The 62,310-nt window shown below is 46.3% G+C and overlaps 4 protein-coding genes across 14 annotated transcripts; 3 read left to right on the top strand and 1 right to left on the bottom strand.

The window, feature by feature from the left end:
* The first annotated feature begins 1,649 nt into the window (after positions 1-1,649).
* Positions 1,650-7,235, top strand: TGFB1I1 (transforming growth factor beta 1 induced transcript 1). 4 transcript variants are annotated; one of them, XM_058711711.1, is made up of 11 exons: positions 1,651-1,769; positions 3,077-3,192; positions 3,318-3,370; positions 3,473-3,615; positions 3,780-3,867; positions 3,984-4,089; positions 4,201-4,395; positions 5,348-5,521; positions 5,795-5,876; positions 6,157-6,305; positions 6,535-7,235. In XM_058711711.1, the coding sequence occupies exons 1-11, from the start codon at positions 1,757-1,759 to the stop codon at positions 6,799-6,801; spliced, it is 1,386 nt and encodes a 461-aa protein (XP_058567694.1). In that variant the 5' UTR covers positions 1,651-1,756; the 3' UTR covers positions 6,802-7,235. The 4 variants fall into 4 exon arrangements, with proteins under 4 accessions (XP_058567695.1, XP_058567697.1, XP_058567694.1 ...); XM_058711710.1 differs by having other exon boundaries at positions 3,984-4,098; XM_058711712.1 differs by lacking the exon at positions 5,795-5,876 and having other exon boundaries at positions 1,650-1,769; positions 3,984-4,098; positions 6,535-6,799.
* A 2,025-nt stretch (positions 7,236-9,260) lies between these two features.
* Positions 9,261-16,700, top strand: SLC5A2 (solute carrier family 5 member 2). 3 transcript variants are annotated; one of them, XM_058711700.1, is made up of 14 exons: positions 9,267-10,647; positions 11,192-11,263; positions 11,340-11,444; positions 12,288-12,452; positions 12,754-12,859; positions 13,103-13,183; positions 13,336-13,565; positions 13,884-14,019; positions 14,266-14,373; positions 14,489-14,639; positions 14,765-14,933; positions 15,012-15,227; positions 16,015-16,144; positions 16,230-16,700. In XM_058711700.1, the coding sequence occupies exons 1-14, from the start codon at positions 10,522-10,524 to the stop codon at positions 16,454-16,456; spliced, it is 2,022 nt and encodes a 673-aa protein (XP_058567683.1). In that variant the 5' UTR covers positions 9,267-10,521; the 3' UTR covers positions 16,457-16,700. The 3 variants fall into 3 exon arrangements, with proteins under 3 accessions (XP_058567685.1, XP_058567683.1, XP_058567684.1); XM_058711702.1 differs by lacking the exon at positions 15,012-15,227 and having other exon boundaries at positions 9,261-10,647; XM_058711701.1 differs by lacking the exon at positions 11,340-11,444.
* Positions 16,491-30,150, bottom strand: RUSF1 (RUS family member 1). Of its 6 annotated transcripts, none has more exons than XM_058711707.1 (13): positions 29,798-29,953; positions 29,465-29,579; positions 25,616-25,661; positions 23,952-24,037; positions 23,755-23,860; positions 21,190-21,291; positions 19,165-19,235; positions 18,901-19,085; positions 18,756-18,813; positions 18,319-18,389; positions 17,541-17,684; positions 17,356-17,433; positions 16,492-16,862 (listed from the first exon to the last, which is right to left on the bottom strand). In XM_058711707.1, exons 1-13 carry the CDS (start codon positions 29,811-29,813, stop codon positions 16,765-16,767), a joined length of 1,176 nt encoding a protein of 391 aa, XP_058567690.1. In that variant the 5' UTR covers positions 29,814-29,953; the 3' UTR covers positions 16,492-16,764. The 6 variants fall into 6 exon arrangements, with proteins under 6 accessions (XP_058567687.1, XP_058567689.1, XP_058567690.1 ...); XM_058711703.1 differs by having other exon boundaries at positions 16,493-16,862; positions 23,952-23,984; positions 29,798-30,147; XM_058711704.1 differs by lacking the exon at positions 17,356-17,433 and having other exon boundaries at positions 16,491-16,862; positions 23,952-23,984; positions 29,798-30,149.
* Positions 30,151-37,371: 7,221 nt separating this feature from the next.
* AHSP (alpha hemoglobin stabilizing protein) lies at positions 37,372-38,337 on the top strand. The gene is made up of 3 exons (XM_058710219.1): positions 37,372-37,498; positions 37,668-37,746; positions 37,969-38,337. The coding sequence occupies exons 2-3, from the start codon at positions 37,672-37,674 to the stop codon at positions 38,170-38,172; spliced, it is 279 nt and encodes a 92-aa protein (XP_058566202.1). The 5' UTR covers positions 37,372-37,498; positions 37,668-37,671; the 3' UTR covers positions 38,173-38,337.
* The last annotated feature ends 23,973 nt before the right edge of the window (positions 38,338-62,310 follow it).

Raw genomic sequence — 62,310 nt, 5'->3', positions numbered from 1 at the left:
CAGGGTCTTGTCCAAGTTGATGTGTCTCAACACAGGCCACCCTTGGCATGTAGGAGTTTAATAAGTAATTATGCAGTGGTTCCTGGAGTCCTGGGATAGAGTAGAGTACTGGGAGAAGCCTGCTTTCTGCTTATGCAACTTCATTGCTCAGGTATCCAGCTAGACATACAGACTTTGGTTAGTATCTTTTGAAGGGGCTGGGCTGAGGAAATGTGAGTGTGGGGATGTATGTCCAAGGCCTTGGCATTACTGTTTCCTGAGTGACCTTTGCTCATCTTGGGTCTTCAGTCTCTGTGTCTGTTTTCATTTCTTGGACAAAGTGTCCTTCTGCTATTAGCCTGAAGGAAGACCTCTATGTTCCTAGAGTCCCCAAACCCCTGTCTTAGTTTTGCTCAGAGAGGGCCAGAGCTCCAGGTTGTATTCAGCTTATGTTGCACTGTGTATGATCTCTCAAGGCAGGATCTACATCACCAGGATCCCAGATCACTAAACCACTCAGGTGGCAGCCTGACTTCAAGGAGGGTGCCCAGACTGGCTGCCAGTTAGCTTCTGGGGAGCTAAGGTTGACACTTGCTATCTCTGTGCTTCTGTGAGTGTCCAGGTCTCTGTTCTTGGGTTGTGCATTAGAACTACCCAGAGAGCTTTTTAAAAATACTGATGCCTAGGCTCTTTCTCATTGAATTGGACTGAGGGGAGGATGCTCTGGGCATCAGTATTTTTAAAAAGCTTCCCAGGTTGTTTTAATTTGCTGCTGGGTTGAGACCCACAGTCCAGGGACTGCAACACTGTTGTGTCTGTCCAAACTCCGCTCTAAGTGTTCACTTCCACCTTGATTTCCAGGGGTCTCAGTCGAGGGAAGGCCCCTTGTTCCTTTGTGGATGGGGTCTGTGTCTTCTCTGTATTCACCAGTATCTTGGGAAAGGGCTCTTTCCCAAGGGTCGCCTCAGTGTTGGGAAAAGGCTTTGTCTTGAAGGCTGGCTGTGGTCTGGTTGCCTGAAAGTGTTTTCCCTGAGTCTGCATGGGGCTTGAGCCTGGGTTCAGTTTACCTGTGTCTATATGTTTGGTTCCAATTTTTGGAGAGAAGGTCCTGGCTTAGAGGATGGGAGAGTTCATTGTGTCTGTCTCCATTTCTGAGAGATTTGTGTCTAGTATATGTGCCATTTGGGATCTGTTCATGTCATTGCTATCAGGGTCTCTAAGGGAATGTCCCTGAACCTGCTGTCTAACTGATCCTTAGAATGATCACTTCTGCCCGCAACCCAACAATTCTGTCTGGGGCAAGTCTCTCTGAAATGGCCTGAGTGGACAGGGGCTCTATCAAGGACTCAGGGTGCTAGCCTTGGTGGGGGGTGTCTGCTTGGGGGCCTCAGTCTGGTCTAAGAGTCTCACTGAGCAGAGGATCTCCAGCTTGGTCCGGGAGAGCCTCTTCTCTGACTTTGGCTCAGGCAGCCTGGGGCTCCCTGTAGCTGAGGCCAAGGCTGGGGTGTGGCTGCCTCTGCGGCAGACAGGCGGGCTGGGCCTGGGTGGGCCTTGGCCCTCCTTCCTTTACACGCCCCCATCCTGGGTTCTCCCGTTCTTTGCACCCTCGCTACCCAACTCCCCCACCCCCCGCCCCCCACCAGCTCCATCCCAGCGGGTCCCGGCTTCCTTACATGGTCACGGCCGGGCCTCCAACTCCCGGACGTCCCCCACCCCCCGCCCCCACCGGACACAGCCCCCGCCCTGCTCGCCCCGCGCGGTGCGCCCGTGCCCCGCCATGGAGGACCTGGGTGAGTGGGGATTGGGTTCCCTTATCCCCAGCTCGTCACCACCATCTAGACCGGCTTCCTCATCCTGGAGCCCCCTTGCACTCCCCAAATCGCCCCATCCCTGCCTTCTGTCTTCTTGATTCTGGTCTTTGCCCGCGCCTCCTTTCCGACTCCACGTCCCCCTTCCTGCCTCTCCCTTCCTGCCTTTCCCGGACTGGCCGCTCCCTCCCTTCTTCCCTCGCTCAGCTCCCTCCCTTCTTCCCTCACTCAGCTCCCTCCATCACAGGCTGCTGACGGATGGGCAGGGAGGTGCAGCGCCTGCCAGTGGGCGCCTGGGCTCAGGGGCTCTGGGAAGGGAAGGGTTAAAGGGGTCTTGGGGTCAAGGCCTGGGAAAGTAGATGGGAAGGGAGAATATGAAATCGAATTCTCGAGAAGAAAATGGGCCTGCTCAGAGTTTAAGAGAAGAAAAGAGTTAAGGGACCCTAAGTATGGTAGGGGTCGGGTCTTTCCGCCTAGAAAGAGAATAGATGAGTGCCAAGATGCCAGGAAGAGGTTAAGGGTTCCACTGTGGTACTCAGAGATGAATAAAGGAGTAGGGACTTCTAGGTTCTGGAAAGGAAAGGATTCAAAGGATCTAGATCTGAGGATGGGTGGGTGTGGGGGGTTGTCTTGGAGGAAGAAGGAGGACCCAGGCATCTCCTCCTCCTGGTCTGTTGGAAAGGCTGTACTCTCCATGGAAGAGAAGGGGTTCAGGCACCCTTCAGTAGGGGGTGCTGCTCAGTAGGGGTAACCGGCTTGTATGGAAAATAAGCCAATCAGAAAGCAGGTCCCAGGAGACCTGCCAATGAGGAGCATAGGGTGGGACCCAGTACCTGGAGTTGTGCCAGAGCTGAGCGAGTCTGTTTAGGTGGGGGAGGGGAGCAGGAATTAGTGGGCAGAAAGAGCATCCAACCAGAAAACGGGGTGCCAGGCATACAGCCAACTGAGCAATTTGGGGTGAAGCCAGATTTGGCTTGCGTAAATCGTCAATTTTGACTGCATCAGGGAAGATGCAGAAAGTAAAAGAATCAGGTGGTTTTTGTGCATGACTCCCAAGATGAGCCATTTGGGATGTTTTTGGTCATAAATATTCCCTGCTGCACTTCTACTTCTCTGCCTTGGTCTGGTCTGTGTTTCCATCTGATTCTTAACTTCTGCTCTTAATACTGGCTTCTGTCCTCCTCAACTACTGCCTACTTGGAACTCTTTATCTTCTAATCTCTTAAGTCCCTGTCTCTGCTCTAACCTTAACCTCTCAACTTCTCATCCTGACGGACTCTCCCCTGCAGATGCCCTGCTGTCTGACCTGGAGACCACCACCTCACACATGCCAAGGTCAGGGGCTCCAAAAGAGAGGTCTCCGGAGCCTTTCACATCTCCCCTGCCCTATGGCCACCAGTCACAGGTGAGATCAAATGTGGGGGACTGGGGTGATACTAGGGCCAAGTTTGGCCAGGGCTAGGAGAATCTGAGCTTGAGTGGGGCAAAGTATAGGCCTATCATCCCACACATGCATCCTTCTCTCTGTAGACAGGATCTGGGGAGTCTTCAGGAGCTTCTGGGGACAAGGACCATCTGTACAGGTGAGGGTTCTGGGAACTGCAGGAGGTAGAAGCCAATTAAGACTCAGGTGAAGAGGCTTGGATTCCCCACCCCTGAACCCAGGCTTCCACCCTGTTTTCCAGTACGGTGTGCAAGCCTCGGTCCCCAAAACCTGCAGCTCCTGCGGCCCCTCCATTCTCCTCTTCCAGTGGTGTCTTGGGCACAGGCCTCTGTGAACTAGACCGATTGCTTCAGGAACTTAATGCTACCCAGTTCAACATCACAGGTACCAGGTCACAGAGATAGGCCTTGATGGGATGGGGACACGGTGGAGAAGGGAAAAGACTGAGGGGTATACTCTTCCAGAGTAGCAGCTAACGGGACACAAGTCTTAACTGGAAGGGGATAGAGTATGACCCCATATCCAGTGCCCTTCTCTCCTATCTGCAGATGAAATAATGTCTCAGTTCCCATCTAGCAAGGAGACTGCAGGGGAACAGAAGGAGGACCAATCTGAGGACAAGAAAAGGCCCAGCCTGTGAGTTTGATATGGCTGGTAGAGCTGGGAGAGAGGTGATAGATGCCTGAATTACTGGAGGATAGCATTCATTATTCTGGGGGGCTCTGAGCTAACACAAGTTGTGTTCTTCACAGCCCTCCCAGCCCATCCCCTGTTCTCCCAAAGCCTTCAGCAACCTCAGCCACCCTGGAATTGGATAGGCTGATGGCTTCACTGTCTGACTTCCGTGTCCAGAACCACGTGAGTCAGGTAGGAGGTGGGCCAGTGTGGATTTGTGGCTCCCCAACCCCTTTTAGAACCATCCACTTCTTCTGCCTTGCTGACTCAACTCTCATGTCCTTCTTGCTGCAGCTTCCAACCTCTGGGTCAACTCAGCCACCAGTGCCAAGCTCTGTGAATGAGGGCTCCCCATCCTCACCAGGGCCAACTAGCAAGGGCAGCCTAGACACCATGTTGGGACTGCTGCAGTCTGATCTCAGCCGCCGTGGTGTTCCCACCCAGACCAAGGGTCTCTGTGGCTCCTGCAATAAACCTATTGCTGGGCAGGTAAGTGGAGAACTGTGAGTAGGGAGATAGAGGCTCATGGATCCATCCTGAGAGCCAGATTTTGTGTTGTTTTCTTTTAGTAAATGACTCTGGGAAGTGGGTATTACTGTTGTTCATATTTTACAGATGAGGAAACTAAAGCTCCGAGTCACATTGCACATGAGTGGTAGGATGAGAATGAGAATTCCAACTCAGTTACCATTTATTGTGGTTCTACTTTGTGCAGGCACTATTCTAGCTCTCTTACAGACCTCCATCTCTTAGTCTTCACAAAAGTCTTATTGGGGCCACCTACCATTTCTCAGTCATCCACAAAAGATGTTTCTGCTCCACCAGCATCCGGTGTGTGAACTCTGGCTCTTGGCTAATTGACTGAGTAAATGTTGTTGACAACAGCTGTGCCCAGTGGTTGACCTAGATCCTCTTGCTAGATTTAGTGCCCTGCTTCCATCCCAGAATTTTCAATCTTAGCACAGCAGGGTGGCATTGTGACCTTTTTGGGCCCTAGTCACTTTCACCTTCATGGGTCCCTCCCTCCATTAAATTAAAAATTAAAATTGTGTTTTATGACTGCGTTGGTATGAAGAAGAATTTCTTAATATTATATATTAAATCATTTTCTTCCAGCTCATTTTTTTCTTCTGATTTTTAAAGTAATTACAACATTTTCATGGGCTTCTAAAATTATTGAGAGTCCTAAGTACTGTGCTGGAAGACCTGGGTTGAATCTCTGTCACTTACAGACTGACTTGAACATTAGGTTCTTCATCCTAATCTCTTAGGGTGAGTGGAGAGAAATGAGTGGAGGGAGTCAAATGGTAAAAAAAAAAAAAGAAAAAAGAAAAGAAAAGAAAAGAAAAGAAAACTTGAAATGTGCCATGTAAATCTTAGCTCATTGGGCGCATGGCAGCTCAAGGACCACTCTGATCCAGGCCTCACCCTCAACTCACAGGTGGTGACTGCGCTGGGCCGTACTTGGCACCCTGAGCACTTCATTTGCGGTGGCTGTTCCATGTCCCTGGGAGGCAGCAGCTTCTTCGAGAAGGATGGAGCCCCCTTCTGCCCTGAGTGCTACTTTGAGCGCTTCTCCCCACGTTGTGGCCTCTGCAATCAACCCATCCGACATGTGAGCTGCACCTGTCCCACAAACCCCACCTCACCCAGGGTGCCTGTGGGGTGGGCCCCATTCAAATCACAGCCCCCCGCCCACCCATGCTAAGCCCCTTGGCCTTGTCCAAGGCCCTTTGGACTCCACCCACTCTCTTTGACTTCCAAGTTCCTTGTTAGGTCTCTTGTGCCTCAAACTCCTACTTAAACCCAATTGCATAGGTTCAGGGTGGGAGAGGAAAGGAAGAAGGGATGGAAGGCCATACTGAGTGTCCTTGTTCATGCCCCACAGAAGATGGTCACTGCCTTGGGCACCCATTGGCACCCAGAGCATTTCTGCTGCGTCAGTTGTGGAGAGCCCTTCGGAGATGAGGGTGAGAGCTTGGCTCCAGTCTTGAAAGCCACCGGTCTGCTCAACATCCTGCCTAACCCACTTTGGTCCAGCCTGCTAAAACCTTCCAAGTCTTCTGGCCCCACCCTCTCCCACTTGCGAGTCCCCATCCTATCCCCTCCCACTAGGCCCCCACTCTAGACCCCATCCTTCCCTCTCTACTGCTCAATCTGACCACCCCTCATCTGGCCTTCCAGTCTCAGATCTTGCAAGTCTTGGGTGCAGCCTGCACCCTTTTCTTTCCGCCCTGCTCCTGCCTCTAGGTTTTCATGAGCGTGAGGGCCGCCCCTACTGTCGCCGGGACTTCCTGCAGCTGTTCGCCCCGCGCTGCCAGGGCTGTCAAGGCCCCATTCTGGATAACTACATATCCGCGCTCAGCGCCCTCTGGCACCCGGACTGTTTCGTCTGCAGGGTGCGCTGCTAGGGGGGGAGGAGTGGTGGGGGGGGCGGGGAGCGGTGGATGGGGAGCTGGGCCAAAAGGGGAGCCCAACTAGGAGCCTAGGCCCAAGACAGGGTGTGTCACATCTGGGGTGGGGCTGTGGAGGGTGGGGTTGTCACAGTGGGTTATTAAGCTCCTAAAGTGAGTTATCTGGTCAGGGGATTGTTGGCTGACCCATCCTTTCACGGCCACCCTCCCCCAGGAATGCTTCACGCCCTTCTCGGGAGGCAGCTTTTTCGAGCACGAGGGACGCCCTCTGTGTGAGAACCACTTCCACGCACGGCGTGGTTCATTGTGCGCTACGTGTGGCCTCCCGGTGACCGGCCGCTGTGTGTCAGCCCTGGGCCGTCGCTTCCACCCAGACCACTTCACCTGCACCTTCTGCCTGCGCCCTCTCACCAAGGGCTCCTTTCAAGAGCGTGCAGGCAAGCCCTACTGCCAGCCCTGCTTCATCAAGCTCTTCGGCTAATGGCTTGTGGGGCTCTCCACCTGCCCCTGATGCCCCCACCCAGGAGACCAAGGCCCCAGAGACCCCCACTCTTCCCCAAAAGACGTGCTCTCCTGACCCAAAGGCCTTGCTCTTTGAGCTTGGGGCTCTCCCCACCCCATCCTGTGAGGCCCCACCCGCTAGAGAGACCCCCCACCCCCAAGGTGCTGTACTCTTAAGTTCTCTGTGGTCAATTCAGAAAAGATCTGGCCAGTTTCAAAGCCACACTGCCCCAAAGTGGGTCTCACAAGTAGAGCCACCCTGCGTGAACTCTTCACTTTATCCCCAACCTTGAGGGAGCCCCCTTATGGGGCAATTCCTAATAATCAGAGGACAGGACAAGACATCCCTGCTCCCTGCTCCCTCACTATTCTGAGCACTTTTTTTCTACCTGCATAAAAACATGTTCCACATCACACTGGTGCTGTGTCTCTGACTGCCCTGGGGTGGGGGTGCGAAGTGGGGAAGCCTTGCATGGTGAAGCCCTGCCTCTGGTGTCTCTGGCTGCAGCAGGTTCTAGGTCATCACCCTGTGGCCGCAGTGGACCTACAGCCTCAGCCGTTGCATGCTGTCCTTCACATATCAAATGAGCCTGCGCAGGATTGTACAGATATTGGCAAGCCAGGACAGGAGCTCAAGCTGGGCCCCGTGGAAACTTCCCACCCTCATTCCCCACTTCTTTAGCTCCATGTATTCTTGAAATAGGCAATTAATCTGTCTCCACCCTCACCACCTTGTCTAATTTCCAGATTTTTAAGACCCTCAGAGAGGGGTTCCATCCAGAAGTACCAGTTTATGCCCACCTTTTGGATCTGGGCACTAAGGCACAGCTTCCCTCTTATTTATATTGACTCATTACATCTCCCCTAGGCAGAGAATGACATGTGGGATGGTCAAGACAGTGACTGAAGGAAGCACTAGGGGCTGTAGGAGCCAGAAGAAGGCTTTTAACTCAGATCAGGGGTCAAGGAGCTAAGCCACAGCGGAAAGGGGTGGGGCCAGGGATTTTTAGGTGTGGAGTTTAGGCTCTGATTCCCCAAATCCCTTTCTGAGCCCCTGAACCTTCACTTTGAACTCTGCAATTCCCTAGTGAGGGGGCCTGGATTCCTGGATCTAAACTATAAATCTGGATCTAAACTATAGCCTTTGAGGCTGAAAATGATGGATTGATTCTCAGAGGTCCTTCCTACTTAAGGAAGACCTGGTAGCCAAGGAGAGCATGTGTGGGTAAGAGACAAAGGTAAGATGTTCTCTGTCCTTGCTTCGAGCTCACCACCCCCATATCCTTTCCTAGGTCTTCCCAGGCCTCCTGCTCTTCTCCTTCCATATATTCTCCCTGGGGAATGCTGTCTATTTCCTGGATGGTAACTACCTCTCTTTCTTGAGAATGCTCAAATTGGCCAGCTCCTGTCTCAATTCATTCATTCATCAAGTGTTCTTTGAGTACGTACTGTGGCAGGTTCTATACCAAGTGCAAGGAGACCATAGGGAACCAAGCAAACATGCTTCTTGACCTCTTGGAGCTGAAGTCTAGTAGAGGAGACAGATGACAAACAAGTACACAAGTGACATGTGTAATGAACTAATGGAGACTTTCCTGATGGTTTAAGTGAAGTTCACTCTTCCCCCTTGTTTCCATCCGCAGCACCTCCCTAGTCCCTCATAGCGCTTATCTAATGCAAATAGGTGTTTATTTGTTGCTTGTTTATGTCTGTTTCTGAAACTTGAATACAAGCTCCTGAGAGCTATCTGTCAGATTACACATTTGTTTTGCTTACCATTGTCTCTCCAGTTTCTAGAATGCTATCTAGCATGTGGTAGGTGCTTAATAAATGTTTGTTAATGAAGGAACGAATGAAGAAGAAAGGAAAGGAGGGAAGGTGAAAAGGGGGAAAAAACAGAACTAAGTTGGGGAAGGGATTACTTTAACCAGATAGTCCCTGTGAATATGTAATGTGTAAGTTGAGACTTGGAAGGTTGACAAAAGAAAACAGGCAAAGAGCTTAAGGAGAGCATTTAGGGGAGAGGAAACAGTAAGACCAGGAGGTAGGAAAGAGTTTGGCATATTGAAAGAAAGGAAAGAAGGCCATATGGCTGGATTAGAGAGAGGAAGGGGGAGAGTAGTAGAAGGTGAGATCAAATAGGAAATAGGTACCATATCATGAAGGGTCTTGTGGGCCACAGGACAGCAGATAGATTTTAAGTGCCTATAATCCCAATATGCCCAACACGTGCACCTGGATTTCTCTCAGGCACTTCAAATTCATCACCCCTTGAGGCAGACACTGTGGATGCCCTGCCCATATCCACTTGGACCACTATGTACACAGTTCCCAGACACCTAGTCTCCCCAGCTGCTCCCTGAGTTTCTCTCTGAGGGTGCTCTCTGGGATAACAAGTGTGCTCCTGCACCCAGCAGGCCTGAAGTAGGAGGGGGAGGTTCTGTAAACTTAGAGACAGGAATTGATAAATACTCTAGCTCCCTGGCTCTGAGGGGTCATTTCTGAGGTGTGTTCTCCACAGTATCTCAAAGAGTCCTCATTGGGATTGTTCACAGTGGTAGCCTTTTAGTCATCATTCCCTTTATTGGTTTTTCTTTTTCTTTGTCTCACTTCCCTACTCCTTCATAGTCCTTCCTGGGATCACCTCCTCAGGAAAACCCTTGCCCTAAATTCCCATCTAGGGTCTGCTTTTGAAGGGACCTAAACTAAAGCATTCCTTAAATATAACTCATATCCCCCTAAAATATTGTTTTCTGTTCTCTATCTCAGGCATGAACCCAACTGTCATAATCAGACATCCAAATCTGGTCAATTCTTCTAGAAAGGCAGAGATACTGATATTTATCAACATCTTCCCTTCTTATAGTCAGCCCTGTGCTGAGCAATGGGACTCTAGGGATGAATCTGATCATTTCCTGCTTGTGAGTAGTCTCTAGTCTGCTGGGAAGACAGACCTGGACCCATATGAGGACAACACAATGTGCTCAGAACTGTATCAGAAGAGTCAGAGAAGTCTTTCCTGAAGAGTTGACATGGACTGGGTACTGAAGGCTACCACTTGAGAGTTAGGAGTGAGCCATTTGGGAGGCAAGAAGGCACTCTAAGCAGAAAGCACAGCTTAGGCAAAAGTTTGGTTGTGTGAAAATACATGGGCTGGGCAGGGCAAGGGAGGTGGAGGGAAATATGATTTCACTCTAGGTTTGGTATAGAGGACCAAGGGGAGGGGTGGTCAGGAGTCAGGGTGTGGCAGGCCTTGAACATCAGGCTAAAGAGTTCCTACTTCCTTCCTAGTATGATGGGGAACTGGGAAGGGTTTCTAAGCAGGGGAGTGACACTGTCAGATTTGGGTTTGAAAGTGATCCCTCTGGATTAGTCAGAATCAGGAGATTGGCTCAGCCCTACTCCCTAGATCAAGGCTGAAGGGTGAGCAATTTTAGGGGATGAAAGGAGAGATTTTGAGTCTGGGGCACTGGGGCAGGGGTGGGAGCTAAGGCCCAGGAAAGAGTGCTCCTGAACTTGAAAGTGACCAACTCCACTAGATGAGCTTTATGCCTTGATGTGACATGACTCAGCTAAATGAAGCTGGGGAGGGGAGAAAAGACCTGGGGGAGTTGTCGGCTCACTGCTCCTAAGGTAACCATTAATCCCTCTCCTGGGGAAATCCAGGGGCTGGTCCCTAGAGGGACAGATCCTAGGCAGAATGGAGGAACACATGGAGGCAGGCTCCGCACCAGGACTGGGAAACCAGAGGGTCCTAATTAACAACCTTGCTGACATCCTGGTCATTGCTGCTTATTTCCTGCTGGTCATTGGTGTCGGCTTGTGGGTGAGAAATTAGGGTGCTTCTGGGGGTCAGGATTCTGGGCCTGGGGGAAAAGTCTCAGGCAGACCCTATGTTCAGCAGGGGCAGGATGCTTGGATCTTTGAGGGAGACACCTGGGGCTGAGGGGCAAGCAAGTCTTTTGATAGCCTCAGGAAGGCGCAGCCAACACTCATTCCTTGTCTTCCCACCTTTGGATTGGGCTATTTGAAGGGGTCAGTGGATTTCCATCAGGGACAGCATTCTAAATGAGGTCTCTGTTCCCCTGTCTACATATCTGACCAGAAGCCTATTCATGACTCAAGGTCTCAGGAAAAGTCAGGTCAAATCCAGCCACACTTAAATGTGGGTGTTTGGGCACTAGGTTGGGGCCTGGGTTGCTCTGGGTGCCTTGGAGGAGGTTGGGGCAGGGGGTTGGGTGGGAACCATCAAAAGAGCCCAGGACTGGTTAATCTTCAGCCTGAAACAAGGCTGAGGAATGTGTTGAGAAGGCTAATGAGGTCCAAAGATGTGCCCTGAACCCAAGTCTCCTCCCACTCCTGTCCCTCAGTCCATGTGCAGAACCAACAGAGGCACCGTTGGCGGCTACTTCCTCGCGGGACGAAGCATGGTGTGGTGGCCGGTGAGAGAGGCTGTGCCATGGAGTGGGAGGAGGCCTAGAGAAGCAACCTAGTTCACCCCCACCTCTGGCCATCTAGGTCGGGGCCTCTCTCTTTGCCAGCAACATCGGCAGTGGCCACTTTGTGGGCCTCGCAGGGACTGGTGCTGCAAGCGGCTTGGCTGTGGCTGGATTTGAGTGGAATGTGAGACCCCCCCTTTTTTGCCAATAACCTCCACCCCAGTGGGAGCCCCTGGAACTGTCACATCTGCTCCAAGCACGGGGGATATAAGACTGGATGTGGGACTTCCCAGTAGTGGGGTGTGGTTGGGCTTTGAGTGAGGGTCACACATCTTGCTTGGAGGCAGGGGAACGTTGGAGATGACCACTTTCAGGGCAGGGGTAGGTCTTGCTCCTGACTTGCTGTCTAAGCCTCGACCAGCTACTACCCTCTGTGGCCTTGAGTTACTCCTCTCTGAAGTAGGGTGAAGAGCCTTAAAGATAGTGAAGTCCTTATTCTGATACTCTCTTGAATCTGTGGCCTGTGAGGATCTCTGGACCAAATTAAAGCCCCCTGCAGAAGTGGGAAGGAGACAAAGCTCTGGGACTGAGGCTTGTCTTTGAGGGTTGGGGAGACCAGGGCTTCCTGGAGGAGGAGGCCTCTAAGCAGAGTCTTGAGGGACAGAAAGTTTGCGTGGGTGAAGAGAAGAGGGGAAGTCGCCCTTCCTGGCAGAGGCTGAGATCAGGCTGAGGAGTCTATGGTTGGATTCATGTGCTGGGGGGTGGGGGGATAGGACCCATCTTAGGAAGAACTGGCCTGGGAGGATTGGCAGGGCTCTAGTTAAAGGCCCAAGAAGGTGTCAAGACCCTGTCCCTTAATGTCCAGGGCCCAGGGCCCAGGGCCATCCTCTGCAGTTGTATCCTCTGAGCCCCCATTTGGACCTTTCCTTGGTGTAGCACATTCAGGAAGAGGTCTCTTAGACTCTAAGGGGAGGGCTAACTCAAGGAAGGATCTCAGTCATTCTCAGCTGTCATGCTGTGCCCGCAGGCGCTGTTCGTGGTGCTATTGCTCGGCTGGCTCTTCGCGCCCGTGTACCTGACTGCGGGTGTTATTACCATGCCACAGTACCTGCGCAAGCGCTTCGGAGGCCATCGTATTCGCCTCTACCTGTCAGTGCTCTCGCTTTTTCTGTACATCTTCACCAAGATTTCGGTGCGCACTCATGGAGGGGCCCTGGAAGGGCGGGATTCACGGAGTGGAGGTCTCTAGAAAGCCCTGGAAGGGGCGGGACCAAGGAAAAATCGCTGTAAGAACCATGATGGAGGTAGGGTCTGGAAGGAGTAGGCTTTGGGGCTGGGGCCACAATAGGTGGGACCTGGGAGGCCAGACCTTCGAAAAATGAGAGAACCTCTGAAGCATGGCCACGTAGGGTCATGGTCTGGAAAGGAGATAGACCTGGATCCTTTGCCCTGGTTCCCGGGTCCTGACCTGTGCAATCACTCCTTCCCCCAAGGTGGACATGTTCTCCGGGGCAGTATTCATTCAACAGGCTCTGGGCTGGAACATCTATGCCTCCGTCATTGCCCTTCTGGGCATCACCATGATCTACACTGTGACAGGTTGCTGTGGCAGGGGCTTAGGGAAGGAATGGGCTGGGGAGATGTGCTGGGAGCGTCACTAAAGCACATTCGGCTCACTAAGCCCTGCCTCCTGATGCCCGGGTACATGAGCCTGAAGAATGGGCCATTTCTTTTGAAATTTGCTCTCCAGGAAGGGGCACAGTTTTCAAATTTGCACAAAGACACCATATGTACGCGGGGCAGCCTATTTGGGCTGTCTCCACTAACCCAGACCCTTTGCAGGAGGGCTGGCAGCGCTGATGTACACGGATACTCTGCAGACTTTCGTCATTCTTGGCGGGGCCTTCGTCCTCATGGGTTACGGTACGGAGCTCAACCAGTGGGGGAGGGGCACGGAGGTTGCAAGTTGCAGAGTTCTCCACCTGGGAGCAGAGGCAGCGCATGTCTCCAGCATGTGGGTCCTAGGGAGGGCCTTGGCGTGGGCCCCAGGTCCCCTGACAGCCTTGCCCTCACAGCCTTCCACGAGGTGGGCGGGTATTCGGGGCTTTTCGACAAATACTTGGGGGCAATGACGTCGCTGACGGTTTCTGAGGATCCGGCTGTGGGCAACATCTCGAGTTCCTGCTATCGACCCCGGCCCGACTCCTACCACCTGCTCCGGGACGCTGTGACAGGGGACTTGCCGTGGCCTGCACTGCTCCTGGGTCTTACCATCGTCTCAGGCTGGTACTGGTGCAGCGACCAGGTGCGGGGTCAGGGCTTTAGCCGGGAGCTAGGCCTGGGCAGAACCAGAACTGCTGTGAGCAGGGCTGAGATGGGTGGAGCCAGAACACATCTGTGGGAGCCCCACTGCGTGGTCTGAGGGGTCGGGAACTTGGCCAGGATGGAGTTAAACCAGTGCCACTGGGATCCAAAGAATTTGGGTCTGTAAGTGAAAGCGAATTGCCAGCAAGTGAATTGCTGAGCCAGAGGCAGGCCTGAATTAGGGCAACCAGTTAAGGCAAAGCCCGAGGGGCAGGGAATCCAGGACTGGTCACAGATTGTTGAACGGACCTTGCCCCAGGTCATTGTGCAGCGCTGTCTGGCCGGGAAGAACCTGACTCACATCAAGGCGGGCTGCATACTGTGCGGCTACTTGAAGCTGATGCCCATGTTCCTCATGGTCATGCCGGGCATGATCAGCCGCATTCTTTATCCAGGTAACGTCTGCAACCCCACCCCCATCAAGTGTCCTGTGCCCCATCCAGCCCCTTTCTTGTTGCATGCATTCAAGTGCCTGTTTCCCATTTCTGTTACCGTCCTTTGATTTGGGAATCCAGTCACCCAGTCCCACCTCCCACGAGGGGTCCCATCTCTCTTCCACTAGGATCTCCCATCCCCACTTCAGGGATCCGAGTTCCCAGACAAGGTCCCGTTCTAGCCATGTCACGCTCTCTTGCCTGCAGATGAGGTGGCGTGTGTGGTGCCCGAGGTGTGTAAGCGTGTGTGCGGTACCGAGGTGGGCTGCTCCAACATTGCCTACCCGCGGCTGGTCGTGAAACTCATGCCCAATGGTGAGGGCAGTCGCACTGCGGAGATTGCCACTGGGAGGAGTGACCCCTTGCCAAGCCCGCACCCTCCTGGGGACACGTTGGTGGCCCTGGACTCACAGTTACAATTGGCCTGCAGGTTTGCGTGGACTCATGCTGGCGGTCATGCTGGCTGCGCTCATGTCCTCACTGGCCTCCATCTTTAACAGCAGCAGCACGCTTTTCACCATGGATATCTACATGCGCCTGCGGCCCCACGCAGGGGACCGTGAGCTGCTGCTAGTAGGACGGTGCGGCCTGGGTTTCCCCCAGGTCCTGCCCCACAAATCAGCCTTGGGGTGGGGGCAGAGAACACTCGGAGGATTGGGGGAGATGGGGGTCCTGGGTGTAATCTGCTGATGGCCACCCACTGCAGGCTCTGGGTGGTGTTTATTGTGGCTGTGTCAGTGGCCTGGCTACCCGTGGTGCAGGCAGCGCAGGGAGGGCAGCTCTTTGATTACATCCAGGCAGTGTCCAGCTACCTGGCGCCACCTGTGTCTGCGGTCTTTGTGCTGGCGCTCTTTGTGCCCCGTGTCAATGAGAAGGTGAGCCTATGTGTAGGTTGTGAGCTTGGGTCAGAATTGGGGACACCTAGAAGAGGCTGACATTCTCTCCCCTGGCAGGGTGCCTTCTGGGGACTGATTGGGGGCCTGTTTATGGGTCTGGCACGCCTTATTCCCGAGTTCTCCTTTGGCTCGGGCAGCTGTGTACGACCCTCCACGTGCCCAGCACTCTTCTGCCGTGTGCACTACCTCTACTTTGCCATTGTGCTCTTCGTCTGCTCTGGTCTCCTCATCCTTGTAGTATCACTGTGCACAGCACCTATCCCACGCAAGCATGTAAGTGCCAGTTTCTGGATGGGTACCAAACATGCACCATGTGTGTGAGTGTAGCCCTCTCTACCCCTAGTCTGCCAGTCCAGTTCCAGGAATGCCCAGTGGGGAAGACCTGAATTTCTATGCTGAGGGTTCATTAAGGGTAGGCTGGGAGTCCAGTTGGAAGTTGCATTTGTAAAGCAAGAACAATGTTTTATTTAAATGACATTTATTTGAGGTGGTCTGGGGGGAGGTGGCTTGAAGACTGTCCCACAAAGTCCCTGGCATGGCCTGTGGAACTCAAAACACAGGATCTGACTGGTGGCTGAGAGGGGCAGAGTACCATTTTGAAGGCCCACAAAGAGTTTGGTCTTATGCTGTTGCAGGGCAGATGCCCCAGGGTAGGGTTGATTGGGGGCCAGGACAAAAGAGCTGGGCAGAAGGATAGGCCGGTAGAGAAGGGGGGAAAGGCAACAGGAGGAAACTATGTGGACAAATATCCACAGGAAGGTACACTGTTAGCAGGACTACAAGACCAGGGTCTAAAGTACTACAATTTGAATGTAGAGAGGGACCTGGGTTGATGAAGCAGGGGGTGAGCAGGGCCAAGAACTTTAAACACACAGTTGAAAGGCCTAGGTTTAGTATGAGGGCAAAGGGCAGCCATGGAAAGTTGGGTTTGAGTGAACGGAGTCTGGATTAAGTATATAGGCTGGACAGAGGGTGCTAAGGGAGTACCAGGTGGACAAGAGACTTCAGGGTCTGGGGTGGGGGAACAGCACTTTCACTTGGTCCCCACTCCCTTCCCCAGCTCCACCGCCTGGTTTTCAGTCTACGGCACAGCAAGGAGCAGCGGGAGGACCTGGATGCTGATGAGCTAGAAGGTTCAACTTCACCCCCTGTACAGAATGGGTGTCCTGAACATGCAGTGGAGATGGAGGGTAAGGCACTGCTTCAGGAGGCGGGGCTAAGGACTAGGGGAGCCAGGTTTCCTCAAATTAACTGTAGGGTGTCAATTTTCCCTAGAGCCCCAGTCCCCAACACCGGGCCTGTTCCGCCGGTGCCTGCTCTGGTTCTGTGGAATGAGCAGGAGTGGGGCAGGTAGTCCCCCAGCCCCTACCCAGGAGGAAGTGGCTGCAGCAGCCAGGCGGCTGGAGGACATCAGTGAGGACTCGAGTTGGGCCCGTGTGGTCAACTTCAATGCCCTGCTAATGATGGCCGTGGCCACATTCCTCTGGGGCTTTTATGCCTGAGGCCAACCGTGTTGGACACCATGAGCCACTGCCAGGGCAGGGCTCAGCTTCACAATGAATGGGAGTGGGGAGCCTGCAGTGGTGAGAAGGGAGTAGGGCAGGGAGAGGGAGGGGGAAGGCCCTGGTTCCCTTTCTCTCCACTGCCAGGGGCCCAGTCTACCTGACTGGCAGTCATAGCCCATGAGGCCTTGGCCAAACTGCCACAGCAGTTCCCCTAAGCAAAAATAAAGCTGCTGTTCCCACATTGTGCTGTGGCCAAAGTGTGCTTGCTTCAGGCTCCTGTCCTGAGACCTGGGTGGGCCTCCACCTCACAAGACCTTCTTTTCTGGAGACAGAAGCCATGTGGCTCTCCACTCATCCACCTCTAGCTGGTGCTTCTCAGTCTTCCAGCCTGCATCCTGCAGTCCTAGGGAGAAGTCATAAGGGTGCTGCTGGGACTGCTGGAGAGAAGACTCCAGGCTGACCCGGGGGAGAGTGGTAAGGAGTGGCACAAGCCAGGTACATGCTCTGTGCACTGCCCAGGCTCTACCAGCCTCTGCGGGGTAGTTTCTGGCACAAAACGGGGCTAAAACCTCATCTGGCTGCAGCATGAAGTCACTGAGTTAGTATATGGAAAAATGCTGGAATGGAGTAGGTGCTAAATGAAAGATCATCATCATTTGTGAGCCTCCCCCCAGTTCTTCAATGCCAATTGGGATTATACAAATTGCTAACATGACACAGCCTCTGGGACCATTCTACCTCCCTACCCTATTGATGGGGAAATGAGGTCCAGACTTAAGATCACAGAGAGAATCCAGGTCCTCCACCTCAAAGCTAGAGGGTGGGGATAGCGTTAGGCAGAGCCTCTGGGGAGGAGGCCTCAGAAGCCAAGGAGCCATGGGGCTTAAAAATGTTACCTTTCAAGAACTTTGGGAATAGCTTGTCCAACACTTGGTGTGTGTCCCTGACGATGACCCAGTTGTCTTTCTCAGGACCTGGAGGGGGGTGCAGACCCAGAAGTTCTCAGGTCCCCAAGTGGAAGAGTCCTTCCTCTCTCTATGCCTCTTTGAGCCATCAACAGTCTACACTGTGAGGTGCTTACCTGCCCGTACTTGGTTCCTCAGTTCCTCCAGCCCTCTTGGGAGGGGCCCATCTCCCTGCAGGGCTTCAAGCACCAGCCCGTGTGTAGCGGCCCTTAGGATGGTTTCAGGGCCTGCCATCTGGCTCAAAACAACTTGCACCTGGTCTGGAGAAACCCAAGACAGACTGGTGCTAGGGAAGGGCCACCTCCCAAAACATTCTCAAACTAACCACCTTGTTTTATCCTTGTCTGCCCTGAGGCCTTGGCCTGCATGGATGGAGGCTATCTTTCACCCTTTTCTCTTCCAACTTCTCTCCTGTTGTTCCCAATGTCTGGCCAAACTGAAATGCCCAATTTCCAAATACAACTTTATAGCAGCTCACGAGGTGGGTTTATCTTGCATGTCCAACAAGAAGAAGCATCTTTTAGCACACAACCAGCAGACCAGTAAACTCCAATACTTGTTTCCTCAACAGGTGACTCCGGATGGGAGAGAATAGTTCTCCAGGGGTAACCAAAGGTCATAATCTTATTTGAGTATGTTGCAATCTACAAAGTGCTTTACTTAATTGCCTTTCTCATAAGAACACACAGGCAAGTAAAGCAAGTACACAGGGACAAAGTGCATTTCATTGAGGCTTGCAGCTATAGTTTGAATTCACCAAGTTTTAGTCTAGAGCTCCCTCCAGGATACCAGGCAGCCTCTAAACTGTTCAGGGCTTGAGGCTCTGGAGCTGGTGGAATGAGAAGTTGACCTCAGAAGGGTGAATCTAATTCTGGAAGAGCACGGCACACTTACTTTGTGACAGGTCCCAGCGAAGGAGGTAGGGCTCTTGGTGTCCCTCAACCAGCTGTTGCAGGTCAAAAACACTGAGGGAAAGAAGAGAGTGAAGGGTGGGAGGAGGAGAAAGAAAAGCAGGAGTAACCATCCAGTCAACTGAACTGTCCTTACCTCATCTGTCCTTCACCTACTTCCCATCTCTCAGCCGTTACCCACGTACCCCATATCTATCTTTTTCTTCCTGCATCTAACAAATATATCCCTTGTATTTGCTGTTACAACCCTGCTCCCCTCAAGCATCCATGCTGACCCCAAGTCTGCTCAGTAGAAATAAAGAAACTAGAATAGAGAGGTGAGGCCCTATCAGGGGAGGCCAGAGTGTAACTGTAATAAAGAGCATGTGCGGGGAGGATGGGAGGGCAGTACTGATGGGTGGGAGACACTGAGCCACTTACCTGGAGGTCAAGCGGTGTAGGGGGACCCCCAGGGATAGAGACTGAGACGGCCAAAAACCTGTGGGAAGCTGGATGTCAGGAGTCAGGATGCCCAGACAGGGGGAGAGACTGGGAGACAGTACTTGAGACTAAGGGGGTGGATCACCTGTCCACAGTGGCTCCATCTGATTAGCTGAAGTGGGGCCAAGTACCTCTCCCCTCTGAAGGAAGTGCTTCAGGACCAGCCGGAGTCGGCCTTCATTCAAGGTCTCTATGACAAGGGCTCGGACTGCCCGGTAATTGGCGTAGATGTGAAGGGCAGTGAGGAAGAAGAAACAACCAAGGCTGAAGCTGGGGTGAGAGAGTGAGGTGGTCAACAGGGACAGAGACCCAGCTGGGCACCTCTTCCCTGCCCTTGATCCCGGCTTACCCAGGGCAATCTGACACGAGGGGAAGCATCAAGAGGCTGACCAGGAGCCCTGCCAGGTTTACCAGTGTCTCCTATAAAAGGCAGAGGGGTTGGAAATTAGAGGTCTTCCTTCCAGGCCAGGCTGCATATCCTTGAGTGCCTTTCATCACATTCCTCCCTGCTCCAGAACATCCCAGGGCTCCCTACACTGATGAGGGCGCCTTAGTAAGTTTTTAATGTTTTTGTTGAGTGGGTTGTCATTTAAGATACGAGATGCTTCTCTGTCCAGGTACATACAATATCCTTGGAACATGTCTTCTTTGTTTTGCAAGAGTCACCAGAGTAGTCCTACGCTCAGGCAACTGAATGTCCACAGAATAGGGAAGTACTTTTATTTGGTGGCTTAAAAAGATTGATCCCCCTCAGACCCTTGGTATGCAAAAACTGGGAGGCACATCTGCAAAAGGGTCAAGGAACCATCCAGGAAGGCTCAAGATCCAAACCTCTTCTCTTGAGAATCAATGTTATTAGAACCCTCTGCTGGCTTGAGATAGTCTGACTGAGCTCACCAAGGGTGACAAACATCTGCCCTTAAGTCATCATGAGGGAGGAAGAGTCTGGTTTGGTGGCCCTGACTAGTGGGGTCCAAGGGAGAGCTGGTCTTGAAGCTGGGAGAGCTCTTCTTACCCAGGTCTCCTGGCAAGGGGGAAGGCTGTGGAAATAAGGCAGTGGTTGTCATGGTAAATAAGAGATGAGACCTTGGTTGCACAGGAGCAGGAAGACCTCTTCTCCATCAGGTGGGAACAGTCATTTCCAGTGGCCACATCAAGTGGCAATAAAGCAACATCAGCAGAAAGCAGGGGCCTGCTACAGGGCTGAGCACATGTCCTGAGTTGCCCCTGAGATGTGTTCCTGCCTCTGCAGACTGAGGAAGCCCTGGGACTTGGAAAATACAGTTTGGGGACATGGGGAGAGCTGGGGGTTAGAAAGAGAGCAGGTGAGAGACAGCAGACATGAAGCTGGGAGATCCTGAAGTGGAGGACACAGGTTATACTTATTTCTCTCTTCCTAACAACCTATGGAAGAGACGGCAGGGAAGAATTGGTTCAACCATTTCCTGAGAGAAGGGATGTGCCCAAAGGTACCCAGGGTCACTGAACCTCTGACTTATTTCCTCTTTAGAACCCAATGAGTACCTCCTGTATGAGGCCACTGTAAGGATTTAATGAGTTCATATAAATGACATACTTGGCACATGGTTAGTGCTTAATAAATATTAGCTCGTGTTAATATTTTTAGTTGTGTTAATATTATTGCAAGGAGTTAGTTTTAAATTTAAAAATTTTCTATTTAGAAACTGAACAAAACAATTTAAGAGAAGAACAGAAAGTAGTACTGGACAGAACAGAGATTTCTAAATTGCTTCACTGTCAAAGAAAACTGTGTCACACTACTAACCTGGGCCTCACTTTCCTCTTCTGTAAAACAGAGATAATAATAGTATCTGCCTCATGGGGTTTGTGAGAATTAAACAGTGCAATGCACATAAGCACTTAGCACAGGGGTTTGGGGGGACCCAATACCTGTTGAATTCAGCCTTAGGGGTGTCCCCACCTCTACTTGAGGGTGCTCTGATCTGATGAGGGGCTGGACCAGAAAGGCCTACAAAACTGCCAAGTGGAGACCCCTGGCCAATGACCCCAGCCATCTCATATGCTGAGCACTTTTTGACTTGCCAAGTGCTTTAACATATGGGACACATGACCAGACATCCTCCTCTCAGTTTGGGGCTATGGCTTAGAGAGGGTAAAGGTCAGGGCAAGGGCCCACTCTTGGCCACACAGGGAGAAAGGAGGGGCTGAGATGATCAGCTTGGGCTTTTTGCCACTAGAACTCATGCCATCAATTTGAGTCAAGAGCAGGGACTTCTTCCTGTGTCTCCCCTATCTACCCTCAGGAGCACTTAGGTACATCTCTCCATATTCCCAAACAATGGTCTAACCTGCCTCCCCGCTCCAACTCCCAACCCCAATCCCAGCTACTCACCTGACTGCTATCCTTGGCTGACACATCAGCCATGTTGTTTCTCCGGGCCTGGTGCATGGTCAGGGCAGCCCGAGTGGCCCCACCAGCCACACTCACAATGCACTAGGTGGGGAAAGGGAGAGTGAAGGTCAGAATGGCCATGTGTTATGGCAACATAGGCACCTCTATGGCTGAGCTGAGTAAATGACCCAAACCAGTTTGAGAAAACCAGGCACCAGGTGACCAAACAGCAAAATTCTGAATGCTGTCCTTAGTGTCTTGTTTTCATCCCCATACTTCCACTAGGTCCCCCTCCCCTCTTATTCCTGGAGAAAACTAAAGCTCTGCCTGCCATATCTCCCTATGACCCAGTCCCAAGGAACTCCATTTCTTTCCCCAAGGTGGAGGCCCACAGACTGTTCTTAGCTCAGAACTTCCCCAGCCTGCAACTCCTACTTTGGCTGCACCCACCCCTCTGCTAAGCTCCCAGGCCCAGTCTGGTTTCCAACTTTGTGCTTACATTCTGCCTATAACAAATTCCTCTCCTCCTGTCCCAGAGGAGGACCAGTCAAGTCTTCCAGGCCAGTTCAAAACCCACAATGATGGTCCTGACCTCCCAGTGTACCTGGACCTCAATCCCTGAGATCTAAGATGGTAGAACTCATCAATGAGGGTCACTGATCACGGTCATCCATCTTATTATTTATCAAATCTCTTTTAGATGCCAGACACAGATTTAGTGCTGTGACATAACTTAGATATAACCCTTGTTCTCATGAAATCTACAAATCAATAGACAATAAATAAACAAGTTGTCATGCAGGCAGAAGAAATGTTCAAAGGTAAGAGGAATGTGGTACAAATTGAGGCTGGAGTGACCTGATCACGTGGAATCTTGCAAACCTTGTTAAAGTCTTTATCCTAGGACCCACGAGTCAGGGAAGTGAACTTACTGGATTTCCATTCTTAAAAGGATTATGGGCTGCTCTGAGAAGTAACTGAAGAGGCAGAATGGAAGCAGGGAGACTACCTAGGAAGCAACCGCGCTTTTCCAGCAATAAGGAACCACCAGGTGACACACAGGTGGAGTGAATGGGTTAGAGAGATTTAGGAAGGAAAAGTAACAGAACTGAATAGAGGTTTAGCTGAGGGGGATAGCGGGCCAGGAAGACAGGCATGGATGACAACCAGCCTTCTGGATGGTGTACCTGGGGGACAGAGGTATTAGTCACGGAGACCAGAACTCTAGAAAGGGTGGGGGTGGTCAGAGAAAGTTCATGGCCCTATTCTACTCCTTTATTTGACAGATGAAGAGACTGAGGCCCTAAGGGCAGAATATAGTACCTAACTTGAAACAGATGGCAGAGCTCGCAATTGTTGGTTCACAGCTGCAAGCAATGGTTTTCTCTGGTGTTTCCTGTTCTGGGGTTGGAGGGGGTGCTCAGGGCAGCATGCCTGGGCCAGTTACTGGTACCTGGGCTAAATGTACTCCACACAAAGAACTGTTGTACCTGAAATGTCACCATGGAGAAGCACTGCTCTAAAGTGATTGTGAACAGATAGGTGCGCTTTTGAGATGGATCTTAACATGTCTTCTTGAGTCACTGCTCTGTGCCAGGTACTTAACCTTTGGTGAAGACAGGCTAAGCTCTTACTGAACTTTGCTATGCTCCAGTTTTCTCATTTGGATGCAGCCAACCTGAAGGAATTGTAAGGGTGAGCAGCTTGGCAGAGGAAGAGCTCACATTCACCCCATGTAACCCTCCAGCCTTACCATTCACTTTGTGTTTTGTCTTGCCACTGAACCATGACCCACACTATTCCTTCTGCTCAAAAACATCCACCGTTTACCTTAAACCCATTCTTCAGGACCCAGGCTCAGGGAAGGTCTTCCTGCATCTCTTGACTAGGCCAGAACTTCTGCTCAACCCTCTTGCAGCCCCCTACACTTCTCATCTGGAATACCTGTAGCTATAATTCTATAAATAGTTGTTTAATTATGTGCAGCTTTCTTCAAAGAAGATATGGGAGGGCCCTGGGGCGCCAGGGTGGCTCAGTCAGTTAAGCGTCTGACTTTGGCTCAGGTCATGATCTTGCAGTTTGTGAGTTCAAGCCCCAGGTTGGGCTCTGTGCTGACAGCGCGGAGCCTGGAGTCTGCTTCCCCTCCCCTGTTTGGGCTGTCTCTCTCAAAAATAAATAAAAATTAAAAAAAAAAAAAGAAAGGGGAGGTCCTATATTCCATGCCAAACATGCAGTACATACTCAATAAATATTTTACTGAAAGAATGAAAGAGCCTGGGAGCTGATCCCAAGATGTTGACACTGGACCACACTTTCTATATTTCAGCTCAGAGCTCCCTCACCAATCCTGTGACTTCAGACACTGTCTTAGAATATGTGAGGCACTGGAAGCTACCTGGCTGGAGTATCAGAAAATACGGTTGAGTCCGAGTAGAAAACTCTGAACTTTTCCACTTTTCAACAAGTGTTTTGAACACAGGGCCCAGGCTGGGCTCACCTGTGGGCCCACAGTAAGCCCACACATCACCACCAAGGCAGGTATAGGGGTGCCCCAGAGGTGGGTACCTTGGCCAGGTTGCTGGTACAGATGGTAATGGTGAAAAAGATTGGATAAATGGGAGCCATAATCTCGAGGAACATAGCTACATCGTTGAGGATATCAGCAAAAAGCCTGGGGGGGAAGGGATCAGAGGTTAGAGATCAGAGGTAAGAGACCTTCACAATAGAAGACTTCCCTCCCTTCGGTCTCAGCCCCTTCTTACCTCCATTGCTTGGCATTGCAGTCCAGTTTACTCCTGTTGGGGAGGAGAGGTTGGTTTGCAATTTGAATATAAGGAGAAAACACATCCTGTGGGCAATGCAGGCCATCCTTAGTCTGAGGTAAGGTCTGAAGGCTCAGCAAAATCCATACCCCAGGCAGACATCTATCCCAACACCTTATCACTGCTACCTGAAATACCATTAGCTGGGAGAACCTTCAGTGGTCACTTAGTGTTGCCCCTTTACTAACACATGATACATCTAGGAAAAAAACTGATTTGTCTTGTGGTTGCTCCTCACCCTCTTCCCCTCCTCTAAGAGGTCATCCCTGGGTCCCTCTTCCATCTCCCCGCCCCCCCTCCACCCCGCCCCATCTTCTTCCCACATGGTCAAGGGTACCCAGCAAGAAGTCCACATAGTTTGGACTGGTAAACAACTACATTTAGTGTAACTCCGGCTCAGAGAGGGGGACATGACTTCCCTCAGATCACATGGAAAGCGGGATCCAAGAGAAAAAAAAAAAAAAAGAAAAAGGCCAAGAGAAAGAGGCAGGCTCTGACATCCAGACCTAGGACATTTCTATCACATGAGAAGATGGATACCTCTTCTGCCAGGCAGAGGGACTCCCTGGCCCGTGCACAAACACTCTTCTCCAAGAGTCCAGTGGCAGGGGATGTTGCACCCCTCAGACCAGCTCAGAATTTAGCCCTGTTCTTACTTTGAAATCTGGAAGGAAAGGGAACACTCCTAGGTGGGGTATGGGACACACAAGAGGAACTCCCGAGGGAATAAATGGCAAAGGCAGGACTAAAACCGTGGGCCTGGTCTATGGCTCTGCCCAATAAAGCAGCTTGATGCTATTAGTTATAAGCTGTGCGACTTGGGTAAGTGACTTCCCTTTTTAGGTCTGCTTTGCATCTGTAAAATGTACATATTCAATCCTCTCTACAAAGCTGTTCTAAGGATTAGAGATGATATATACAGAGCTTGTGAGGCATGGAGCTGTTAACAGCAGCTAGTGTTTTCTGAGCACTTACTATGTGCCACAATATGGTATGCACTTTGCATAAGCTATCTCACTGAACAAATTGTAGGTATTGTCTGCCTATGATTATTGGCAGATAATAAATCACTCCTAAGGTTGCCCAATACTGGCTTGAGGAGGAAGCAGGCAGCATAAGATCCTTAAACTCTTCTAGGTAAATGGGAAGTCTGACTCGATGTGGGACAAGGATCTTGATTACTTGCCAAACTCCACTCCCTACCAGGCTCAACAAAGTCCAATCAGGTATCTGAGCCACCAAAGTAGCTTCTGGAGTAAAATCATTCCTTTTGAATTAAGCACTATCCTGTTCAGGCTTCTCTTTCAACAAGCAGAGGACATTTAGAGCCTTGTGGCTGTATTTTTCCATGATGGGCAGCAGAGTGGCATATCAGTGCTCTTGAAGGCAGATCTGATCATAGCAATGGCTCTGTGGCTTCACTGGTAGGGTGATTCCCCTGGACTGGATACTCATGAAGGACTCCTTTGCTCTGATAAAGTAATTCCTAAGTCTCCCCTCCCCTTGAAACTGGTAGGAGAAAGGCGGAGCTGAAAATACAGCCAGGGATGAGACAGACATGACCCCTGCCTGGGGAGAGTGGCCAGACCAGGAGACAAACTCACCCTTTCCACCAGGCAAAGATGATGCGGCCCAACATGCCAGTTGAATCTGGGGGAGAGAAGCACTGGTAAGGAACAAGGGAGAGCCTTGGGGGCTGTTGAGCCTGGCAGACCCTGGCACTGAAACAGATGATTCCCCTTGGGTCACTGCTCTAGGAGCTCAGTTTGGTACAATAAATATTGGATAGACAGAGCTGTATGATGGGGTCAGAAGTGTCTAGACTTAGTAGTTCCTCAGTATGTACCCAAGAGAACTATGCACCCATGCATGCCAAGACACGGACCAGAAACATTCTTTGCATAAACGGCAAAAAACTGGGAATAACACAAATGCTCACTGACAGCAGAATACACAGATAGATTCTAGTACACTCCCTCAGTGGCACAGTAGACAGCAGGGAAAATCTACTACTCATATCAAAATGGAGGAATCCTAGTAATATAATCTTGAATGAAAAAGTAAGCCATGAAGACTACATAGAACAAAATATACTTTTCATAAGGCTTTAAAACTAAGCAATACAGTATTTTGGTATATATATCTATATGGAACACCTATTAAAAAAAAAAAGGAAAAGCAAGAAATCTTGTGTGGAAAGTTGAGAGGTTATTGTTGATATTCTAGTTCTTAGGCTGGGCAATAGGTTCACAGGTGAGTTTTAATTTAAATTTTAATTGATACTCATTAGAGTATAAATTTTAAAAACGGGACTTGAACTGCAGGTTGATGACAAAGAGCTGGGGGCATGGGGTAGAGGGAGAGGCTTCCTCAGGCTAAAGAGAGTCAGAGAAGTCTCTAGAATCAGCCAGACCTTCATTTGAACAATAAATGCTTACTGGCTACTTACTTTCTGCCAGACACTATGTGAGGTAAGGGGAATACCAGTGACTCAGAAGGTCATGGTTCTGGACTCAAAATCCAGTGTAAAAGGAAAACAATCAGTATGAAAAACATTGATTTAGACCAAGGATCAGTTAACTGTGGTCTGTAGTCTTCTACTCCCTGTTTTATAAATAAAGTTTTATTGGAACATAGGTGTGACCACTCATTTACAGACCGTCTATGGCTGTTTTTGTGACATGTAGCAGAATTATTTGCTGTGACTGAAACTATAGAGCTTACAATGTGTAAAATATTTATCATCGCATCCTTTACAGCGTTTGCCAACCCGATTCACACCCTTTATACTGAGAGTAGCACTCAGTAAGTTCAGGAGGGGGATCACAAAGGACTGTTTGAGAACCAAACAATTGGGAAGGCCTCATACAGTGGACAGAGGACTCTTACCTTGTTTGGAATTGAAGGCATGGACCCTTAAGTGGCAAATGCAAGGAGAAGAGAAACTAAGCTGTGAGGAGGGTTGGAAGTCTCCTACAATATATAAAGGTGGGGACCATAAGATAGCCTTCCCCATTCTCCACTGGAAAAGACGTACTCACCTCTTGCCACATCTATCCTTCGGCAGTGAGGCCTTCTACGTAGACAGCTTTATCCAACCCTGGGCTTGAGGACCACTAAACACTGGTGGACACCTGAAATCCCTACTTCTTTCAACCTTCACAACAATCCTATGAACTTCCAAGAGAGCACTCCCTTTCACAGATGAAGCAACTGAAGCTCCAGGAAGATAGTCAATAAAAACGGGACATTTTACAAGAAAATCTGCATTTCCTGCTTTTTTGGAAGAACCTGAAGACATGGCAATACTGGGCCTGCCTTTCATTATTACTGCAGCTGGCTGGGGCTAAGCAGTGGCTACCTCAGAGGAGGCATGTGTACAACACATTTCTCATCAGGCCTGCTCTGCTCCTACATTTCTGTCCCCTTTGTGTCCCTGGAAATAATACCCACCAGGTAGCTTTACAGGCTTCCTCCCTCTATCACTTATCTTACCCTCTTCCTTTCAAGTATATTTTATTCTCCACAAAATTTTTATTGTTCTACTTAAGATTCTTGTATTGGATCAACTTAGTGACTCTGAACATGCTCAGATTATTTTTACTTGTTGAGGGAGCTCACTGGGCCAGATTCTCTTTTTCTTCCTTCTGACTGCACACTCACATCCCAATAAGGTGTATGTCCTGCATACAAGGGCCACTAGGTAGAAAGGGGGCGTATTCTACCTTCCATCAACAGTCTGCAGGGCCCTTGTCAGAATCTGGAAGTTGGCACTAGGATGTAATAATGACACATACCTTCCTATTATCTCAAAGTCAACACTGTCCACTAGACTAGGAAACTTAATTCCTACTTGCCTCAGTTACAATTAGTTGAGCTGTATGATCTAGAAATTTTTGAGCAGCAGTAAGGGATCAGCTGTCTACAAATTGTACAAGGCTCCACTCTCAATCCCACTGGCAAAAGTCAGTGGTAGTTAAGAGTGGGACACAGGAGTCCATTGGTGTGGGTCCAAATCCTGGCCCTACATTAACTTAGGCCAAGTGGCTAAACCTCTCTGTGCTTCAGTTTAATGAAAGCTTGTTTTGATACCAACAGCAGGCTTTAAGAAGTGGATATTTCTGCATATCTTAAAGTGATCTCATTTTTTTTTTTTTTTTTAGTAACTTTAAGACATACATAGGCAACATGTTGGCAAAAAGAGTAGGGTACTTGGAAGTGACATGAAAACATCAACTACTGAATTCCAAACACCCAGCCTATAGCAGAGCAACAGAAAAAGTCCAAATTAAGCACACACTCTGGTTCAAATCCATCTCCTATAAGTTACTGGCTGTGACCCTAGCCAAGTTACTTTTTTCGTGCCTTAGTTTATCTGTAAAATGGGGATAATGACAATACCTATCTCAGAGCTACTGCAAAGTCAGTACACTTAATGACTGGCAAATAATAAACACTGTGTCAACTATTATTATTAAAAGAGGTAGCTACAACAAGCCACAGATTACCACTTCTCCACTGTCAGAGAAAGGGCTTCTTTCAAGAGGTGACTCACATTTGGCCACTTTGCTCAGTCTTAATGGTAAGGATGCAAGCATGGGCTTCCTGATCCTCTAAAAGATCCATGGAGGCTCACCAGAGATGTGGCCAGGCTCATGCTGAAAAAGGGCCTTCCCTTGGGTCTGATTTAAGTTCCCATTGGGAATAGTAATAAAAGACAAGAGACAGTGGAGACAGCCACAAATCCTTTTCTTCTCTACTTCACTCTCTAGGTGGCATGGTACCAAACCATATGCTTTACTTTTCATTAGTGGTTTTTAAAAATGCTGTACACATCCAACAGATGGTTATAATAATTACACCATCATCTAGTATTCCAAGAGTTTCCAAAATGCCTTTCATTCTTCCCAGAACCTCCTCTTTCCTACTCAGGACTATTACAAAATTGTTTTTTTTTCTAGAACAAATTTCCCACACTTCTGGAAGCTGTTGGTTTTATTCAATAACCATAGTCTTATGCAGCTCTACACAAAGACTAGGGGTAAAGGAGGGGAACGATTAATTTAGCGATTCAAGCTCCAGGTGATTTAGGGACTCTGAACAATATGTATAGGGAACTGAGTGTGGCTGCAAAGCTGGTGCTCAGGATGAGAGCAGTCTGGTGGTGGGCGACTAATTATCGTTGAATAAAGCAATAAAAATATTTATAATTAACCCAGCTGAATTTTGTTTTTTAACAGGGCACAAGGCACTGTTCTAGGAACTGGGGAGAGTTGGATCCCAGATCCAATCAGGCACGAGTCCGGAAATATACACATCACAGCCCAGTACTAGAGGCAAGACCACTGGGATGGGGAAGGGAGGGGCTGGGCTTCCCAGTCAGGGCAAAAAGAGGCCAGAGAGGTGGCAAGGCTGACAGCAGTGACAGGCGAGGCCCCAGGGGCCCAGCTCACCTTTCACCAACCAGGTGGCAGTGGCAGCTGAAACAGAAGCTTTTGCGTTCCCCACCCCTATGCCCAGCAAGACTGCGTGGGTGGCGAGGGAGCCTGAGAGGCTGGAAGCAAAGGCCTGGAGAAGAAAAAAAGGTGGGGTGAGGAGTGTGCGCAGGAGCACGATGGCCTAAATTCTATTTATCATCAGCTCTTCCAGATGTGTGAACTGGAACTTGTCACAGTCCCGCTCTCGGCCTCAGTCTCCAATCTCTAAATGGGGAGACAGAGGTGGCCCGCATTGCCTCCCTCAGCCGTGGATATAGGCTCCCCCCGACCCCAGTCGGCCGGGCTGACCTGCACGGAATCCCATAACTGGTAGGGCAGATAGTCCGGGCTGACGCTATCGGGGAAGCCCTGAGGCAGGAACACGGCTATGAGGCTAGAGAGAGGTGGTGAAGCAGTGCCGAGAGCACCCCCTGCGCCGCCAGCCAGTCTTTGGGGTTTCACTGTAAAGGCCCCGGAGAAATCCCACCAGCGCCACCCCCAAGCTTCCCACTGCAGACTCCCGTCGGCGGCGGCGAAACAGCCCCGCGCCGCCCCGGAACCGAACTGTTCACAGCACAGAGGGCGATTAAGATTCGTGGCGTCAGCCATCTCGCAGCTCTTCCTTCAGGCCCGCTAGACAGGAAACGTGGCGGGACTACATTTCCGGCTTGGCTACGGCGGCTGTAGAGGTGCAATCTTTCCTCGCCAAAAGGTCGCGGGCATTTGCGTCCTCCTTTGTGCAGCCTGGGAACCAACATTTCCTCTCTTACCTCCTGGCTTCTCTGAGGACACCCCAGGGCTGGTCCCCGCCCTTTTGTAGCTGGGCCGCCCGAACAGTGGGAACGGTTTAGCCTGCCAAGTCCTGCAGATACCTGCTTTCCTGTAACCCGCAACTATCAGTTTTGGGGAGAAGGAAAGAGGGCATCCCTGGGGAACCGTTGTGTTTGAGAACCAGTGCGGCCACAGAATTTTTAGTTGTGTGATTTTGGGAAAGTCAGTGTCCCTCTCTGGGCCTCAGGTACTTTTGTTGTTGTTGTTGTTGTTGTTGTTGTTGTTAAGGCAGGGACTATATATTACTCCTTATTTTATCCCCAGAACCTAACACACAGTAGGTGCTTAAAAGATACTATGAATGCATGCATGGATGAGAGAATGAACTAATGCATGAGAAGTTGGAGCAAATGATCCCTGAGATCCTGGGCCTTACTCATGACTGGAAGAGTATTATTTCTGAAAGGATCTTTAGGACATCCGAGGAATGAGAAAATCAAGGGGTTGTAATTAATAGTCTCAGAAAATGAGAAATAGGCAAGAAGTTCTTGTGTGTTTACTGGGGTGTTTATTGTGTGTTTATTGTGTTTATCCATGAAATTGAGGGGAGAGTCTAAAGACAGTGTTTCTGTCTCCCAACTCACCCCTTTTTCTCTTTCCCTCTCTCCCTTTCTCCTTCCATCTAGTGCAATGTACTGATTCCAAAGTTGAAATTTGCTAAAAGTGCCCTCTCTCTCTCTGTCTCTCTTTTTTTTGAAAGCAGAAAATAAAACATCTGGGTTTCTTAGTCTGGCATTCTTGGACTCTCATAGTCTGACTCCCTGGTTGAAACTTCTGATTTTTCCAAACTGATAAGGAAGCATAAGGCAAGTGAGGGCAAAGCACAAGCCAGCAACCCCTTACACCCACCCCAGGTGGGATATATGTGACCTTCCTCAGGCACTCACAGTTGCCCAAGAACAAAGGAAAGGGGAAAACCAATGGATAATTGATACAGAGCACAGTCATTCAGGACATGAGTCTCCATAAGTTTATAAATGTCTTAGTAAATTATAAGAAAAAGGCCATTTTACCAATAGCCTAACCTCCAGAAACCCATAGACTCAATTTCCTGGAGCCCTAACACTACCCTCCCCTCCATGGTGATGTGGAGAATAAAGGCAAGATGAAAATAGAAATAAAATTAAATTTATAACCTGCAGCCCATTGACAAATATTTGAGATAGGCAGAGTAAAACATTCCTCCAATAAACTACCAACTGTCTTGTCATAATGTTAATATCTTACTAGAGGGAAAACAACTTTAACTTGACAATAGCAATGCCTCCAGTATGGTAGGAGTCCTCTTTAGCATATGAAAGTCTTTTGGAGGTCTCCCTTTTGTCTTTACCTCCCCCAAATCCATAGTATATAATTGGTCACTCATCACAGCCCTAGTGCAGCTCTTTCTGCTCACAGGTCCTGTCCCTGTGCTTTAATAAAATCACCTTTTTGCACTAAAGATGTCTCAAGAATTCTTTCTTGGCCATTAGTTTGGACCCACCACCACTACAAAACCACATCAGACTATCCTCTTGGACCTCAACCTGGAAGCCCTTCTACCCCGCTTCACCTTATCTGAGACCTACACAGAGTCTCCTTGCTGCTAAGATAGACCTGGGGCACTTCATTATTATCATTATTTTTTTTTTTAATTTTAGTTTCTTGGTAGAGTGAAGAATTGAAGGGTTACAAACATATAATATTTTACATATGTATGTATGTATTTATGTTTTTATTTTAATTCCAGTTAGTTAACAAAGTGTCATATTAGTTTCAGGTGTACAATTCGGTGATTCAACACTTCCATACAATACTCGGTGCTCATCACAAGTGTTCTGCTTAATGCCCATCACCTATTTAACCCATCTCTCCACCCACCTCCACTCTGGTAACCATCAGTTTGTTCTCTATAGTTGGGTCTGTTTTGTTGGTTTGCCTTTCTCTCTCTTTTTTCCTCTATGCTCATTTGTTTTGTTTCTGAAATTCCACGAGTGACATCGTATGGTATTTGTCTTTCTCTGACTGATTTATTTTGCTTAGCCTAATCCTCTCTAGTTCCGTTCGTGTCATTGCAGATGGCAAAATTTCATTCTTTTTAATGGTTGAGTAATATTCCACTGTGTGCGTGTGTGTGTGTGTGTGTGTGTGTGTGTGTGTGTAATATCTTCTTTATCCATTCATCAGTCAATGGACACTTGGGCTGTTTCCACAGTGTGGCTGTTATAAACTACTATATATATTGCTGCTATAAACATTGGGGTGCATGCATCCCTTTGAATTAGTATTTTTGTATTCTTTGGGTAAATACCTAGTAGTGCAATTGCTGGATCATAGGGTAGTTCTATTTTTAACTTTTTGAGGAACCTCCACACTGACAAATGTGTAATATTTTAAGTGTTAGCCTCTGTGAGTGCACTGAACTCTGAAGCCAACTGCTATGAATGAATTCCCTCAGAGGGCCTTAGTTTGAGTCTAGGTTCTGTAACTTAGTATCTATGAGATCTTGGACAAGTTTCTTAACTCTCTGTTTTTCAGTTTCTTCATCTGTAAAATGGGAATACTACTAATAAGACAATAGGGTTGGGATGAATATCAAATAAGTTATATATGTAAAGCTTTTCAAACTACGTTTGGCACACAGAATATGCTATTTACGTGTTGACCATTATTTGGAGTTAATGTCAAGTATTCAAATGTAGGGCTTTTTCCTCCATATGAGGCAGTTCAAATGGCCCTCATGATTAGCATCACCATATAATTCATTATCCAAATCAGAATTTTTGAGAGTGTCATTAAAGGAGGCACTATTAGGGGCGCCTGGGTGGCGCAGTCGGTTAAGCGTCCGACTTCAGCCAGGTCACGATCTCGCGGTCCGTGAGTTCGAGCCCCGCGTCAGGCTCTGGGCTGATGGCTCGGAGCCTGGAGCCTGTTTCCGATTCTGTGTCTCCCTCTCTCTCTGCCCCTCCCCCGTTCATGCTCTGTCTCTCTCTGTCCCAAAAATAAATAAAATAAAAAAAAAAAAAAAAACGTTGAAAAAAAAAAGGAGGCACTATTAATAATTGCATTTATTAATTGGGAAAACAGACTGGAATTGTTCTGGGCAAATTGCTATATAGTATCACAGTAATTATGGGCCTCTCAGCTTTACTGACCACTATTGTCCACATTAACCTCCCCCTGCTCAGATACCATGGCAGCCCTTATTTAACTGTAGCACTTATTTAACTCTCAGCATGTGCTTTCTGGAGCCAGTTTGTGTTTGCACTTGTTAGGTATCTATGTCTTGTCTTTCCAAATGGACTGTAAGTGTCTGAAGACAAGGACTCATCATACACTTCTTTGAGAAGTGTCCAGATCAGTGACTTAACAAAGAGATGAGTGATTGTTCCCCTTTTCCTACCCCATGAAACCTCTTGGCAGCCTGCATTCAACAGTATACCAAACACTGAGCAGAATATTACAAACTGCTTATCTCCTTGATTTTACCCTCATTGATCCCCACACTTCCACTGCTGCCTCCTTACAGTCCACTGTCCACGAAGTTTAAAGTTCCTCTGCTTAAAACCTCTTAGTGACTTCCAATTACTTTTATGGAAGAAACACTCTCCTTCAAATCTTTCAGTGGTTTTTCTTCACACTTGGAAATAAAAACACAAACTTCTTGTCTTGACCCACAAAGCTCTGTAGATTGGGTCCTGCCCTACTTCCCAAATGTTTTCCTTATAATTAATTCATCCTCTATTCATGCCACTAGAACATAAACTCCGGGAGGACAGGAAATTTGTCTTTGGCACTGAATATATATCCAGTGCCTGGCACAAGGTGGGTGGGTGCCAAATTCCAAATAGTAGAATGAATAAATTTATTCTCTCAGTAGCCCTTGTAAAGTAGTGATTATTTTATTCCTTCTTCACAAACAAGGAAACTAAGATATATGTGGAATGACTTCACTGAGGTTACAGAGCTGAAAAGTGACAAAATCATTCATTTATTCATTTAACAAATATTTAGTGAGCAGCTGCTACTCTTCTAGGCACTGAGGCAGGACTCATATTTGAGGCTAATGATTTTAGAAATACACCATCTTTTTAATTTTGTATTTTTTGTGAGAATTATAAAAATAATAGAAGGTTGCATTCTTTCTGTGAAATAATTCAAACAATAATATAGATAAGATCAAGTTCTCCCTCGACATTTATCTCTTTTCCCATTTCCCAACAAATATTAGTCAATCCCCAGAAGTAAACATTGTGTACTATTCTACACAAACACGTGCGAATGCGCGCATTTGTGTAGAATAGTACACAATGTTTAACACACACACACACACACACACAGAGAGAGAGAGAGAGAGAGAGAGAGAGAGAGAGAGAAATATATAGTTTTACATTTAATCCTTACTCCCATACTCCCATACTTGCAGCCTGGGGTAGCCTGCTCTAACTATGATTCATTTAACATTATAATAGAGATCTTTTCATATCAGCACATATATATCGACCTCATTTATTTTAATAGCTGCATGTCATTCCATACTATGAATGTGCCATAATTTCTTTAATAATTCCCCATAGTAATGGGCATTTGGGTTTTTCTACCTTTTCATTATTACAAATAATTTCATTCTTTTCTTTAAAATAGAGTTCAAGGCAGAATCATTGGGTTGAATCGTATGTGTATTTTAACTGAAACAAGTTTTGTCAAGTTATCCCTTTAAAAAGCTTTACCAATTTATATTCCTACTAACAGTGCATGAAAATGCTTGTCATAATCAATTTATATATATTTCTATTGTCCAAAAAATTTCCCTTGGGCAGCTTTGCATTTTAATCTCCACTCTTGTGTTCTTTTTTTAATTAAAAAAATATATTTAAGTTTATTTATTTATTTTGAGAGAGAGAGACAGAGAGAGGGAGAGAATGAGCAGGAAAGGGGAAAAGAGAAGGGAACAGAGGCTCTGAAGCAGGCTCTGTGCTCACAGCAGAGAGTCCAATGTGGGGTTCCAACTCACAAACCGCAAGACCATGACCTGAGCTGAATGAAGTTGGACACTTAAGCAATTGAGCCACCCAGGTGCCCCTCTACTCTTGTGTTCTGATCTGCTTTTTTCACTATAGATCATTTTTACCTATTCGAGAATTTCATAGATATGGAATTATACTGTATATAATCTTTTATGTCTGGCTTCTTTAGCTCAGCAGAATTATTCTCAGATTCATCCATGTTGTCATGAGTACCATTAATCTGTTACTTTTCATTGCTGAGTAGTATTTAATTGTGTGAATATACCACAATTTGTATATCTATTCAGTGGTTATTGGACTTTTGGGTTGTTTCCTTTTTTTTTTTTTCATGAATAAAGCTGCTGTGAACATTTGCATTTGCATGTAAGTGTTTTTGTAGACATGTATGTTCATTTCTCATGAACTCCACCTAGGAGTGAAATTGCTGGGTCATGTGGTAAGTGTATGTTGAACTTTATAAGAAATTGCCAAATTGTTTTCCAAAGTGGTTGTAACATTTATACTCCCACTAGCAATGTATGAGAATTCTAGTCATCCCATATCCTCACCAACACTTAATCTGGCTTTTAAATTTTTAGTCATTGTAGTGGGCATGCAGTGGTATCACTTTGTAGCACTAATTTGTATTTCCCTGCTGAGTAATAATGTTGAATGTCCTTTCATATGCTTATTGGCTATTTGTGTATCTTCTTTGTGAAATATCTGTTCTAGTCTTTTGGCAACTTAAAAAAACAGACTGTTTCATTATCAAACTATAAGAGTTTGTCATAAATTCTGTATACGTGTTCCTTGCCAGGTTGTATTGCTATCATTTCCCTCAGTGGTAACAAATATTTTTTTACCCTAGATAAATGAAAACATGTTCACACAAAAATCCGTATAAAAATATTTATAGCAGCTCTATTCATACTTGCCCCAAATGCAAATAATCCATATGTCCTTCAGTGGGTAAATGAATAAACAAACTATAGTGCATCCATGTGATGCATACCCATCAATGAAAAGGAACAACTTATTGCTACTTGCAACAATTTGCCTGAATGCTAAAGGCATTATTCTGAGTGAAAGAAGCCACACTCAAAGGTTACATACTGTGGAATTCCATTATAAGACATCCTCACAAACACCAAATTGTTGGGATGGAGAACAGATCGGTGGTTGGCAAGGTTTAGGGAGGGGAGTGGGGGTGACTACAAAGGGGTAGCATGAAGGAGCTTTATGTGGTGATGGAAATGTTCTGTGTCCTGATTGTGAGAGTATGAATCTATGTAATAAAAGTCATAAATTGTACACCAAAGGGAAATCAATTTTTCTGTCTGTTAATTAAGAACATACTATAAACAAAAAAGTAAATCAGCAAAGCCTTTATGAATATATATGTACCTATAAATGTTGGTTTTTGAGTGAAGAAAGATGTGACATATATATATACATAGGTATATAAATATTAGAATCTTATTCAGCTATAAAAAAGAATAAAATCTTCCCATTTGTGACAACATGGATGGAGCTTGAGAATGTAAGTGGAACTAAGCAAAGTAAGTCAGGCAGAGAAAGACAAACACTGCATGATTTTGCTTATAAGAGGAATTTAAGAAACAAAACAAGCAAGGAAGAGAGAGAGAGAGAGAGAGAGGCAGAGAGAAAAGTTACCAGAGGGGAAGTGGATGGGGACATGGGTAAAATGGGTGATAGGGATTAAGGAATGCATTTGTCATGATGAGCACAGGGTGATGTATGGAATTGTTGAATCACTGTATCACAGGTCTGAAACCAATATAACACTGTATGTTAACTATACTGGAATTAAAATGAAAAAAAGGTGTCTGTCATGTTAACAGGGAGTCAATTAATATTAGTTTTGTTGGCCTAAATTTTAATTTTGGAGCATGGATACCAAGATGTGGGGCAGATGACAAGGACCTGTCCTCGTTTGGTTTTCTAGGTCTCCTCACTTATCTGCTTTTCTTGGCCTTGCTATCTTTTAACTTCAGGGAAACCTCTCCCCACCTTCCCATCTCCTGATTGACCTATCACCCTCCTTCAGAACCTAGATACAGGGCGTTTCCCTCTTAGGCTGACACTTGACTCCTTGTCTACATTTAGCTTAGAGAGGGACATACATACCCTGGAAAGTGTGGGTGAGACGTACATAGCACTGTTGGACCTGAAGGTGAGCCAACCTGGGACAAATGTGATCTCAGAGCAGGGCAGACTTGAAAAGTGTTGGAGAAGTGGTCCTGCAAGGCACCAGATATCTTTAAGGGGGATGAGAGAATTCGGGGAAATACCCAGGAATGAGGAAAAAGGATACTTAAATTCAGTCTCTTTCTCTAACCCAGGCAGATGGCCCTTCTTCAAGCCAATAAGGATCTCATTTCCAAAGGAATGAAGGAATTTAATATTCTGCTGGATCAGCAGGTAAGCCCAGGTACTGTTTCAAAAGAACAGGCCTGACTCTTTGTGGGTGGGTGTGGGCAGACAAGGGAGGATAATTTGGAGCTGGGAGAGTAATGGTGCAGTTAATGGGAACAATTAGAAACAGGGGATGCAATTCAGAGACAGGAAGATGTCAGAGTTTGTGAGTTATTCCTGAATTGCACTGCTGAACACATTCTCCCTTGCCACCCCCTCATCCTGCAGGTCTTTCCTAATCCTTCTATCCCTGAAGAAGCCATGGTGACTATAGTGGATGACTGGGTGAACTTCTACATCAACTATTACAGGACACAGGTGGTGGGGGAGCAGCAAGAGCAGGAAAGGGCACTACAGGAACTTCAGCAAGAGCTAAATACTCTGTCTGCCCCTTTCCTGGCCAAATATAGGGCCTTCCTGAAGTCCTTGTGAACATCTGAATCACCCACTGCCTTCTCTCTAGCCTGGAAACCCAGGCCTACATCCATAAGAAGCCCTTATATCCTTCCTCTGTGTTCTTCAAGTGCTCAGGCTCTGACATTTCATGGTGTTACTCTACCCTGACACCTTAATAAAGACTAAATTGGTTTGCTGGTCTTCCTAGCTATTCTGTTCTTTTTCAGTTGTCCGTCCCTGATTTGTGTAAGCAGTTGGTTCCTTTTCCTTTAGCTCTGCTTTCTAGATATGATCCTGGATACTTAATTCCTTAGAGCAGAGGATAGTAGCCTTAAGTAACCACTGGGTAGTACTAAAATAGCCTGAAGAAAGGCCAGGAAGGCAGAGACTAAAGAAAAAGTTGCAGGGGGAAAGGGTCGTCAAAAAAAAAAAAAAAAAAAAAAAGAAAAGAAAAAGTAAAGAAAAAGCTCTCCAGAAATGTGGTCCTGTGGCATTCTTGTTGAAAGACACGTTGTTGGAAGACAATTTATTCATTTAAAAAATTGTTTTAAATATTTATTTTTGTGAGAGAGAGAGAGGATGAGCAGGGGGAGGGGCAGAGAGAGAGGGAGACAGAATCCAAAGCAGGCTCCAGGCTCTGAGCTATCAGCACAGAGCCTGACACAGGGCTCAAACTCACAAACAGCAAGATCATGACCTGAAGTGGGAAGCTTAACTAACTGAGCCACCCAGGTGCTCCATGACTTATTCATCTCAGGCTCAGTGGAATCAAGAGGCCACCCATCTCAATTTTCCAATTCCTTGCCCATAGCACCTTAGCTTGAAAAAGTTCTAGGATCTCATGACTCTAATACCACAGAATACCTCCCTGTAGTATTTAGAGTTGAAGGGGATCATGGGAAACATTCAATTCATCCCTTATTTTTCAGATTGGAAAACCGTTGGCTCCATAATTCCTCAGACTCAAATCCCAGGATTGGGAAGCAGAGATCTTGCCTGCCTCTGCTGTGCCAACCTTCTCCTGTCATTCCCCGGACTAGCTTCCTTTCTCTTCAGCCTTTAAATCCTATAAGCATCATCATTTTAGGGTTCTAGGGTGGAATCATGGCAGGGCCAGGTTCACTGGGTTTAAAAATCGAAATGAAAATGTTAGCAAGGAGTGTCCTGCAAAACTTTCTGTATCCAATAACCAGGAAAGTCTCTGATGGGCTCAACAGGAGTGATCCCAGGATGGAGGATGCAGGTGGGGGAGGGGCAGGAAGCACAGGCCTAAGGGGCAGGACACACCAATCAGAGGTGGACACAGGGCGGGGGGGGGGGGGGTACTGTTTTCTCTTCAGCCAGGAAGGTTTGGGGGTGAGATTGTTATCTCATTCCAGCCTTCAGCAAGTCTTAGCTTTGGTTCTATGCACTCAAACCTCTGGCTTTTGGTTTGGAGCCTTGGTAGTCTAGTTCAGGGTCCAAAGGGAAGGCACTCAGAACCCCCAGCCATCCTTCCAAACTTAGGGTGTGAGGATGTCAGGACTCATCAAGAGAGTGACAGCCTCCCAGGGAATCAGGCAGTGAATACTTTTCAAGTGTGGATCGTGGCCCAGGTGGAGGCCACTGTCTTCCTACTGTGCCCCTCAGGAAATTTCAGCCCATTAATGGGAACCTAGGGCCTGCTCAGATGGGATTGTTGCATCCACATGACTCCTGAAACAGAATGCTATGGGTACCAGTGACAGTCACAACAAAGTTGATTGCAATGAGAGGCAAGGCCAACCGATCAGGACAGACACTCTTGAGCAGAGTGCGGTCTCGAGCAGCCGGGGTACAGAGTTTTTATAGCGGACCACATCATCTTATCATCACCTAGGAACAGAACAAAGGAATAGTTCCCAGATGGAGGTTGAAACAGTTTAGACATACCCTTGCCCCAATCCAATCAAACACAAGCCATCCCTTGACTGATAGGATAAGACTGTTATCTCTTAACCTATAGTGTTAAAACAAAGCTGTTATTTCTTAAGGCTACAGGTTACCCCTACACTACAATTTAACCCTTACAGGATAGTTGTTAATTGCCTCACCTATGCAAAAAGACTTGCACTACTGTGCATAGGAGGAGGAGAGAGACTGAAAAGCCATATGAAAGAAAGACTAGATTTACTCTGTTGCTGTATGAAGCTGAAAAGAATGGTCAAAAGCTACTTTGGCTCAATTAATGAAGATAAACTTTCCATAAATTTGGAACTATCTAGCCTTGGGAGCGCCTAACCATTTCTCAAATGCTGAAAGGAAGATGACCAATTATCAGGTAAATCGTAGTGGGAAATTCAACATCTAAATTTTATTTCAATCATTCTGTAAACTATGAAATTTAGACGTTGCAAAACATTTTTTTTTAAGGACAGAAATCTATTAAAACTATACTGCATGTTCTTGCACTTCTATCACCCAGGCATCTGGCTATAAATCTACAAAGGAGTAAAACTTAGAATATTTTGATTTTTCAGAGGTATGAATTATCAGGATCTGATGGTCCCTAATAATACAATTAAAATTACTGGGCCAATTGTTGGAGAAATGAATAAAGTACTGCGCCAAAGATGGCTGATGGGACTAAAACCAGCTCTGGTCTCTAGCTTAGAGACCCCTCTTGGGGGGGCGGGGGGAGGTTTCTTCTTGCCCTGTTTGCTGCCACGCGAAAATCCCCACAGATATGGAATCTGACAACTATAAATTACCCTTCCCACTTGCATTCGGGGCTCAGATCTTTGGAGAAACGGTCTCTTCTGAGCCCGCTGGTGTTAAATAAGTAAGTCTCCAATCCTCCAAGATCTCTGAGTGCTGCTTGGTTTTTCCACCACCGTTCCAGCCTGGTTCTGTAACACAATGAGTACTCCAAATCCATTACCATTCCTGCAGAAAAATAAAACCAAAATTAGCAGAAAGAATGTTTCTTTTGTTTTGATTGCAGTACCTGAATTAATGCTAGAAGCAAGATTATAAACAAAAGAATGAAATATTACAGCAATAACCCTGCTCTGATCCTGACCCTAACATTGACCTTGATCCCAGTATGATAGGAAAGATAGGATAAAATAGGCAGAGGGAAAGATCAGGACTTGAGGTCCCTGGGTGGGGAAAAAACACATATTTTGGAACAATGCTGGGAGTGGCTGACCACAGCAAAGCCCCTAGGGCTTCAGGCTCCTCTTAAGAAAGTAATGGACACCACCTACTGTCCCTCAGGTTCCCCTTAGGAATTTCACAAAAGAGCTAACTAAAAATAAGTAGTAGACCATAAAATGTATGACCCACAAGGAACAGTATGGTCACAGACCATCTCTCATACAATAGAAACGAGCCAATCAAAAAGGAATTGATGGAGTCTTGGGATGATGGTGGGGTTCAGAGCTGATGGCCAAGAAAGAATTCTTGAAGACATCTTTTGTGCAAAAAGGTGATTTTATCAAAGCATGGGGATAGGACCCAGGGGCGGGAAGAGCTGCACTGGGGTTGTACAGAGTGACTGCTTATACACTGTGGAATTTTGGGGGATGTAAATTCAAGAGGAAGTTTCTTAAAGGGATTTCCATATGCTAAAGAGGATTTATGGATTACTGGAGACCTAGCTGCTGTCAAGGTAAGGTTGTTTTCCCCTCTAGCAAAGCATTATCATTAAGATAGTAGGGAGCTCCTGATTAGGCTATTGATGAGATACTTGTAAGCTGATGGAGACTATCAGTTTCACACATATCCCACCCTGGGGTGGAGGGTTGTGCTAGCTTGTGCTTGGCCCTTAGCTTGCCTTTTTGTCCCTTATCGGAATGACTAGGCATTTAATTTTTTTTACATTTATTTATTTTTTGAGAGACATAGAGAGACAGAACACAAGTTGGGGAGGGGCAGAGAGAGGAGACACAGAATCCGAAGCAGGCTCCAGGCTCGAGCTGTCAGCACAGAGACTGACGCGGGGCTCGAACTCACAAATCGTGAGATCATGACCTGAGTCAAAGTCAGACGCTCAACCGACTGAGCCACCCAGGTGCCCCAGAATGACTAGGCATTTTGAGTTACCTAGCCAATAACGGTAGGACCTGAGAAGAAACAAGGAAGTAGGCAGTTAGGAGGCGGGTGCCAAAACCTTATAAAACAATAGTCATAGTTATTCACCTTCAAATGCCCCCTCTCTGTAAAGAGAGCTTTCAAACTATTCTTACTTTCTCATACTCTAATAAGCTTTTGCCTGCTGCTTATTTTATTGTGTCCACCTCTTCATTCTTCAAAGCAGAAAGACAATGAACCCCTGTACTGAGGTAAAAAAAAAATCCTGCAACACTTGAGCTGACTCTGAACTTTAACCTCACTTTTAATCTCACCTGGATCCATGGGCTGACTTTGAATTTTAACTTCGCATTTAACCTTACCCTGACCCTGATGAAGAGGGAGCATGGGGCAAGCTGAGGGCAAAGTGCAGGCTAACAGCACCCCCTCCTCCCACCCCCACCACTGTGGGACATGTATGGTATTCCTTGGACACTCCTGGCAAAACCAGGAAAGAACAGAAAAAAAAACAAATGGTTAAACTGATAAGAGTCTCCACCAGTCTACCAGGAAAAGGCAATCCCATTATAGTCTAAAGTCCAGGAACTTCCTACTATCTTAATGTTAATGCTTTGCTAAAGGGGAAACCAACCTTAGCTTGACAATATCTAGACCTCCAGTAAGTCTTTAGCATGTGACAGTCTCTTTGGAGACTCTCTCTCCCCCATCTTAATAAAATGGTCACCCCCCACAGATACAGTGCAGCTCTTCCTGCCCCTGGGTCCTCTCCCTATGCTTTAATAAAATCACCTTTTTGCACCAAAGATGTCTTTAAGAATTATTTCTTGGCCATCAGCTCTGGACCCCACAAACCCCCCGTTACCCCAAAACTTCATCACTGACACTTACCAAGTCCCACTTGACCTTGATCCTGACAATTACACTCTTTTTTTTAATGTTTATTTTTGAGAGAGAGAGAGAGAGAGAGAGAGAGAGAGAGAGAGAGAAAGCAGAGTGTGAGCAGGGGTGGGGAGGGGGAGAGAGAGGGAGACACAGAACTCGAAGCAGGCTCCAGGCTCTGAGCTGTCAGCACAGAGCCTGATGCAGGGCTGGAACTCAGAAACTGTGAGATCATGACCTGAGCCGCAGTTGGACGCTTAACCGACTGAGCCACACAGGCGCCCCTACAGACACTCTTACTCTCCCAAATGCCCCTGACCCTCATGCTAATATCTCTCATTTTCACCCTCATACTGATCCTGATGCTGAACTAGACCCTGAACCTTACCTGACTCTAACTTTCACCCTGATTCTGACCCTGACTCTCAACCCGAATCTTGTTTTGATCTTTACCCTGAAATTGACCCTCACTATGACCTTACTATAACTGTGACATGGACTCTAACTCTCAGCATGTGGCTCACCCTGTGATCATGACCTTTACCTTCACCTTCATATGAACCCTGGCCAAGAAACTTACTAAAGCCCTGGCATTCAGGCTGACTCTGATTCTGAACACAGCACTTCACATGACCCCTCACCCTGACCTTGATCACCAACCTGACACTAACACCCTTACTTTGATCCTGAAGCTGATCCTGACACTACTACTGCCAAGACCCTGATACTGACCTAAGCTAGCAAGCTTTCCTGATGATGACTTTCATCCTGACACTGACCCTCTCCCTCAACTTGATCCTTATTCTTACCTGAACCTTCCTCTCACCAAGACCCTGACTATTTTAAGAGTAAAATTGTAGTGTAGGGCTAATGGGTAGCTTGAAAAATAACAGCTTTGTTCTGACACTGAAGGTCAAGAGATAACAGCTTTGCTTTACTCTTGTAAATTATGCTTCATACTCTTGTAAATCAGGCTTTAACAATGAAGGAAACAAAAGCTCAAAGAGAAGAGCATCAGAGGCAAGGTCAAGGAGATCCACTGGTTGTAACTTAGTGGCAGAAAGTCTAAAATAATCACCTCATTCAGCAACTGTTTCTAACTCATCTGGGAACTGTTTCTCTGTTCTGTTCCCAGGTAATGATAAAATTATGTGATCGACTTTAAAAACTCTATACCCCGGCTGTTCAGAGCTGCACTCTGATCAAGAGTGTTGGTCCCAATCGGTCGGCCTTGCCTCTCATTGCAATAAACTTTGTCATGACTGTCACTGGTGCCCATAGCATTCTGTTTCAAGAGTCGTGTGGATGCAACATTTGGTGCATTGGCCAGGAAAGTTAAAGGTCTGAAACAGGGCCCTTTCCTTGGATTGCTCCGCCAACCCACGGGAGGAGGCCTGGGATTGGGAGAGGTAAGGAATTCTTGGGGCGCACCATTTGAATGACTCAGGAGGGTCTGCTGGACGCGGCTATAGACCCACAGTCAGGGATCCTGCTGGGACGCCAGTGGACCCCACTTGGTTTGGATTTTGTCAAGAAGGATCCTATTTTCAGGTGGCTGCCATGGCCTACTGGCCTTGAGATCTCGAACTTGTGTTTTCTTCATGTCTTAATTGTCTTCTTCCTGTTGACTGTGCGTCCTTGTCAGTTTTGTCTATCTTTGTCATGGGTCAAAATCAGAGTACCCCCACCCCTCTGAGTCTCATACTAACCCATTTCCAGGACTATAAAAGAGCTGCCTCAGTTTTTGGCCTCCATGTTAAGAAGCCAGTCCTTCGAACTCTCTGCGAGGTGGGATGGACCAGCTTTCAGGTCGAATGGCCTCCACAGGGGACCTTTGACCTTACTTTGGTATATAAGTTTCATGATATTGTCTTTTCTAGGCACAAAGACCAAATCCCATACATTGCGGCATGGAGAACCCTCATTGAAAACCCTCCAGATTGGTTAAAACTTCTCCTTCCCCTTCCCCCTCGCCTCCCTAAAGTACAAGCTTTGCTACTCAAAGGCTGCCCATTTGGAGCTCAGAATAAGAACCTTGATGGGACTAAGTGGCCGCCCCCTTTATCACCTGCACCAGAGGAGGAAGAAGAAACTTACCGTCGGCCGGCCGCCCTATAGTTCTCGCCCAAAGAATATGGGTCAAGATGCTTCAGATCAGGAGGCAAGCCCGAGTCGGGACACTCCCCTGAGCCTGTCTCAGACCTGGTCAGGGACTCCCTTCCATCCCCCTCCTGCTGCCCTACCCCTTCGTCCAAGGCCACCCCTGCAGGGTGATGTCTGACCCTTTATGACTTATGTACCCTTCTAGCGACCTTTATAATTGGAAGCTTCAAAACCCCTCGTTCTCAGAGAAATTCCAAACATTAATTTCTCTTCTTGAAACTATATTTGTGACCCATCAGCCAACCTGGGATGACTGCCGGCAGCTCTTGCATGTTCTCTTCACCACTGAGGAGGGGGATAAGATCTGTTGCAAGGCCCAGAAATTAGTGATGGGGCCAAACCGGCAACCCACCGAGGATCTCGCTGTCCTTGAAGTTTTTCCTTCCTCACATCCTAAAAATTGGGACCCAAACACTCCTCACGGTAGGTGATCATTGACCCTATTTCACCAGACTCTACTGGGAGGTCTCTGAGTGGCCGCCCGCCGGCCCACAAACATGTCTACGGTAATAGAAGTAATTCAGGGGACCGAGGAAAGCCCCTCAGCCTTCTTAGGCTTATGAAGGCATACCACACCTTTACCCCTGTAGACCCTAAAGCACCTGAAAACAGAAGAGCATTAAATCTGGCCTTTGTCTCACAGGCAGCCCCAGACATTCGGAAAAAGTTACAAAAATTAGATGGGTTTAAAGGAAAAAATGTATCTGAGTTAGTTGAAATAGCCCAAAAAGTTTTTAACAGTAGGGATTCTCAGGAAAAAAGACAGACACAAAAATTGACTATGGTGGTAGCGGCCATCCTGGATGCCTGCGAGGAAAGAGGACCCCAAACACCCAAAGAATTCTGGTCTGGGCAAAAGAAAAAAGACAGACAAAGGGTTAGAGCGTCACTAGGAAAAAAAACAATGTGCATATTGCAAACAAGAAGGACACTGGAAAAAGGATTGCCCCAACTTATCCCAACGCAAAACTCAGCCACCCCAGGCGTCAATAATGAAAGTTGATTCCGACTGACGGGGCCGCAGCTCAATGGCCCCTTCTGAGCCGTTGGTTACTGTTGATATAGGGGGCCAGCCTAAGACTTTCTTGGTGGACATTGGGGCAACCTTTTCAGTTTTAAAACAAGATCCTGGCCCCACCAGGCAAGGAGCAACCCTGGTGCAAGGAGCAACTGGATCCCAGACTTGTAAATGGACCACTAAACAACAAGTAGATTTAGGCCATAAAACTGTTACACATTCTTTCCTAATTATGCCTGAATGCCCCTACCCTGGATTACTAGGTAGAGACCTACTACACAAACTAACGGCTTCTTTGAAATTCACTAAAGGGGGTATGCATATTAAAGTCAGCCAGGATGGCCCAACAACAGTAATGGTGACTGTGCCACTTGGGGAAGAGGACCTGCTCACTCCGGTGCCTAATGAAAGTGTCCATGCAGTAGATCCCCTCCTTAAAAGCCTCCAGGCAGACTTCCCCCAGGTATGAGCCAAGACCAATCCACCTGGGCTGGCGATTCATCAAGCTCCGATAATAGTGGAACTTAAGGCATCCACGCTTCTGGTATCCCATGTCCCGGGAGGCTAAGAGGGGACTCGCCATTCACATCAAGTGTTTGCGCGATTCTGGCATTTTGATCCCATGCAAGTCGCCATGGAACACTCCACTTCTCCCTTTCCGGAAGCCTAATTCATCCAATTTCCGGCCAGTTCAGGACCTAAGAGCAGTAAACGCCAGGGTAATGGACATTCATCCCACTGTACCCAACCCTTATACTCTCCTTAGTTTGCTTCCCCATTCTCAGGTGTATTATACAGTGCTGGACTTAAAAGATGCCTTCTTTGCCATCCTGTTGGCCCCACAAAACCAGCCACTATTTGCATTTGAATGGACTCATCCTGAATAGGGAAAAGCCGAACAGCTCACCTGGACGCCACTCCCCCAGGGATTTAAAAATTCTCCTACTCTTTTTAATGAGGCCCTGCACCAGGACTTAGAGCCATTTCGAATCTCCAACTGCAGGTAACTCTATTGCAATATGTTGATGATATCTTGTTGGTGACCCCCTCTCATTTAGAATGCCTGAGTTCCACCAAAGAACTCTTGAGTCTTATGCAAAAACTGGGGTACCGGGTGTCAGGCAGAAGAGCGCAGATCTGTCGTGCTGCGGTGACCTATTTAGGTTACAACCTTAAAAAAGGTAAACGCTATCTCGGTGAACAAAGAATTCGGGCTATACTCAATATTCCTCAGCCTAAAACTCGCAAACAAGTTCGTGAATTCCTTGGGGTGGCAGGCTACTGCAGACTATGGATACCTGGCTTTGCTGAACTGGCAGCCCCTTTGTATGCAGCTCTCAAGGGGTCTCCGGAGTCCTTCACGTGGGGTAAGACTCAAACTAAAGTCTCCCAAGACTTAGGAGATGCTCTCATGACCCCACCGGCCTTGGCCCTGCCAGATCCCACCAAGCCATTCCATTTGTTTGTAGCCAAAAAAGGGGGGGTAACCAAAGGAGTTCTGACTCAGTGCCTGGGGCCTTGGCACCAGCTGGTGGCCTATTTATCCAAACAGCTGGACCCAGTTGCTTCCGGGTGGCCCCCATGCATTCGACAAATTGCCACCACTGCGCTCCTAGTTAAGACACAGACAAACTAACCTTGGGGCAAGCATTGTCTGTCATGGGATCCCATGAAGTGGAGGCTTTACTGCAGGCTCCCCCAGAGCGATGGCTGTCAAATGCTCGGATTACCCAATATCAAGCATTGCTACTCGACCAGCCCCGAATACGTTTTTGTGCCCCCACAGCCTTAAACCCAGCCACTTTGCTGCCCGAAAGACAAGGTCCCCCTCTGCACTCTTGCCCAGAGACCTTGGCGATGGTCTCATCCCTCTGCTCCAATCTTACAGAGGTTCCCTTACAGGACCCTGATATAAACAGGACCCTGATATCAGCATGTTTTCAGACGGTAGTAGTTTTGTGTTTCAAGGGCAAAGGCATGCCAGTGCTGCGGTGACAACAGACCGTGAAGTTTTATGGCAACAGAACCTTCCCCCAGGAACTTCAGTCCAGCACGCAGAGCTCATCACACTAACAAAAGCCCTAAAACTCAGAAGAAACAAGTCAGTTAATATTTATATGGACAGCCACTATGCTTTTGCAACCGCGCATGTACACGGGTCCATTTATCAAGAGCGCGGTCTCCTCACAGCCATCAAAAATAAAGCTAAAATTTTAGACCTTCTGGCAGCCATCTGGGAACCTGCAAAACTGGCGATCATTCACTGCCCAGGACATCAAAAAGGCGACTCCCTAGAGGCAGTTGGAAACCGCCTGGCTGATGCAGCAGCCTGAGAAGCTGCCCTAACTAAAAGTAAAAGTGCCTTGGAGCTACCAATCTTGACAGAACCCTTGCTTCCACCAGAGCTCAGTTACACTCCTAAAGATTTGGAGTGAGTTTCAAGAAAAGGGGGAAGTGAGAGGCCGGGACAAAAGTGGTTTCAGGATCCTGAAGGAGACTTAGTCTGGGTCAGGAGGCACGAAACTAAAACCCTGGAGGCGCGCTGGAAAGGACCGCACACCGTGATCCCTGACTATGCCCACGGCCGTGAAGGTAGATGGTATCTGAACCTGGATTCACCACTCTCAGGTTAAGAAAAACTGCGTGAAGGTGAGAACACCCCAGACTGATACGGAACCAGGTAACGAACAGCAATGAAAGATCCGAAGACACCCAGAAGATCCTTTAAAGATAAGACTGATGCGGGTATAATAATTGTCTGGGTTTGTATAATAATAAGCGTGGGGGACTGTACGGAATTGCGTCCCCTATCTTTTTGGCCATACCAGTGGGAACTCAGGGACACTGTCACGGGGAAGGTGATAGCATCTAATACCTCTTCCACTGTGCCTTGTTTTTGTTTGATCTATGCAACTTGGTGGGGGACTCATGGGGGACTTTAATTACCAATTATAAACAGCCAATGGGCTTTGCTCCTCCAGTCCCCCAAAACCCCTATATGGTTACCTATGGATGTGGACACAGGGATCAAGAATAAAAATTGGCTGACATACCAGGGTTATACAGTTGCCCTGCAAATAGAAAGGTCGAATGTGAAGGAAAAGACCAATACCATTGTGCAAAATGGGGTTATGAAATGCTGGCTCCCTGGCTGGCAGGACAGGACCATGACCCCTTAATCACCCTCCTTAGAACTCCAGATCCCAAATGTAAGACCCAAGGAAAATGCAACCCAACAAAAATATGTTTAAAAAAGGTTTCTAGTTCCAGTACCTTTTCCTCTTCCTGGGACACTGGACACACTTGGGGTCTCAGGATGTACGCTCCAAGAGTTGACAAAGGCATTTCCTTTACTATACAAAGGGTTAAAAAAAACTCCACCCAGTCTGGTAGGGCCAAACAAGGACATGATTTTACACCCCCCTCTCTTTCCGACTGTCCCTTCCCAACCTACCCTGTGATCGGATGCCCCCACAAAGTCAGAATTACCAACTACAGGTCATATCCAGGACCCATTCTCTCCTGAGACACATTGGCTAAATGTAGTAGATTCTATGTATGCTTGGCTAAATTTATCTCACACCGAGATTGTACAAGATTGTTGACTGTGTTTAAACCCTAAACCCCATGGGGCGCCTGGGTGGCGCAGTCGGTTAAGCGTCCGACTTCAGCCAGGTCACGATCTCGCGGTCCGTGAGTTCGAGCCCCGCGTCAGGCTCTGGGCTGATGGCTCGGAGCCTGGAGCCTGTTTCCGATTCTGTGTCTCCCTCTCTCTCTGCCCCTCCCCCGTTCATGCTCTGTCTCTCTCTGTCCCAAAAATAAAAAAAAAAAAAAAAAAAAAAGTTGAAAAAAAAATTAAAAAAAAAAAAATAATAATTACTTTGAAAAAAAAAAAAATAAAAAATAAACCCTAAACCCCATATTATGTGGGAATGGCTACAAATGCCAGCATTAGACAAGACATAGAAAAGCATGTCATAAAATTGCTAAATCCAAGCATGTCATTGTGCCCTTGGGGTTCACAACCAATTTTAACCCTAGGAGACCTCCAAGGACAGGGTTGGTGCATAGTGTCCCAAGAATATAATTGGCAGACCTCCCCTTACAAAAACTTGTGCAGAAGTGTATATTCCAAGTAGTTCAGACACCGATAGCACCCAAAATATAGCATACTGAGCCCTTACTGGAGCCTGGTTTGCTTGCTCATCAGGGATTACCCCCTGCATTGCAGCTGCATACTTTGGGGTCGGCACCCGAGAGATTTGTATCCTAGTTCATATTCTCCCACAAATACACCTATATAGCGGTGAAGCAGGGAGAGAACATTTACTTCTATTCGAAGGACAGTCCCGGGTAAAAAGGGCAGCACCAGTCCTCATTCTACTCCTAGTGGGACTGGGAATTGTGGGATCCACAGCTATTGGAACTGCTGGCCTCATTGTGGGGGACCAAAATTTCAAAACTGTAAGCGAGCAAGTAGACTGAGACCTAGGCTACTTGGAAACTTCAATTTCTCGGCCGGAACACCAAGTAGACTCTTTAGCCGAGGTTGTATTACAAAACAGAAGAGGACTTGATTTACTCTTCATGAAGGAAGGGGGCCTCTGCGTGGCCCTTGGGGAAATGTGCTGTTTTCATGCCAACATTTCCAGAGTAATCTGAGACACTCTCAGTTTGGTCAGGGATAATCTTAGGACCAGGGAACGTGCCAGGGAGGCCAGCGATAATTGGTATCAGAGTTTATTCTCTTGGTCCCCCTGGCTCACATCGCTGCTCACCGCCATAGCTGGGCCACTGCTATTGTTACTTCTCGGGTTAACTATTGGCCCGCACATCATCAATTGGTTAGTACAGTATGTCAAGAGGTGAGTTGGTGAAATAAAAATTATGATGATTCGGTCCAACTATGTCCCCTTAGTTCCTAATGATGAATCAAGGGATTCATTCACTGACAAGAAAAGGGGGAAATGTAAGGGTTAAATTGTAGTGTAGGGCTAATGGGTAGCTTGAAAAATAACAGCTTTGTTCTGACACTGAAGGTCAAGAGATAACAGCCTTGCTTTACTCTCATAAATTACACTTCATACTCTTGTAAATCAGGCTTTACCAATGAAGGAAACAAAAGCTCAAAGAAAAGAGCATCAGAGGCAAGGTCAAGGAGATCCACTGGTTGCAACTTAGCGGCAGAAAGTCCAAAATAATCACCTCATTCAGCAATTGTTTCTAACTCATCTGGGAACTGTTTCCTTGTTCTGTTCCCAGGTAATGATAAAATTATGTGATCGGCTTTAAAAACTCTATACCCTGGCTGTTCAGGGCTGCACTCTGATCAAAAGTGTTGGTCCCAATTGGTCGGCCTTGCCTCTCATTGCAATAAACTTTGTCATGACTGTCACTGGTGCCCATAGCATTCTGTTTCAGGAGTCATGTGGATGCAACATTATGAACATGAAACAGACTCTGAACCCCAATATATTCCTCAGTATGACTAATCCTGACCATAACTTTCATTCTCAGCCTGATCCTGACTATCACCAAGAATCTGATGTTTATACTGACCTTCACCCAAACCCTGACTTCAAGCCTAAAGCCTAACTACCCCAGACCCTCATCTTCAACTTCACTATACATCTGACCCATATTACTCAATTTCACCATACACCCTATTTTTATTTGACCTTCAACCTAAATCTAAAATAATACCAATACTCAAATTTACTCTGAGACTTTCACATTCACCCTAATACTGATCCTCAAGCTGATCATTATTCTGAACCTCATACTGAACCTGACCAACTTGGCCCTGACCCTGAACTTTACCCTGAACCTGACTCTGATAATCACCCTACATTAAAAACAATCTGACCTTGGGGAGCCTGGATGGCTCAGTCAGTTGAGCTTCCAACTTTGGCTTAAGTCATGATCTCATGGTTCATGGGTTTGAGCATTGCATCAGGCTCTGTGCTGACAGCTCAGAGCCTGGAGCCTGCTTTGGATTCTGTGTCTCCTTTTCTCTCCGCCCCTCCCCTGCTCATGCTCTCTCTCTCTCTCTCTCTCTCTCAAAAATAAACATTAAAAAAAAACCTGACCTTGACTCTGATTCTGAAGCTAACACTGACCTAGAATCAGTATTAACTGAATCTTTACTGACCCTCACCCTGACTTGAATCCAAAGCTAGCCATTACTTTTACCATGAGCTTGATACTCTCACACTTACCTGACTGTGGTCCTCACTCTGTCCTCAGTCTTACCTAATCCTTGATATGACCCTCACTCTGAGGTGGACTCTGAACTTGACAATTATCCTGACCTTGAACTTTACATTGACCCTAACCCTAACCCTCATCTTGACACTCACTCTGACATTAAATTTGACTTGGTTACCATCATGTTGAAACTGACCCTAGTGATGCAGGCTGGCTGGGTCCAAGGACCCAGGGAGGAGCCCATAGGACTAGTCAAAAGGGTCCTTGGCTTCATACATGATAGAAATTTAATGTGAGCTGAGAGGAAGTGAGAGTAGAGTTTATTATAAAGGGAGTGTAGACATGGACAGAGCATCTGGGAGACTTAGAAAGAGTGAGTCTCTTTGCTTGGTTTCTAAGGTTTTTATTGAGGATGGTTATTTGGTGCCTGTGTCTTTTTAGTAATCTAGGAACAAAGATGAGTGTTTAGGTGTTCTCCATAAGTCACTTATGCCCTAGAGCTAGGGGTCTTGATGAGGCAGTGGTCTTGGAAAACATTCATGATGATCCCACAGGTCACTCCTTAGATGTCATCTATTGTGCTGGAAGACTCCAAAGAAATCATTAAATCCTTGATCTTTACAAGGAGGACACACATTATCTGTTCTATAAAGCATGCGTAAGGTGGGAGTGTAGGTCCTAGCAAGAATAGAAGCAAAAATAGGAGCAAAAAAATTCAGTTTTTCATGGGGTCCCTTTAGCTTTCCTGTCTCATTAGGATTACTTTTGACTGACCTTCACTCTGCCACCAAACATGATACAGACCTAATTCTGTCAAATGACTCTCACTTTAACTCCTATCCTGACTCTGGCCTAAAAACTGACCCTGACCTTTACACAGGATATGACCCTGACCTTTACACAGGATATGACCCTGAACCACACCCAACACTGACTATGACTATGTTCCTGATATTTAACCTGACTCTGACCCCGATTTTTGTACAAACACTGACTCTGATTCTCACCCTCAACATGACCCTGAACTGATCCCTGACTCTGTCTGTGACCATCACACTATTCCTCGTCCTCTCTATGAAGCTAATCAACCTGATCCTGACTGTGATGATCACCCTGATTCTGACCCAAACCCTTACTCTGAAGATGAATCTTTATCTTGACCTTTACTTAATGCTTACTCTGACCCTGACATTCAAAATCACCCTAAACTCAACTGTCAACCTTACGCTCACCATTAACCTAACATTACTCAGATCCTGATCCTCAAGACCCTGATACTTGCCCCAGCCTTTCCCTGAACCTTGCTGAAACTTCATGTACCCACTCTTCTTGACCCTGATCGTCATTGTGACCCTGAAACAGACACTGAAACTCATTCTCACCCTGACCCTTACTTCTCTTGCTCATACAACTCTGACCCTGACTCATATTCACTATGCTACCGACTATGACCCTTAACTTGACCATGATCCTGATCCTCTTCTTGACACTTTTACCCAAACCATTCACTGAATATTAAACCTATATATATCTTAGACTTGATCCATATCTCTTTATGAATAGTTCATGAAAGGTTCATACAAATACTTTCTCTGAGTCTGTCGTTTGCATTCTCTTGAAGATCTTATACTTCTAACAAAAGCTAATTCAAAATGTATCATATACCTAAATGTAAAGCACAAAAGTATAAAACTTTATGAGCAAATATAGGAGAAAATCTGGGTGACCTCAGGTTTGTTGGTGAGTTTCTAGATATAACACCAAAAGGATAATCCACAAAAGAAAAATATGAGAAGTTGGATTTTATTATAATTAATGGGATAAAATATTTGTAAAACACATATCTGATAAATGAAGTGTACCCAAAATATACAAATAATTCTTAGAATTCAACAAGAAAACAACTCAATTTTATTTTTATTTTATTTTTAGAAGAATATTTATTTTTGAAAGACAGAGAGAGTGTGAGAGCCAGGGAGGGGTAGAGAGAAAGGAGGACAGAGGATCCGAAGTGGGCTCTGCACCGACAGCAGACAGCCATATGTGGGGCTCAAACTCACGAACTGTAAGATCATGACCTGAGCTGAAGTTGGTCTCTTGACCAACTGAGCCACCCAGGCACCCCAGAAGACAACTCAATTTTTAAAAATGGGCAGAGACATGAACAGACCATTCATGAGGAAGATATACATATGGCAAGCAAGGATATAAAAAGATGCTCCCCATTATCTATCATTAGGCAAGTGCAAATTAAAACAACAATGTAATACCACTATACACCTATTAGAATGGCTAAAATACAAAACAGTGACTAGACCAAATGCTGCTGAGGAAGTGGAACAACAGAAATTCTCAGCATTGCATACAAATGGATACATATAGAAATATTCAGGGGCACCTGGGTGGCTCAGTTGGTTAAGTGTCCAACTGGTCAGGTCATGATCTCTGTGACAGCTCAGAGCCTGGAGCCTGCTTTGGATTCTGTGTCTCCCTCTCTCTCTGCCCCTCCCCTGCTCATGCTCTGTCTCTCTGTCAATAATAAATAAACATTAAAAATTAAAAAAGAAATATTTATAGATATGTGTATATACACAGGTTGTATACAAACATAGATTTCCTTGTTCTGTCAGCTGAGAGGACCAAAAAGTAAAAACAATAGGCACATGCATACCATTTATAATCACCCAAAACTGGAAGCAACCATGATGTCTTTCAATAGGTGACTGGATAAACTCGTTTACACCTTTACAATGGAATATAATTTGGCAATGAAAAGAAATGAGCTGTTAAGCTGTAAAAATACATGGAAGAACCTTAAATATATGGCTAAGTGAACAAGGCCAATATGAAAATGCTACATACTGCATGATTTTACTTATGTGACATTCTGGAAATGGTAAAACTATAGAGACAGTTAAAAAAAAAAACCAGTGGGTGTCAGGGAGGAAGCAGGAGGCAGAGAAGTTAACTAGATGAAGCATAAAAGATTTCTTTGGGTGGTGAAACTATTCTGTATGATACTGTTGTGGTGGATACGTGGCATTATTCATTTTTCAAAATCCATAGAACTTTACAACACGAGTAAACTTTAATGTATGAAAAGTTAAAGAAAAATTATTTAGTTAAGTCTAAAGCGTTTCAAGAAAGAATGCAGAATGTGATAAGATAATCCAATTGTATTATAAATGTACAAAATAGCCTCTCTGAAGGGGATAGAGGAATGAAATGTGTTAACCTAAGTGACTTTGGAAATGATGGAGTCTAAAAGACTAAGGCAGAAGTAATTGCACATAAACACTGTAATTGATAAAATTATTTCCCACAGAAGTACAAGTTAATAATTCTGATACTGTTATACATGCACACTGTAATTAAATAATGAAGTGAACAGATGGTTGGAATTTGGTTTCTCAGTGTTGGGGTGAGAATTGAGAGGACAGGCAAGGAGGAGTTTAGAATGATCCATGTGGCAGTGGATTAGAGTTAGAAATAGTGTGAACATATTTGTAGGAGGGAAGTCAGCATTATGGCAGCATAAGTTGTTCCTTTTTTTCTCTCCCCCTTTAAAATGAACTAATTAGCATCCATAACTGAACAAATGTGCCTCTGTACATTACATCAAATAATCCAGGAGGTTTCTAGCCCACATCTCTATCTGAGAATAAACAAAGAGAACTTTGGTAAGGACTACAGATTCAAAGGAGTCAGCAAACCTGCTCCACTCCCACTTACCACAATTGAGGGAAAAAAGAACGTGGAGAATGCAAAACTGGAAGATACGCACCAACAAGAGAGAATTTGTGGAAGAATTCCCCCCTCAGCTTGCCTGAGATGTGCCTTGCAAGATACTAAAAAGAATTCTTCATGCTGAAGTGAAAAAAAATGCTAATTAGAGGCATAAAAACATGTGAAAGTAACATTCTAGTAAAAATGAAAGATACCCAGAAATAGAAAACTGTAATTCTAGTTAGAATGGTGTATTAACTACAAAATGGTAATATAAAGGTTAAAGAAAAAGAGTATTAAAAATAACTATAGCTGGGGGTGCCTGAGTGGCACAGTCCGTCAAGCATCTGACTATTGGTTTTGGCTCAGGTCATGATCTCACAGTTTGTGGGAGTGAGCCCCACATCGGGCTCCTTCCTGATGGCATGGAGTCTGCTTGGGATTCTCTCTCTCCCTCTCTGCTCTTTCCCTGTTAACACACTCTCTCTCAAAATAAAGAAATAAACTTTAAAAAATTAAAAAATAACGACTATGGCTTAGAAATAAACCAATGCATGTATGGTCAATTTACCACAAAGGAGACAAGAATATAAAATGGGGAAAGGATAGTATCTTCAATAAATGGTATTGGGGTGCCTGGGTAGCTTAGTTGGTTAAGCATCCAACTTCGGCTCAAGTCATGATCTCGTGGTTCATGAGTTTGAGCTTGCATCAGGCTCTGTGCTGACAGCTCAGACCCTGGAGTCTGCTTCAGATTCTGTGTCTCCCTCTCTCTCTGCTCCTCCCCTGCTCATGCTCTGTATCTCTCTCTCTCTCTCTCTCTCTCTCTCTCTCTCTCTCTCAAAAATAAATAAACCTTAACAATAAAAAAAATGGTATTGGAAAAACTAGACAGCCAATATAAAAGAATGAAACTGACCACTGCCATACACCACATACAAAAATCAACTCAAAATGGATTGAAGATTTGAATATAAGAGCTGAAATCATACAACTCCTAGAAGAAAACATAGGGAATAAATTATTTGACATCAGTCTTGGCAATGATTTTTTGGATTTAATATCAAAAGCAAAGCAACAAAAGCAAAAGTGAACAAGTGGGAGTACCTCAAACTAAAAAGCTCTTGCCCAGTAAATGAAGCTGTTAATAAAATGAAAAAGAAATCTACTAAACAGAATCACATATTTGCAAATATTACCTGGCAAGGGGTTAATATTCAAAGTATAAAAAGAACTAATACAATTCAATAGCAAAAAACCAAACCATCTCATTAAAAAATGGGCAGAAGTGGGAAGAGTTAAGATGGCAGAGAAGTAGGGGGGCCCTGGGCTTTCCTTTTCCTCAAACATAGCTGTTTTGAGGTCAGATCACTTGGAAAACTCAGAAAATCTGTCTGTGGAGTGGCAAAAAGATCTCAACAGTTGGGGGAGAGAGCTTGGCAGGTGCGAGCATTTGGAGTTCAAACTCTTTTGGAAGTGCTCAACTTTCTTCAGAGCAAAGCTGTGGCGTGCACTCCTGGGAAGGAGGGAATTGGTCCTGGAGTGCATAGCATGGTGCAGGGATCTCTCCGGAGCACTGGGAGAGAACATTTACTTTCCTTTTGGAAGAAGGTTTATTGCCTCCAAAGGACTAAAGACCCTGCAGGTGCCAGCCAAAGGTCTTTCATCAGCAGGAGACAATTGAGTGATGTTGAGCATTTTCTCATGTGTCGGTTGGCCATCTGGATGTCTTCTTTGGAAAAGTATCTATTCATGCCTTTTGCCCATTTCTTCACTGGATTATTTGTTTTTTGGGTGTTGGGTTTGATAAGTTCTTTACAGATTTTGGGTACTGACCCTTTATCCAATATGTCACTTGCAATTATCTTCTCCCATTCCATCGGTTGTCTTTTAGTTTTGTTGATTGTTTCCTTTGCTGTGCAGAAGCTTTTTATTTTGATGAGACCCCAATATTTCATTTTTGCTTTTGTTTCCCTTGTCTCAGGAGACATGTCAAGTAAGATATTGCTGCAACTGAGGTCAGAGGTTCTTGCCCGTTCTCTCCCCTAGGATTTTGATGGCTTCCTGTCTTACATTAGGTCTTTCATCCATTTTGAGTTTACTTCTGTGTATGGTGTAAGAAAGTGGTCCAGGTTCATTCTTCTGCATGTCACTGTGCAGTTTTCCCAACACCATTTGGTGAAGAAACTGTCTCTTTTCCATTGGATATTCTTTCCTGCTTTGCCAAAGATAAATTTGCCATACATTTATGGGTCCATTTCTGGGTTCTCTATTCTGTTCCATTGATTTATGTGTCTGTTTTTGTGCCAGCACCATGCTGTTTTTATGATTACCTCTTTGTAATACAGCTTAAAATCTGGAATTGTGATGCCTCCTGGTTTGGTTTCTTTAAAAAAATTTTTTTAATGTTTATTTATGAGAGGGAGAGAGAGAGAGAGAGAGAGAGAGAGAGAGGGAGAGAAAGGACCAGAGAGAGAGGGAAACACACAATTCAAAGCAAGCTCCAGGCTCTGAGCTGTCAGCACAGAGCCTGACGCGGGGCTCAAACTCATGAACCAGGAGATCATGACCTGAGTTGAAGTTGGACTCAACTGACTGAGCCACACAGGTGCCCCACCAGTTGGTTCTTTTTCAACATTACTTTGGCTTTTTGGGTCCTTTTCTGGTTCCATACACATTTTGGAATTGTTTGTTCTATCTCTGTGAAGAATACTGTAGTAGTTTGATAGGGATTGCACTGAAGATATAGATCTCTTTGGGGACTATTGACATTTTAACAATATTTGTCCTTGAAATCCATGGACATGGAATGTTTTTCCATTTCATTGTGTGTTCTTCAATTTCTTTCATAAGCTTTCCGTAGTTTTCAGTGTATAGATTGTTTTCCTCTTTAGTTACGTTTATTCCTATGTATTTTATACTTTTCGGTGCAATTGTAAATGGGATCGATTCCTTGATTTCCCTTTATGCTGCTTCATTATTGGTGTATAGAAATGCCATGGATTTCTGTACATTGATTTTACATCCTGTGATTTTGCTGACTTCATGTATTAGTTCTAGCAATTTTTTTGGTGTAGTCTTTTGGGTTTTCCACGTAGAGTATCATGTCGTCTCTGAAGAGTGAAAGTATGGCTTCTTCCTGCTGATTTGGCTGGCTTTTATTTCATTTTGTTGTCTGATTGCTGAGGCTGGGACTTCCAACAGCATGTTGAACAACAGTGGTGAAGGTGAACATCCCTGTCATGTTCCTGCCTTAGGAAGAAAGCTGTCAGTTTTTCCCCATTGAGGATGATATTAACTGTGTATCTGTCATTTATGGCCTTTTTGACATTGGGGTAAATTCCATATATCCTTACGTTCTTGAGGGTTTTTACCAAGAAAGGATGCCGTATTTTGTCAAATGCTTTCTCTGCATCTATCGAGAGGATCATGTGGTTCTCTTTTATTAATGTGATGGATCACAGATATTGAACCAGCCCTGCATCCCAGGAATAATTCCCACTTGATTGTGGTGAATACTTTTTAAAAACGTATTGTTGGATCCAGTTTGCTAGTATCTTGTGAATTTTTGCACCCAGGTTCATCAGGGACATTGGCCTATAATTCTCCTTCCTAGTGGGGTCTTTGGTTTTGAAATCAAGATAAGGCTGGTCTCGTAGAATTAGTTTGGAAGTTTTCCTTCCATTTTTATTTTTCGGAACAGCTTCAAAAGATAAGGTGGTAAGTCTTTTTAAATGTTTGGTAGAATTCCCCTGGAAAGACATTTGGCCCTGGATTCTTTTTTCTTGTGAGATTTTTGATTACTGATTTAATTTCTTTACTGGTTATGGGTCTGTTCAAATTTTCTATTTCTTCCTGTTTCAGTTTTGGTAGTTTATATGTTCTAAGAATTTGTCCATTTCTTCCAGATTGCCCAATTTTTTTGGCATGTAATTGGGCATAATATTCTCTTAGTATTGTTTGTATTTCTGTGGTGTTGGTTGTGATCTCTTCTCTTTCATTCATGATTTTATTTATTTGGGTCCTCTCCTTTTTTTTTTTTTTGATCAGTCTGGCTAGGGGGTTATCAATTTTGTTAATTCTTTCAAAGAACTAGCTTCTGGTTTCATGGATCTGTTCTACTATTTTTTTTTTATATCATTGATTTCTGCTCTAATCTTTATTATTTCCTGTTTCCTGATGATTTTGGGCTTTATTTGCCATTTTTTCTCAGGCTCCTTTGTGATGTAAGGTTGAGTTGTGTATTTGAGACCTTTCTTCCTTCTATAGGAAGGCCTGGATTTCTATATACCTCCCCCTTATGACCCCCTTTGCTGCATCCCAGAGGATTTAGACTGTTGTGTTTTAATTTTCTTTGGCTTCCATGTATTTTTTAGTTTCTTCTATAATTTCTTGGTTAACCCATTTATTCTTTAATAGGATGTTCTATAATCTCCCAGTATTTGTGGCCTTTCCAAATTTTTTCTTATGGTTTATTTCAAGTTTCATAGCATTGTGGTCTGAAAATATGCATGGTATATTCTTGATCTTTTTGTACTTGTTGAGGGCTGATTTGTGACCCAGTATGTGATTTATTATGGAGTTCCATGTGCACTTGAGAAGAATGTGTATTCTGCTGCTTTATGATGAGATGTTCTGAATATATGTTATGTCCATCTGGTATAGTAGAAACAGCCATTGTTTCCTTGTTGATTTTCTGCTTAGATGGTCTGTCAATTTCTATAAATGGGGTGTGAAAATCCCCTACTATTATGGTATTATTATCAATGAGTTTGTTTATGTTTGTGATTAATTGATTTATATATTTGGGTGTCTTGCATAGATATTATCCCAGAAGGGAATTCAGGTAGGGGATCCTAGGCAGTGAAGTCACTTCCTTAACAATACACCCCAACAGAACTTGGAACCCCAGTAACCAGGCATGCATATTCTAGTACAATCCTATGCCAGGCTTATTAGGCTGGAGACACTCCATAGTGAAAGATGTTCTTTTGCTGTTTGCTGGATTACCGGGGCTCTGGCTTCCAGAAGTTTTTTTGGATGTTGGAAGCATTGGTTCAACTCTCACTCCCAATGCCTCAGGCTGTTTCAAGAAGTTCCATAAAGTAATACAGAGCGGTCTAGGTAAGTTCAGTTCAGGTCAGGTCACCTCTCTGATCCATTCCTGGGAAGTCCCATCCCCTTCTCTTCAGTTTCAAGGAAAGATGGACATGTGGGGAGGTCCTGCCCTGATCTTGAGGAGGTTGGAGGGCAGTGGATACCCTGGTGTCCCATCATGTCCACATTGATGTCATGGTGGGTAGGGTAGAAAAAGGATTCCTGGGGTGCCTCTTACCTGTACCAGGGTTCATCCAAGGTCCTCAAACTATGTGGCTTTTTCCTCCTTGGTGGAGGTCTGTGCACATTGTGGTGTGGTATGTCTGGAATGGAGTCACCTGTGTCTGAGGACCAGTAAAGGCAGCCAGACAGGGTTCTGAGGCCACCTACTCAGCTGCTGGGCACTGTCTTTAGGGCAGGAGCTGAACAATGAGATAATTTGCTCCATTTCCATGAAGGACAGGAGGATGCCCCACACCACCAACAGGATGCAGCACTGGCTCAGGGCGAGTGTAGGTACAGGGAGACCCAAAACCTAGGGCCCAGAGGCAGCTAAAAGGATTCCAGGTCCTAGAAGCCACACTGATACTTCCCTTGTCTCCTTCACAGACTTCTGCTCCCAGATGACTATGGATCCCCATTTTCTCCTCAAACTTGCCCTCATGACCCAGCCCCTGCCATGGCCAGATGCAAAGTCACTGTCCACTTATTTGTAGGAATATCAGAAAAGAGACCTGACACCATTTCATGTCCCATTCAGTCTAGAGTATTTTTGCATTGTTGTACATATTTTCCTAACTCCTGTTCCCAGGTGTCCCTGTTGGCCTGACCATCCTTCCATACCTTCTTTAAGTCTGGCACATGATCATGATGAGGGAGATTTTTGCCCAAAGGGACATGGGGTTCACAGTAGTAGGTCTGCTGCTCTGCAGTTTGGTTGCCAAGGGACACATCCCTGGGGTCCCTCCAAGTCAGGAGCAGGAGCCTCACTGGGCTGCATGACATTCTAGAAGGGAGACCAGTTATCACAC

The sequence above is a fragment of the Neofelis nebulosa genome, chromosome 18, assembly GCF_028018385.1.
Source record: "Neofelis nebulosa isolate mNeoNeb1 chromosome 18, mNeoNeb1.pri, whole genome shotgun sequence".
Lineage (NCBI taxonomy): Eukaryota > Metazoa > Chordata > Mammalia > Carnivora > Felidae > Neofelis > Neofelis nebulosa.
Note: the sequence above shows the minus strand (reverse complement) of the source record. Positions and strands in the feature narration are given on the sequence as shown.

What these genes read in the sequence shown, in the direction of transcription:
- TGFB1I1 (XM_058711710.1), top strand. An exon ending in CCTATGGCCACCAGTCACAG is followed by an intron (nt 3,193 to 3,317) that starts GTGAGATCAAAT and finishes TTCTCTCTGTAG; the next exon opens with ACAGGATCTGGGGAGTCTTC. An exon ending in GACAAGAAAAGGCCCAGCCT is followed by an intron (nt 3,868 to 3,983) that starts GTGAGTTTGATA and finishes TGTTCTTCACAG; the next exon opens with CCCTCCCAGCCCATCCCCTG.
- SLC5A2 (XM_058711700.1), top strand. Translation starts at nt 10,522, where the DNA reads ATGGAGGAACACATGGAGGCAGGCTCCGCACCAGGACTGGGAAACCAG. An exon ending in CATGATCTACACTGTGACAG is followed by an intron (nt 12,860 to 13,102) that starts GTTGCTGTGGCA and finishes GACCCTTTGCAG; the next exon opens with GAGGGCTGGCAGCGCTGATG. An exon ending in CGTGAAACTCATGCCCAATG is followed by an intron (nt 14,374 to 14,488) that starts GTGAGGGCAGTC and finishes ATTGGCCTGCAG; the next exon opens with GTTTGCGTGGACTCATGCTG.
- RUSF1 (XM_058711703.1), bottom strand. Translation starts at nt 30,097, where the DNA reads ATGGCTGACGCCACGAATCTTAATCGCCCTCTGTGCTGTGAACAGTTC. An exon ending in CTACACCGCTTGACCTCCAG is followed by an intron (nt 18,390 to 18,755) that starts GTAAGTGGCTCA and finishes TCTTTCCCTCAG; the next exon opens with TGTTTTTGACCTGCAACAGC. An exon ending in TCGCTGGGACCTGTCACAAA is followed by an intron (nt 17,685 to 18,318) that starts GTAAGTGTGCCG and finishes GGGTTTCTCCAG; the next exon opens with ACCAGGTGCAAGTTGTTTTG.
- AHSP (XM_058710219.1), top strand. Translation starts at nt 37,672, where the DNA reads ATGGCCCTTCTTCAAGCCAATAAGGATCTCATTTCCAAAGGAATGAAG. An exon ending in ATATTCTGCTGGATCAGCAG is followed by an intron (nt 37,747 to 37,968) that starts GTAAGCCCAGGT and finishes CTCATCCTGCAG; the next exon opens with GTCTTTCCTAATCCTTCTAT.